Below are 72089 nucleotides of genomic sequence, written 5' to 3' on the forward strand. Positions count from 1 at the left end.
TTGCAACAACATGGATGGAACTGGAGGACATTTAGTGAAATATGCCAGGTAAAGAAAGACAAACTTCACATGTTCTCACTGATTTGTGGGAGCTAAAAATTAAAACAATTAAACTTATGGAAGTAGAGAAAAGAATGATGGTTTCCAGAGGCTGGGAAGAGTAGTGGGCAGTGCGGGAGTGGGGATGGTAGGTGGATACAAAAATATTAGGTAGAATAAATAAGATCTAGTATTTGATAGCACAACAGGGTGACTATAGTCAACAACAATTTATCAAACATTTAAAAATACCTAAAAGTGTATAATTGGAATGTTTGTAACACAAAGAAATGATACTGCATAACCTCAAATGTTTGAGGTGATGATTACACATTGTACGCCTATATCAAAATATCTCATGTACCCCATAAAAATATATACCTACTATGTACCCATACATATTAAAAACAAAAAATTTTAAAAAATGTTTGCTGAGCCAGGAACTGTGACTTACACGTGTAATTACAACACTTTGGGAGGCTGAGGTAGGCGGATCGCTTTGAGGTCAGGAGTTCAAGACCAGCCTGGGCAACATGGCAAAACCCTGCCTCTACAAAAAATACAAAAATTAGCTGGGCATTGGTGGCTCACGCCTGTGGTCCCAGCTGCTTGGGGGGCTGAGGCTGGAGAATCGCTTGAGCCTGGAAGTGGAGGTTGCAGTGAACTGAAATAATGCCACTGCAATCCAGCCCAGGTAACAGAATGAGACCTTATCTCAACAACAACAACAAAATGTTGGCTGCTACTAAGTGCTTGATAGTTCTTCTCTTCCTCGAATTAGCTCCAGGTCTCAATTATAACACAATGCCACCCTACCCCACTGATACAAGCAATATCTCATAAGTCACCTTGTCCAACGCTTGTCCTTAGGTAGCTTCATAATTTCAAATCCACCTCTCCTTATCTTAAGCCCTAGTTCCGAGTAGTATGAAGAGCCTGTATCAGCTTTGATAAGACTTTTATCATAGTAGTCAGAAAAATCGTCTAGCTGAAATTTACAGTTTATACTCAACTCTTCTCTTTTTAACTCCTCCTTTCAGTTAAAAAAATTATACTTGCGGCCGGGCGCGGTGGCTCAAGCCTGTAATCCCAGCACTTTGGGAGGCCGAGACGGGCGGATCACGAGGTCAGGAGATCGAGACCATCCTGGTTAACACGGTGAAACCCCGTCTCTACTAAAAAATACAAAAAATTAGCCGGGCGCGGTGGTGGGCGCCTGTAGTCCCAGCTACTCGGGAGGCTGAGGCAGGAGAATGGCGTGAACCCGGGAGGCGGAGCTTACAGTGAGCTGAGATCCGGCCACTGCACTCCAGCCCGGGCGACAAAGCGAGACTCTGTCTCAAAAAAAAAAAAAAAAAAAAAAAATTATACTTGCAATATATACATATACATATATTTAATGCTTTCAAACATTTTGCAACTATGGAATAGAACCACCTGAAACAGTCCAGGGCCTTTTACACTCTTGCATCATCACATCACTCAAGTCTGCCATTTGTGTTTGCAGTCCCTGGGGTGAAACTTCTCTATGACCAGACTCAAAGAATGTCCAGCACTTTCAATGGATGGACATGGGCATCAGGGTCCTTCTCTAATTGGGTTCCTGTGCTTTTCTGGTTCACCTGCTGATCTGTCTCATTTAGATATTGTCTCACACCCAGTAGTCACTCAGGGACAGTTTGTTGACATATGAATTTAGATAACTAGCTCCAGGAACATGATTCTGTTTGCCGTTTTCTTTCTCCCAGGACTCAGGCTTCTTGCTGTTTATTTGTGGGACCCTGCTGTTTTGCTGGGAAACCAAGCCATCAGACTCTTCACTAAACCAACACCAACAAATGAAGTTAGAAGGCTTGAAACTCTTCCTAAGCCCCAGGCCTTTCTTCTTCTTTTTTTTTTTTCTAGCATTTGTGGAATGTAAATTTGACCAGATGAACCAAAATAATTTGTTCACCTGGCTTCTTATGCTCAAGTGAACACCTTGTTCATGCCTGTGAAACATTATAATCAAACTAGAGAGGCAACAAACTCCACAGCTCTGCACTCAGAAGGTTAGCTTTGTCCTGAGCTCTTAAGGTAACAAGATGTCTGAATGCTGCCACAGTGCATAAACCCATGCTGCTTCCTTTTGCACTGTGTCCTTTGCAAAGACCAGAGAGCTCCTCAAACTCACCAGGAAGTATTGAGGAATTTAGTGTTGCGTGCACTAACAGATTCTTAGCAGGAAATTAGAAGGGGTGAGTAAATTGCTTTTTGGTGAGTCATCAGTTTCAAAAACACACCTTATTTCTGAAACAACCTGAATATTGTACATACTTGACTTCCTTCTATTAAACACAGATTAAAAAACTATTAAATGCATTCATCTGTTTGGATTCAGATTTTCTCCAATATCAATGCACTCATGGAATCGTTGATGTCTACTTGTTGCCTCACCTACTAGTGTGTGCTAAAGTGTTTTTGGTTTAATGAGACAATGCAGTGTTTCCTTTGGTTCTGAGGGCCATACGTTGGCCCCTAGGAAGTTATTGGGCTGCAATGGCACAATGAGCCAAAGGTGGGTAACAGAGCTTCCATCTCAGCTTCAACCCCTCACCACCTTAAACTCCACACTAGTTGGTCATTTTAACTGTTTGCACCCAATTCCATGGCCACTTTCTTGCCCTAGTGATTAGTAGATTATCAATTCCTTTTTGTAAACACATTCCTACTAAGATGTCAGTGAATTACTGTAAACACTTACAATTTAATATAGACAATAGGAACGGTGTGGCCCTGAACTGAGAAGATGGCATCTCTCATCTTAAAACTTCAGACATTGAACCTACTAAGTAAGAGTATGTATTTCTGGAAGTCTTTAACCTTTTGGAATGGAAATTTGGTCTCCAGTTATAACTGATGGACTGTGAAACAGGCAAAGCCCTGCAGAAAACAAGCAGGAGGAGAATGGAATTAACTCGACTAAATTATGAGATTAGCTTTTTTCCACCCAGGCTGACGGGGGACAAAGGAACAATGGTTGAAGCTTGAGTCTACCTGACAATTGGGGTTTGTCAGGTAAGCCCCATTCTCTTGATAATTTTTTCAGTGGGCTAGACCCAGACCCAATCATGATGAGTATGATATGGATTGGTGGCCCAGCTGGTCTGGAAGACAAGTAGGTCATACTGGGTTTAGGCCAACATGGCACTAAAGGTCTTCAGCATACAATTAGAAGCTCAGATATTGATGGGAATATTGTTCACTCTAAAAAAGATGTTTTTATTAGAATTTACTTACTCTTTCATGAAAACATAGATGCTTCCTCTTTTCCGATTGTGAGAACAATATACCTGACTAGCTTTCCCTTTTCTTTAACTGTTAGGAAGTTCTGTCCCTAGAGATAAGTTTCAAATTTATGAAACAATAATTTCAGGGATTATTATTTGCATTACTTTTCTTAATTGACTCTTTAGTTTTATAGTTTCCTTTTTTATAGTTTATATAGAGCTTTTATAATGATTTTAAAATTGTTATTCTCACACTATTTTATTTTGTGTATTAACATTGTAAGCCAGCTCAAGTCATTTGTAAAATGTGGAATGCTTAAAGGAAACAAAAGAAAATTAATACATTAATTGAATTCAGAGATATCTTTTGCTTTCTTTTCAGTGGCATTTTTGAGAATTAACATATTATTATCCCCTTCATTATTCCATTAACAGAATGAAAAATTGCTAATTTAGATGTGGTTGTTAGTTGCTCATTACCTTGACCAAAAGTAATTTACGAGCCAATGTGGCACATAACAATCTTGACCTTTCATAGTTTTCAAACTGGATGACTCCTTGGAAAGAAAACAAATCTTTACTAAAGAAGTTAATAGGGTTTCACACTAGGTTTTCTAAGGACAAAGAACACACCGAAAGCATTCACCTCAGCATCCACCCTGTTGCTGTGTTTTGCCACAGCTCCTTTGGTGGTACCCCACGCAGGAGTCTGAGGTGGTTTTACCCGGGAAAGTAGCTAGTTGATTCTTTAGCCTTAAATGGAAAAGTTGGAAAAGGAAAAACAATATCTACTCTTATTTCTGCTCCACAGGAATTACCCACCTGTCCTCATTGGAATTATGCATGAAGGCCTGCATTCCTTCAGCTTTATAGGGTATGACCCAGTGTGTTCAGAGGCTGGACGGGAAGATTTGATGGAGTAGCATTTTGTAGCAAACCGATCTAGGGCAAAAGTGTTCCACATTCCCCTAGAGCTTTTCTCTCCCATTTCCCTTCTGTGATTTCAGACACCCATCTATGTTTGCTGGGAGAATCATTAAGTCTTGAGCTCTGCGCTCCTTCCTCTTACCAGACCTAATAGTGACTTTAAGGTGGAGGGGAAGTTAGCAGAAAAGTATATTGTTTCCGTCTTGAAGGGGGCGTGTCCCAGGCTTGTCTACCTGCACAGACAGTAATGTGTGCCAGGAACTGCTGATGGATCAGTGAGCCTGTGTTCACGCCAGTGAGCTGCTGTTGCTCAGATACTAATACTTTCTTTCCAAACAGCATAAGAAGTAATTGAGTCACAAGTACACTGAAGGAAGGGCACCCTCGAGCTGTGGCGTGAAGAGAGAAATCACCAGGTAAGCCCAATAACTGTACTTTGATTACTAAGAACGTGTATTACTATGACCAATACTCCCTGTTAGTCTGAGATTATTTTTTCTGTCCTTGAAAAAAAAATTCTGATTTCAATATCTCATTTCCCAAAGATAGTTAATTAAGGGAACAGAGCTGAAAAAGCAATGAGCAGAAACAACAGATTTCGATCCACTTACTAACTATAATGAGGTGATTAGCTGAGGCTCAAGCTCCAGATTATCTGACTCAAAGCACACTCTTCCCTCTGTGATAACGCAGGACCCCCATTCTTCTGATGTGCCAGGGAGGTAGATTGACTAGAATAAAACGGGCTCCACCAAAGATACTTGCTAAAGTATCAGTCATATGGTTTTCACTAATTCATAATACATTAACCATAGCAATCTCTTAAAATAAAATCGCACTTGAGAGAATTAAGCTTATTTTTCCTTTAGGGTGAATTAGTTTAAGCTTTGCCTGAATCCATATGTACCCAGAAAGTACTTCTCAATTTAACTCCTTTCCAGGACTCCAAAAAACCCTAGAATTGACTAATTATTTCTCCTGCTACTTCCCCAAGTAAATATAAAATGACACACTGTATTTTCTTAGCAGCTGCCTTGAAAATATAGAATTTTTCTTTTCTCTTTTCTTTGTTTTCATGAAAAATCCATTTATGTAAACCTGATAGCCTATGTAATATGCCATGCCAGAGACTACATGAAGGAAAGATACTGAAGGAGGAATAGAAAGAAGGTCAAGGTGGGAGAGCCGTGGAGAAGTGATGACCTTGACTTTTTCGTGCTGAGATCCATTAAGCTCAACTTGATAATAGCATTCATGGGCTGGAGATTACAAACAGAGGCGAGAATAACAAAAAATAAACAAAAGTACATTCTTTAATATGTTAGAATATTAACACAAGCCTTTTATTATGTTCTGTTTTCATTAAGAAAACACCACTCATTATCTAACCATAACCCAAATTGACAAGTGTTCTAATAATGGTCCCATAATACTTTATTCAACCATTGACAAGTAGTAAAACACTGAGCAAATTACTTAGTTGTCTTGTCCTGGTTATTTCATTTGTAAAGTGGTGCCAATAAGCATTAAGATTGGAAATAGGAGTGTATGCCTGTGGAGTCTGACAAGCTCAACTTGCAAACTCACCTTTTGTGCATAACCCTAAGCTGACATGAATTATTGATGGATGCCTCGTATGTCTTGCTTCTCCAAAAGGAGAGTAAATTTCTTAAAAAGCAGGGACAGTGTCCCCATAACAGGGTCTGTCTGTTGCTGGGCTGAGGGCAAGGAAAGCACCATACTTTCACAACAATGTACTTTCTGATGTCTTTCATTACACAACTAAAGGAATGCAAACATCTTCTTTAAAAAAGTAAATGAACACATTCATTCAAATTAGGATATAAGTAAATGATTTTAGTGCTTTGGCTGAAAGTAAAGTAAAAACTGGAAGAAGCAAGAGGGTACTGGATATCTGAGGGCATTAGCAGTGGTAGGGGTGTACGTCACAAGGGTGCACAACTCAGAAAGTGGGGGAGTGGCATCCCCAGAACAAGTGTCACTGAATTCACAATTTTGCTTAAGGCCACCCTTATGAAACTGTGTTGTGTAACCTACCTAATCTAAATGTTTACATTTTGTAAGTTTCAAAATATTTTGCCTAGTTTTATTTTATTTTATTTTATTTTTTGTGACGGAGTCTCGCTCTGTTGCCCAGGCAGTGGCGCGATCTCGGCTCACTGCAAGCTCCGCCTCCCGGGTTCACGCCATTCTCCTGCCTCAGCCTCCTGAGTAGCTGGGACTACAGGTGCTCGCCACCACGCCCGGCTAATTTTTTGTATTTTTAGTAGAGACGGGGTTTCACCGTGTTAGCCAGGATGGTCTCGATCTCCTGATCTCCTGACCTCGTGATCCTCCCACCTCGGTCTCTCAGAGTGCAGGGATTACAGGCGTGACCCACTGCGCCCAGCCGCCTGGCTTTCTTTAGTTTTTTGGCAGGGAACACCTATAGCTTGTAGAGAAGGGGAAACGCTGTTGCCAAATACCTATGTCTTGGGATTTTCCTAAATTGTGTTTGTCTTAGCAGAGTAGTGCTCACAAGATTTCAAGGTCTTCAGAGTTCTTGACTGGATAGATACACGGTTTTATTTTATTTAATTATCTATTTATTTATTTATTTTTGAGACAGAGTCTCACTCTGTTGCCCAGGCTGGAGTGCAGTGGCCCAATCCCAGCTCACCGCAACCTCTGCATCCCAGGTTCTAGCAATTCTCCTGTCTCAGTCTCCTGAGTAGCTGGGATTACAGACACCTGCCACTACACCTGGCTAATTTTTGTGTTTTTAGTAGAGAAAGAGTTTCACCATGTTGGCCAGGCTCTTCTCAAACTCTTGACTTCAAGTGATCCACCAGCCTTGGCCTCCCAAAGTGCTGGGATTATAGGCGTGAGCCACCACGCCCAGAGACACATGGTTTTAATAGATGTGAAAACAGTTTAGAATCTTGGAGGGATAGTACTAAAGGTCTATAGCATCGTGATCTGAAACATACCCTCTTCCATGCACAGCTGGGTTCAAACCTTGATAAACTCACCCCGTAGTACACAAAACCACTAAGGCAGGGAAGCCTTCTTATCACATCCCCTCCCCAATAAGCCACAGATAATCTCATAGAGGCTTCTGGTCAGTGGCTGATGGAAACTGGGATCTGACATGTTGAGAATGAAAATTCATAGGAATTAATAATAGAAGTGGAAAATGCCCTAGCATTTCAGAGAGTTAAAATACATTTCCTATGTGCACTCAGTTGAAAAAATAAAATGCAGAGATGAATAGCAATGAGGTATGCAGTCCTAAAACTGCAAACTCTAGTTAACGTTTTATTGATGAGCGTTATCAGATCCTCATGGTGTCTTCTTGGTCTCAGTGCAAATGTCAGTTTTTGATCTCCAGAGGTCCACAAATCTAAAGACTTTAAAGTCCTTAAGATAATTTTCTTATTCTTTTTTTCTTTCTCAGAAGACAAAACTTTAAAACCTGATAAGAGTTTTTTTACTTTTTTGAGATAAGCAGATATTTATTATACGTTTGTGAAGTTGGGACAGCCTGTCATAATATAACAGATTCACACCTGCAAAGTTCTGGGTAAAGAGAATTTGTGTTAAGCAGGTTATATTTTCTGTAAGCACCTTTCACACTTGTGTTTGTACTGCATGCAGCCTGACTCTACTTGGAGACTTCCCTATGCTTAATCTCTTAAAGAATCAAGCTAATTATTTCTGATAAGACACTTAATGATATATTTCTTAGGCATATCATACTCTTTTATGTTGTTGACCAAGGTATCAATTAAACAGGTAATTGGTAAAAGATGTAGATATGGTATAATTAAAAAAATATATTTAGGTCAGAATTTTATAGAAAAAGGTGGGCCTCATTAAACAAGCTTACAGCTCGATAGGGGGAATAAATTATAGTGTTCTATACCACTGCAGAATGATTATAGTTAACAATAATATATAGTTTCAAATAACTAGAAGGAGAATATTCAATGTTCCCAACACAAAGAAAGATAAATGTTTGAGATGATGGATATGCTAATTACCCTGATCTGATCACTATATATTATATATATCAAAACATCACTAGGTACGCTATAAATGTGTACAATTATTATTTGTCAATTAAAAATAAAATTTAAAATAAATAAGTAGATAAAATTGATAAAGAATTATCAAGGTGGTCTAGATAAAAAATGGTTTCACTGGGAAATACAGTTGATAAAATTGGCTATTCACTTGGAGGAAATGAAAGGAAATCTGAAAACCTAAATAAATTCCAGAAGGATTGAAGATTTACTTATTTCATCCCAAAACCTAAATTAACTTAAGAAAGATTGAAGATTTAAGTGTATTAGAAATAATTTAAAGAACGAACGAAGTGTTAGACTAAAATGTAGAAAAATGTTTTCCAACCTTTTTATAGAAAACACATTCTTTGGCCGGACACGGTGGTTCACGCCTGTAATCCCAGCACTTCTGGAGGCTGAGGCGGGCCGATCGTCTGAGGTCAGGAGTTCGAGACCAACCTGGCCAACATGGTGAAACCCTGTCTCTACTAAAAATACAAAAATCAGCTGGGCATGGTGACATGCACCTGTAGTCCCAGCTACTCCGGAGACTGAGGCAGGAGAATCGCTTGAACCCGGGAGGCAGAGGTTGCTGTGAGCCGAGATTGCACCACTGCACTCCAGCCTAGGTGACAGGGCGTGACTCTGTCTCAAAACACAAACAAGCAAACAAAACCACACATTCTTCACACAACCCCAAGGTTAAAATCCATAATGGGGCTGGGTGTGGTGGCTCATACCTGAAATCTCAACACTTTGAGAGGTTGAGGAAGAAGGATCACTTGAGTCCAGGAATTCAAGACCAGTGTGAACAATATGTCGAGACCTCGTCTCTGCAAAAAAATAAATGAAAAAATAATTAGCTGGGTGTGGTGGTGTGTGCCTATAGTCCCAGCCACTCAGGAGGCTGAGACAAGAGGATCATTTGAGCCCAGGATGGGGCTGCAGTGAGCTATGATCATGGCACTGCACTCCAGCCTGGGCAGCAAAGCGAGACCCTGTCTCTAAATATAGCTAAAAGTAAAATTGAATAAGTAAAATCCATAATGGAAAAGATTGACAGATGTGATTTCATGAATATTTTAATCTTTTGTGCAGAAGAAAATAATGCAAAAGGTTTAAAGATGGACTACAAACCATGAGCAAATACCTATAATAAGTGACAAAGACAAAAGAGTTCCTAAAACACAATTTTTAAGAAAAAGATGAACATTCCAATAGATAAACTTAGGAAAATGATTTAAGAAGTCAAGCTGGAAAAAAAAACAAATGGCCAGTAAATCTCTGAAAAAATGCTTAAACTTACTGATAATCAAACACAGGAAAATTAAAATAATAAGGCAAAAATTTTGCCTATCTGTTTGGCAACATTAAAAAGATATTGTGGACAGAGTGATGAAACAGGCATTTCTGCAGCTTACCAGTGAGTTGTAAATGGGTACAAGTTAGGAGGGCAATTTGACCATGTCTATACAATCTCAAAATATATAAACCTTTGTAAGCAGCACTTTCCTTTTAACTTAGAAAAGTTAAAAGTTCAATCCTGGTTTACCTGGAATTCAGATGCGTGGAAGGAAGCTTAATAGAAGGGAAGTTCGAGGGCAGACTGTGGGAGTTCAAAACTGCAACGATCTTGAGTTTGCTTTTCATTCTGTATGGTGTAGAATCTGGATGGTTTCTGAGGATGAATTGATGTGATATTTTCAGGATAGGTGGAATGCCAGTCAACTGGTTCTATTTCTAGAAGAATCATCTGGGGAATATGATTTTAAAAGTTATTTTTACTTTTTAAGAAAATCACGATGAAAATACTATTCATATGTAAAGGGAAATGTAAAGAATTAGGGGGTTTTGGTAGGTTTGAAACAATGAAGATTTATCAGTGTAAGCATGGAATGAGAAGTAGGAGAAGTGTGTTTTACTCTTATTTAAAATAGATCACCCAAGAAGGGTTTGTAACATCTTTAATTTGACCATTCGTATATGAAGATCCCACAGAGCCTGTTCTGCAGGGGTTTTCCAGCAGGCCTGATCATTTGTGTTTCCATCCTTGGACACCTGACTCTCCTTAGACACTGAGGACAATCATGTTTATCAGGAAGATAGCTTGTTTTTTCTTGTGTAATGTCAACGTTTATTTTAGCGTGGGGGGTACCTTTTTGTTATATGGGTAGTAGATTGTGTAATGTTGAGGTTTGGGGTACAAATGATCCTGTCACCAGGTAGTGAGCATAGTACCCAATACATAGCTGTTTTTTGTTTGTTTTGTTTTGTTTTTGAGACAGGTTCTCCCTCTGTCTCCCGCGCTGGAGTGCAGTGGTACGATCTTGGCTCCCTGCAACCTCCGCCTCCAGGGCTCAGGTGACTTTCCCACCTCAGCCTCCCAAGTAGCTGAGACCACAGGTGCGCACCAACATGCCCGGCTAATTTTTGTATTTTTAGTAGAGACAGGGTTTCACCATGTTGCCCAGGCTGGTCTCGAACTCCTGAGCTCAAGCAATGTACCAGCCTCTGCTTTCCAAATTGCTGGGATTACAGGCCTGAGCCATCGTGCCCAGCCCAATAGGTAGCTTTTCAGCCCTTTCCCCCTCTCCCTCTCTCTCTGCTCTAGGAGTCCCCAGTGTTGATTGTTTCCATCTTTATGTTCATGTGTGCTTAGCTGCCACTTGTAAGTGAGAACATGCAAATTAGCTCAGGAACAGGAAGACAGCTTTGAAATGTATGTTCTTTTTTTCTGAAAAAAAAAAAAGAATTGTTTGTAAGGAACTCAGGTGGAGATCAAATTAACAATCATGATTTTATTAAAATCATGCCCCAAGCAACAAAAACTAACTGGCTCATGGTCGGAGGGAAATACTTGATTCTTTGGGCTGAGAAATTTAGGGAAATAGTTAACAAATTCTTTTTATTTAGAATTTAAACGTCACATTTTCATTTTCTGCAATTGTGAAATGAAAATAAATTCCACTTAACTTACACAAGTGCCCAAATAATCAAATCAAAACATATTGAAAAGCACTTTGTAAATTAGAAGGAATTATTTTATTTCTTTTTTATGAGGTAGCTATCACCTCTCTGGAGTTCTGTTCAGGTACTTCTTAATTTTTAAAAGCAAACAATGCAAGAAGCTCAAATTATCTGGTCTTTCCTTTCTTTAAATGAAGTTGAGTAGAGGAGATGAGAAATAAGCCCTACCTAGGAATTCCAAGGAAGCCTGGGTCCTGTTACTAAGCTGAAATCTTGGCTAGAAGAAAGAGCTTGGCACCTTTTGCAGAATGCCGTTAATCATCTTTTAAGGGCTTGGCGGTCACTCCTGCTATACTGAACCACAAACGGCTGGTGAGCATCTTCAGTTACAAGGGATTGGAATAGAGCCAACCCATGAGGCTCGCAGCTAAGCCTTTTACAGTGAAAATGAGCTGGACTGGTCTTCTGTGGGAAACGAACCCTACTAGAATGCCAGAAGGCATATTGAGCAATGAGCTAAAAACAACAAATCATCCTGAGTGAAGCTCTTCTCAGATGCAAAGTGCAGACTAAATAGAAAAACAGAATCCTTGTTAGGAAGGAGCAGACAGCTGTGCTAGGCTGCAGGCACCAGCAGCAGGAGAAATACTCTTGAGCTGAATGACGTTCTAATTAGTGGCAAAGGAAACACAAACTTATAAGCACATATCTCAATTCTGGGATGGGAAAGGATCAGATTTGGAGGTAGGGTCACAAACTGGACTCCGAAGGCACAACCAATCAATGAAACATAGGACAGTTAAAATAGGGACCCTGGAACAGAGATTCTCGGTAACCCAGAAGTTCGCAGAAGTGGGTCTGGATTGTGGCTTTCAGAGTTTCTCTTGAGGCATGGAGCTACCATGCATGATAGGCGGGCATGACTATATTGTTAACAGCCAGTACATGGCACAATGCCTGGGAAATGGGAGGCTGTCAGTATACAGTATACGGTAGTTGAACAAATGCAAGTTTAGCAGATTGGTGAAGTGTCCTGGGGAAGGAGTGACTGAGCCAAGAAATTCTTTTTGTCCCCACCAGACTTATAATTCCAGAATTCTTAAAAATTATACCTCTGTTCTGAACCCAATAATTAAATTCTTAGTAGGTTCTTAGCTCATCTCAAAAGATGTTCAAGAATTTAATAACCAGTTTGAGGAGAAAACAAGAATAAAGATGAGTAGGAATCGGTGATCTTTCCAGGCTTTGGTTTGGTGACTGCCGATGTTGATAAAAGAATAATTACATAAGTAATCTACAAATGGAAGGCGGGGAATGGGTATGTAATAATGAAACCTGAATGTGAATAGATCTGAGCTCACTTTATTTTCCCCCTTACTGTAAAGAAGAAACCGAATCCACAGAGTTTTAACTTTCCCAAATCCTCACGGAAGAGGTACAAACACGAGGTTAGGGTGTAATTCATTCAGACCTCTTCCTGCTGTGTTGATAAACAGGAATGTGCTAAAACATGCTAAAATATAAAACATGTTTACAATTTTACTGTGCACACATGTATAGAGACCTCCCCTGAGATTTTAAATGACTTTAAATTACTGTCCTTCCAGAGGAAGTTCGTCTTGTTCATATAACTTACCAAACCTTCAAACATTTTTCCAAAGATGGAAGTGGCTATCTTTTCTGTCCCTTCTCAGCTGTCTTCTCCTCTATCTCTGTCCAGTTACAGAAACACAAAGAAGCTTTTCTCAAAGGCAAGTGGCCTAACAGTTCCTAGAAAAGATAGATGCTAATGAATATGTTATCAAAAACTGGTAAAATGAGAGGTGAAACAAAACCAAGGTTTTACAGGTCATCTGCCTAACTCTTTTTGAGTCATGATTTCTTTTAGATCTTATGTGGAGACCTGCTCTTTCCATCAATGTGTGTGTGCACATAGGCGCACGTGAGGCCAAGATGGACAGGAAGGAGACAGCTCTACTGGGAATTCTATTTATAAAGAAAAAAACATAATCCCATAAATATTGATGCCAGAGAAACAGCGCAGAGTTCAACTGTGCCTAAGATTAGATTGTTGCCAAGAATGCTGGAAAGTGTAGGTGTGAGCAGTTTCAACTAAGCCCGCTGTTGATAAGGAGACAGCTGTTGGCATAAATAAATGATATTTGGAGTCCATAAGTATATAACTGAAAGAATAGGGAGACAACAGCCAGCCCTCTCCAAAGGCATAATAGCAAGTTCTAATGATTGTTCCCTGAAGGACAGGGAATGAACTCACTGAATGAATTCAAGGAAGTGCAGGGTCAGGGGGCGTCCCACCATGGTCAAGCCTTCCCATCGCTGGCCCCAGCAGCCACAGCACAAGGTGCAATGGAAACATGTCATACTCTAATGACAACAACAGCTCCTCATCGGTGGCAAGAACATAAGGATTCTGAGAATTTCTAAATAATCAGGACCATTCCAGCTTGGAAGGGAAGTGATGAAAATACCATGGGGTTAATGTTTAACAAAGGCGAAGTTCAGTGGGATTTATGAGGACCTCGTACACACACAAAGCAATCTCTGACATCCTTGCTGCTGTGGACCCTCCTTTGAGTCAGATAATTCAATTACTGTAAAAATGTACTTTTATTGCTTCAAAGCTGGGATCTCTCCATTTCCAGAGTGGCGGGAATCAGTTAAACCAAGTGCACTTTTTTAAAAAAATAAGTTAATTTGACTCAGAATTGAAGTCAAATTCTGGCACAATCCAGCAAGTAACTATACAAGCTGATGGTAAGGTTGAAATACTAGGCACCACTCTGGGTACTTGCAAATTACTCATTCAATTCTCCTAAGAGCCCGTGAATTAAATACTATTTTCCCCATATTCTTGATGAGTAACCAAAGTATAGAAAACTTAAGACAATTCCAAAGGGCATCCAGTTGATAAATGTCAAAGCTGGGAACGGGACCCTGGCTAGCGCAGCTACAGAGCCCATTTTGACCCATGTGCCTGGAGATTTCATTTTTTTCCCACCTTTGACTAGTTGTCAAATACAGGATGTCCAGTTAAATTTGAATTTCAGATAAGAAACAAATAATTTTAGACAACAAATAATGTTGCAAATATTGCACAGGGCCATACTTCACTAAAACACTTCATTGTTTATTTGAAATTCAAAATTTTGAGGGTATCTTGTGTTTTTACTTCCTAAACCTTACAACTGTATCCCAGAGGGAGCTATATGCACCAAGGAAGCAAAGAAAACAATTTTGATTCACTTGAGCTTTGGTTTCAAATCCCAGAGTAGAACTCCTATCACAGGACTAGACTAGGTAGAGAAATCTTTATTTTTTATTTTATTTTTATTGTTTTAAGGATGGAGGGTAGCAGAGTGGAGGCCTCAGGCGCCACAACCTCTCCCTCTGCCACTTCTCCCTGGATAAATCGTTTTTCCTATTACTTAAAACAGTCTAGAATAACAGCTCTCAAACCTGCCTGGATGTGAGCATTGCTTGTCTAGCTTTAATAATACACACGGGCTAGTCTGGCATGGTGGCTCATGCCTGTAGTCCCTCTTTGGAGGCTGAGGTGGGAGAATTGCTTAAGCCCAGGAGTTTAAGATCAGCTTGGACAATATAGTGAAACCTTGTCACTACAAAAAAATTAAAAGAATTAGCCTGTAGTCTCAGCTATTAGGGAGGCTGAGGTGGGAGGATCACTTGTGCCCAGGAGGTCAAGGCTGCAGTGAACCATGACTACATCATTGCACTTCCAGCCTGGGTGACAGAGCAAGAACATGTCTCCATAATCATAATTATAATTATAATATACAGAGCTGGGCCTGACCTGTCCAAGATTTAGTAGGTTTAGGGTGAGATGGGGACACCCACATTTTCTAATGAGCTCCTAAATGTTTTCTCCTTACCTTCTCTTCCCTCCCCTCCTCACTGGTCTGAAACTCTGACTCTAAGTTAGAGTTTACCATCTGTAGCAAGTCCAAGGATGCCAGAGTATATCTCTAGGGTGGGAGAAGAGGGAATAAAGAGGTGGGGTCTATGAGAGAGGGCTTTTCCACAATGCCCAGAGCTGTCTTCAGGCCTTCTCAAGCTGGCTCTACAGCCTCAGGCCTGGACTACATGTATGAGAAAGATTTTTCAGAGTGGGATGAGGAGGTGAGAGAGAGAGAGAGAAACAGAGAGAGAGTGAGCCTGAGAGCCGTATGCAGGCCAGATCTCCCATTTGGAAGCAGGCTCTGGCACAAAGAGGCAAAACGGATTACACCGCAGGCACCAAGACTGTTATCCCATTTGAAAGCTCCAGCCCTATAAACTGTGACCGAAATAGTTCCCGGGAATTCAAATTAAAAAATCCTTCCCTAGAAGTGAAGAAAAAGTGGCCGGGCATAATGGCTCACGCCTGTAATCCCAGCATTTTGGGAGGCGGAGGCAGGCAGATCACTTGAGGTCAGGAGTTTGAGACCAGCCTGACCAACATAGTGAAACCCCATCTCGACTAAAAATACAAAAATTGGCCAGGCATTGTGATGGGCACCTGTAATCCCAGCTACTCGTGAGGCTGAGGCAGGAGAATCGCTTGAACCTGGAAGGTGAAGGTTGCAGTGAGCCACTGCACTCCAGCCTGGGCGACAGAGTGAGACTCCATCTCAAAAAAAAAAGTGAAGAAAAAGTGGAAAAGGGGCTGGAAGGGGCACAACCCCCCTCTGCTATGTGACTGTGCTTCATGAGGGTATTGCAAAATCAGTTTAGTAGAATATAACAATTTACTAATAAAAATGAAATAAATAAAATAAAAACAAGTAGAAAACATCCAAGGTACACACACACACAAATATTCATGTTATAACATATCTTTCTTTCTATGGGATCCTGTCAAGAAACTTTGTAAAACACTGCTCTGGAGACAAATATTCATCACTTTTAGAAAGCAGAAAGCACAGGCAGGAAGGAATAGAACTCAGCAGACAAGCTGTGGGGAAACAAGACCCTAAAGAATACTCTAGAGCTCAGGCTGCTGCCAAAGAATTTTAAAGCAAAAAGATTTACAAGGAGTCTTTGGTAAACAGGAAGGTGGCGCATAAGAGGACCATTCATCCAAAAGGAGAAGGTAAATTCAAAAGCTGTACGTGTCACATTGCCTGTTTTTCATGCTGCCCCAGAAAGCCCTAGAAAAGGTCTCTGCTGAAACATTGGCCACCTCTTTGGTAGTTCTTCCCTGTCTCTAATGCCTTTTCTCTGCTTTTGAGATCAGAGGGCAGTGTGGGGTGGCACTGGAGAGATGGCAGCATTTGTATGAAGTTTAAGCATACCCAGGAAGCAAGGTAAGGGCTGGATGGAGAGCCCAACTTTGTGTACTCCGGACTGCTAAGCAAGGACACTTATTCCAGGGGAGGACTTTTGAGTTCGGGAGTCAAACTTTTTCATCTTCTCCTGTGAGATGTAAAAGAAACATTGAGAGGCCAGAAGAAGGTATTCCTTTAAGTTCTATCAATGCCGTGCAGTAAAACTTAGCGGTGATGTAAGCGTCCTGTGTTGAGCTACCCAATACGGTAGCTCCTAGCCACATGTGGCCCCTGAGCACTGGAAATGTGGTCAACGTGATTGAGCAACTGAATTTTAAATTTAATTTAATTTTAACTGTCATTCGTATTTAGATAGCCGCACATGGCTAGTGGCTACTGTATTAGACAGAACAATTCTAACATTTTGTGATTTTTTTTGATGCAAAATAACCTGGGTGTAAGTGACTAATCTTGTGACCAGGTCCATGAGTTTTATCTAAATTATTTGAGATAATCATAAACTCAAGGACATCTTTTAGCTGATTATATCTACTATGAAAAAGGAAATTTGCTGGATTGATTCATTATTATTTATATGCTTAAACACTCAAATTGTATCCTGGTATTAATGGTTTAAAGAGTCTTTGGTTATTTTAATGTTTTTCTTTCCTGAAAGGAAAAGGAAACTTCAGTGAAATATAAAAGACTGGTGTTAAATACACCTAGTTGCAATGTTAAGCAAGTCATGATTTAAAAAACAGCCTGTGTTTAGTCAGATACCATCACCTGGAAGAGAGTTCTAGAGCAGTTTTCTAGTAAGTCTGTAAAGGTGGAAATTTACTACGTCTGCTATGGGAGCAGAAGTCATGATGTCACAGGTTCCGTGAAGTGGAAACACAATCAAATACCCAGGGGCTCGGATCAGCTCAGCGAGGCCCTACCACTGTGTGCATTTTTACATTTTGGCTTGAATTTCTTGTTTTTATGCCTCTACCTTACCTGATACCCTGCTTGTTTAGTCACAGACTATGCACCCGACTGCTGCTGCTCAGTCCAGGGAAAATGAAAGTTGGAGTGCTGTGGCTCATTTCTTTCTTCACCTTCACTGATGGCCACGGTGGCTTCCTGGGGGTAAGTTGGTGCTATATCTCATATCTCTTCTCAACTATCTCTCCTCTCTCCTTCTGGCACTTTTAGAACCCCTCACTCTTTAGGGGACTGCAACTGCATAATTTAATGTACTTGAGATCCGAAGTCCTGAGTTCTCGTTTCAACATGACCAACATTCATTGTGTGGCCTTGGATAAGTAAGTCATTTCATCTCTTCGGAGTTTAGATGATCAAACTGCAAAAGAAGGATCTTTGATTAAACTATCTTAGAGATCTTTTCCAGTTCAACATATTCTCTACTATGGCTTCTTGGATGCAGAAAAGTCACATAGATGGACGTTAGCAATCCTTTGACACTCTCTTCCCTATCTACACTCGCTTTCGTGATGCTTTCATCTAGGATCATGGTTTTAATATTCTCTACGTACTGATGACTCCCAGCTGTATAGCTCTATCTCAGACCTCTCCCCTGTCCACACTCACATGTCCATTACCTGTGTGTTATTTCCAGCTGGGCACCCAGTGGACCTCCAAACTTCATTTGTCCAAAATCGAACCCACTCCTTCTTGCCTGTCTCAGCAGGTGGTATCACTATCTTTCCAGCCACGTAGGCAAAAAAACTTAAGAATCATGCTTGACTCTTCTCACATTCCATATCTAAACCACTGACATTACTTTTTAAGCTTTACCTTTAAAATATATCCAGAACTCAAAAACTTCTCACTACTTCCGTGGCTGCTACCTTGATCCACACCTTCATTGTCTTTCACCTGCATAATTTCAACCACCCCTGAAATACACTCATTGCTTCTGTGCTCAGCTGTTCTTAGCAGGGCTTCAGGACTGAGCCTGCTACAAAGTAAGTTACAGCATGTCTTTCCCCTGTTCAGAGCTCCCCAGTGGTTTCTCATCTCACTCGAGGAAAAGATAAAACCCTTTCCGTGGCCTATAAAGGCCTGTACAACCTGCCTCCCCAGACACCCTCTGACCCCACCTCCTGTGCCTCTCCTCTCTCTCTCCTCTCTCCGCGGCTCTCATATCCTCATTCTGCCTTTACCTGCCAGGCATACTCTTACCCTTCAGGTGTTTGCTCAAAAGTTGCTCCAGTGAGGCCTTCCCTGACCGCCTCTCCACCATCCCTGGCTTGGGTTTTAGATTCATGATTTTAATTCATCTGGGAAACTCAGCGAGGCCTTATGAAGCACAACTCTTCAAAGTCTCACCATAACTATCTGTTTTCTTTTTAACAGAGAAATGATGGCATCAAAACAAAAAGAGAACTCACTGTGAATAAGAGAAAACATCTAGGTGAGGCTCTGTCAGACAGCATGGTGCAGTGGATTTTGGTGTCAAGGGACCAGGGTTCTAATCCCAGCAGTGCCTTTGACTCGTTGTATGATCCTAGGCATATTATTAAACATCCAAATATGTACAAGGAGAATGACAGTAATTCCTATGAGCAGGACATTTGTGAAGATTAAATAATATCATCAGAGCATAGCGTCTTACATCAGACCTGGCAAGTAGCTGTTCACACACGCCCTTTTCTTCTGTGCCTTGATTCTAACAATGTAATTAATGGCCATAGTTCCAGTCTAGAAATGAGTTGTGTTCTGAAATTTAGTTTGTGGATCTGATGTTTCTAGTGTTGAACACATTTCCTCATAGAAACAGTGATGCACATGTGGTTGTTAGGTTCCTGGATCAGTCCACAATAGCTTTCCTATCATGCAATGAATCTGCCATACAGCAATCTGCTAATAGTACCGTAGCACCTATCACCATGCAAGGCTACACTTCTTTGGGAAAATGAAATCAAAATTTCAACTTGTAATGACATGAATACAATTTTCCTGACAGTAAAAATAACAATAAAAATATAGCAACTATTATTGGGATGTTACTATGTGGCAGGACTATTTGAAGTGCATTAGATGAATTAAACCCTCACACTGACCCTCTGAGTTAGGTACAGTGGTCATCTTTATTTTACAGATAGTGAAACTAAGGCACAGAACTAGGGGCAGGGACCAGGATTCAAATCCAGTCAATCTGGCTCCAGAACCAGTGCCATTAACCCCTGACGATGTGAGCAAGGCCACCCATTTCCCTGTTCCCCACTCCTCACCTGCTTGGACAGTAGGAATGGGACTCACGTCAGCTCCCACCACTCAGAGAGGACTTTCAATGCCTGGGGAAGAGGCTCCAGTCTGTAAGGAGATGGGAGAGTAAGAGATGGGACTGGGGTGCAATGGTGTGGGATGTCCGGTCTTTCACAGGTGAGCTTTGGGGGACCTTGAAGCCCCTGGGAATTCCATGCCAAGTTTTATGTGAATGGACTTAAGTGAATTTTGGATGGGAGAAGACTCATAGGATTCCCCTCCTTTCCCTTTCAAAATCAGTTAATGGCTTCTCCATGGGGAAAGAAAAGGTGCTGTCCAGAAATGATGAGCTGGAGGTGAGGGTGCATCAAGCCTCAAGGGAAAGTTTAGTTTTGTTTTGCTTTTGGATTTCATATAAATACCCAAACTCAGCTAACAAATGGAATATTTTCACAGGAGAAGAAAGGGCTCTTCGTAAGTATGAGAGTGAGGGGTCTTATATTGGAGATACTTCAGGGAGATCAGAGCTGGGGGCAGGGGAGGGAAGGTTGACTTGGATTTCCTCACCTCTTCCCCCTTCAGTCTCAACACCTGAAGCTTGACTGTGGGTGCGCTGTGAGGAACTGTGTAACATTGAGAGAGTGATTCTGGGGAGGGACAGGCAGCACCGGGGCAGCTGGCCTGGCAGAAGTAAGAGGACAGACGTATATTCGGCATGTGTGGGAGCCATCGGCTTGTGTTTATCCTGGGTATTCATTTTTAGTCCATGTTTGGATGAGAGGAACTCAAGAACAAGCAGCGTGATAGAGTCCCTGATCTTCAGGCTGAATTTGATGATTGTTTCTCAGTCACTTCCTCAGTAATATTTTCCCCATGGACAGAAAAAAAGGTTTCTGACTCTCTTTCTCTCTTTAGGCCCAGTCCAAGAATATGAGCTGCTGCTTCAGGTGACCTATAGAGATTCCAAGGAGAAAAGAGATTTGAGGAATTTTCTGAAGCTCTTGAAGCCTCCATTATTATGGTCACACGGGCTCACGATTATCAGAGCAAAGGCTACCACGTGTAAGTGGCTCTCAGTGACTGGATATGTAAATGGAGAAGGCGGGTGTATCACTCAGGGTTATGCTATCAGGATGGGTTATGCTGTGGAAACAATCATCCCTACAATCTATGTGATTTAAAAGAATAAATGCTTTATTTCTTCTTCATGCTACGTGTCCATTGCAGATTGGCAGAGGGCTGTTTCTGTTGCCACCAGTACGCAGAGTGATGTATCAGACCCTATCTCATATGTACCCAACCATGCTAAGTCAAAAATAAATGAAACACTGGAGAGTTTTCCATAGGCAATTAAATTCTCTGACTCAGAAGTGACCACAGTAATTCTACCCACAACTTATTGGTTAGAACTGGCTCCGTGGCTCCACTTAACTTCAGGGGACTAGGATATGCAATCCTGTGTACCTGGAAGATGGCAAGAAATATTTGGCAAACAGCACTAATAAGCACAAAGGTGGGGTTCAGAGAAGTTAAATTATTGATCTAAAGCAGTGATTCTTAAAGCGTGGTGGTCCCCAGGCTAGCAGTAGCAGCAGCAGCAGCATTAGGGAACTTAACAGAAATGCAAATTCTTCATTCATCTTGACTTAGAGGATCAGAAACTCCAGGGTGAGATCTTCCAGGTGATTCTGTTGTGCAATAAAGCTTGAGAACCATTCACTGCACACTGTGCATATTTTCACAAAGGTATCCGGTGACTTTGCCCTGCTTTTTGATCTACTGAAAAAAAAATGACTTCGGTGGGAATTTCAGGTGTGATAGAAGGGGGTAGGCATAGAAGATTGCTACTAGAGAAACTTTTCATCATGACTTTCCCCGAAAATGTTTCTCTGCCTTTGTCATCTTGCTTATAAGGCCTACCTGGGAGTGGTGGCAGGTGGATGGAAAGGAGTCTCCAATGAGATGGTGGTCAAATACCCTCTAGAATCCTTTAAATATCTCTCCTATTACAAATGTCCTCTTCTGCTTCTCTCTTCCATTGCAGTGGCTATGTATGGAGCATACATCCTTCTTTTGCATGCTAATCCCAGCCATTGTAGCTTTATGTTTGTTAGCTTTCCGATACTAACCTCAGAATTTATTGAGTTGGACATTTCCTTACCTTAAATATATTGCCATCCTGGCTTCATCCTTCTGGCTTTTGGTGAGAAATATTACCATTATGTTACTTTTAATGGCAAAAAATTGCTATTACTTTTGCACCAATCAAATCCTTGGTCCAGATTCCATGTCAGCGCTAAGGATCAGAAATCACTACTCAGGGCTGGGTGCAGCAGCTCACGCCTGTAATCCCAGCATTTTCGGAGGCCAAGGCAGGCAGATCACTTGAGCTCAGGAGTTCAAGACCAGCTGGCCAACATGACGAAATACTGTCTCTACTAAAAATACAAAAATTAGCCAGGGGTGGTGGTGCATGTCTGTAATCCCAGCTACTCAGGAGACTGAGGCACAAGAATCACTTGAACCCAGGAGGCAGAGTTTGCAGTGAGCTGAGATCATGCCACTGTATTCTAACCTGGGCAACAAACCAAAACAAAACTCATAGAAGATGTGGGAAGTTAATCTGAAAAATAAACATATAAAAAATAAAATCACTACTCAGCTGTAGTCAGTTTATAAACCACAATCCAGGAGACTGAGTTCTATTTTTTTGTGCAGCCTGCAACAACCTGAATGGGGTCCTGCAGTGTACCTGTGAAGACGGCTACACCTGGTTTCCTCCCTCATGCCTCGATCCCCAGAACTGCTACCTTCACACGGCTGGAGCACTCCCAAGCTGTGAATGTCATCTCAACAATCTCAGCCAGAGTGTCAATTTCTGTGAGAGAACAAGTAAGCAACAAAGAATGCTCGGGCTGGGTCTTCTCCCACCCCAACATGCAACAGAGAAGGGACTCTGGCTCATCGTCTTGCTAGTCACTGTTTGTTTACAGGGAGATTGAGGGACAGTGATTATATATTATGTTGGGCCTGGCTGGACACAGTTAGAGTTTTCATAGTACAGAAGATCCAGAAACACATGTGACGGTCACTTCAACCTTGAGGTCCATCCAGCTCAGCTCTGCAATCATATGATTCTATTGAGATTGAGGGAGAGTTGCTAAAATTCCAAAATGAGGAACTGCTTGAGTAAGCAACATTTGTCTTCCTACTCTCTTTTCACCTCTTTTGCCAACATCAATTTCAAGAAAAGGGAAGTCTAGAGATGTGAATGCAGGGAGGAACACACAGTGAATCATTCCATTAAAAGAAATGCTGTCAATTGTCAACAAATATGTGTACTGAATGCCTTGTTAAAACAAAACAAAAGCTGAAAGTCTAGCTTAGGAAACCAGTGGTAGCTGAGGGAGCTATGGCTAACTTAGGTTTCTGTTCAATGAAAGATGAGATTAGCCAAATGACACAGACTCCAGGGCATGAAAGACTTTAAAAAGCTCCTGCAATGATTACTTCAGTTAACTGGAAGCCCCAGATATTGGTGGAATTGAGCAAAGAGTGAGCCTGAAATAGCTCAGCTTAATTGGGAATACTGGCTCTCCTAGTATGAAGAAGAATTTCTCTTGCTGTCTATGAATTAAGAGACTCATTGGAGAGGCCAGGCTGTAATACAAGAAAGAAAATAATGTCATTTCTTCAACAAATGTTGATGAAAGCCTATGTTTTGAAAGATGGGCACAGCAGCTTACACCTGTAATCCTAGCACCTTGGAAGGTTAAGGCAGGCTGATTGCTTGAACTCAGGAAGAGTTCGAGACCAGCTTGGGCAACATGGCGAAAATGTATCTCTGCAAAAAATACAAAAATTAGCTGGGTGTGGTGGTGTGTGCCTGTAGTACCAGCTACTTGGGGGGCTGAGGGAAGAGGATTGCTTGAACCCAGGAGGTTGAGGCTGCAGTGAGCCAAGATCGTGCCACTGCACTCTAGCCTGGGTGACAAAAGTGAGGCCCTGTCTCAAAAAGAAAGAAAGAAAGAGAGAGAGAGAGAGAGAGAGAAAGACAGAAAGAAAGAAAGAAAGAAAGAAAGAAAGAGAGAGAGAGAGAGAAAGACAGAAAGAAAGAAAGAAAGAAAGAGAGAGAGAGAGACAGAAAGAAAGAAAGAAAGAAAGAAAGAAAGAAAGAAAGAAAGAAAGAAAGAAAGAAAGAAAGAAAGAAAGAAAGAAAGAAAGAAAGAAAGAAAGAAACAAGGAAGGAAGGAAGGAAAGAAGAGAAGGGAAGGGAAGGGGAGGGGAAGGAAGGGGAGGGGAGGGGAGGGGAGAGAAGGGAAGGGAAGGGAAGGGAAGGGAAGGGAAGGGAAGGGAAGGGAAGGGAAGGGAAGGGAAGGGAAGGGAAGGGAAGGGAAGGGAAGGGAAGGGAAGGGAAGAAAAGATGGTCCATGTCTAATCCGTCTTTGAAAGATACCAAGCTGGATCAGACAGGGATGACACTTATGAGGAGCTTCCCACAGTACTGTGGAGATGTGCATAGATGAGACGTACACAAATCAATGTTTAGGAATATGTAAGAGGCTGGGAGGGAGATAGGGATAAAGTACTGTAAGAATTTATAGGAGAGAAAGACTCTGCATCTGAGGATTAGAGAAGACCTTTGTGGAAGAGATGACATTTGATTAGGTCCTGAATGAAGGATAAATGGGATTTGTCCACATAGAGAATTGTCCCAGTGCAGAGAAGTACTGGCAATGGGTAGGTAAGGAAGGTGTTGGAGTTAGCAAGTAGTGCTGCTGTTAGTGTCGTCTTTTAATTTTTAATAGGGACAATGCTTAAGCTTATTGCCTAGATGAAGACACATTTCAGTGTTCAGTGAATGCTTTCGTTAGTGACACATGAGAGGCCACGCATTTACCTAGTTTTAAGGTTGCCTTGACTACCAGTACTTCCCTATTAACTGTTCCAAATCTGCAATTGAAAACTCTGGTTTTATGTATGCATCCTGTGTTATTTTAGGTGAATATTTCTTATGAAAAAAATTTGAAACATCACTGTTGAATAGATGACTCCAAATTGTACTTCTATAATTGTATGCTACTAATAAAATCAAGTTAGAAATATATTATATCTATAAACTTATTTTTATTTCCTACAGAGATTTGGGGCACTTTCAAAATTAATGAAAGATTTACAAATGACCTTTTGAATTCATCTTCTGCTATATACTCCAAATATGCAACTGGAATTGAAATTCAAGTAAGCTCTTTCTACTCATTATATAAGGAATTGTTTGCTACGCTCAAGTTCAAATGTTTTCAATTCAGCATGTATATTTAATATATATTCTTAATTATTCATTTTCAGTGAGCTATTACAGAGCAGTTATTTGCTCTGCCCACAGTTGAAATTCTCTGAGCATCTTCTTTCTAGGAAAGTTTAGCAGCTGACTTCTTTGCACTTTTGCTGTGTTCAGTTTTGCTCACTTATTTGAGTAATATACTAAGACTTCTTGATTATTTTCTCTCTTTATTTTTTATAAAAAATTTTTATGGGCTGGGTGCAGTGGCTCACACCTGTAATCCCAGTATTTTGGGAGGCTGAGGTAGGCAGATCACTTGAGGTCAGGAGTTCGAGACCAGCTGGCCAGCATGGTGAAACCCAATCTCTACCAAAAAATACAAAAATTAGCAGGGCATGTGACATACACCTGTAATCCCAGATACTCAGGTGATGAGGCACAAGAATCGCTTGAATCCGGGAGGTGAAGTTTGTAGTTAGCTGAGATTGTGCCATTGCACTCCAGCCTGGGTAACAGAGTGAGACTCCACCTCAAAAAAAAAAAAAAAAAAAAAAAAAAAAAAATTCGTGATGTAAGCTCAACTGTCAGCATTTGGGATTTATTCTATAAAGAAAACTCTGTTGTTAGAGAGTGAAGAGAGTTAATAAGCAAAACTCTCAATTTTATAATAAAGTCACATAAAAACTAGATCAGTGTCCCTCCACCTAGGATGCTGGCTCAGGTGTAGCTCTAACTGAAGACCCGAGCAAATACTTAATAGATGGATTCAGTCTAAGTACCTGTAAAAATTAATAGCCAAGGAAAAATGGATTTTGGGTAAATTTATTCTATGATCTGGCATCAAATTCATCTCCTATTCTAAGCAGTTGGTTATTCACAATATATTAGCAATCTCAAACGTACATTTTATACATGTATATGTATGGATATGTGTGTGTGTGTATACATTCACAACTGTTATTTTAACTGTATTTGTATGACATGCAATTATTTCCCACTGTATCTCTTTTCGTTACTCCTTTGCTACTGTTGATTTATTTATTGTCTGTTTCAACTTTTTGCTCAAATGTCTTTCTGAAGTATGGGAAGAAGAATTAACACATTGCTCTTTGTTCTCTTTCTAAGCTTAAAAAAGCATACAAAAGAATTCAAGGTTTTGAGTCTGTTCAGGTCACCCAATTTCGGTAAGTAACACAATGGTCTTAGAAGGGCATCTAAGAATTGGGGGCCAGTTCTGCAGAAGGCAGAGAGCTGTTTTTAGATGACCCTGACAGAAAACAGGACAGCATTCATCTTTATAGTAGGATTTTTACTAAGTGAAGAAGGATCTGTAATGCTTTAAAAAGTCTGAAGAGGAAAGCCTGGATTCTTACTTACATGAGTTTAGGACCTTAAATTTTTTTTTGACAGTTTCACTCTGTAAAAATTAAAATTAATTTTTAATTTAAAAATTTAAAATTTAATTAAAATTTTTAAATTAAATTAATTTAATCACCCAGGCTGGAGTGCAATGGTGCAATCTAGGCTCACTGTAACCCTGCAACCTCTGCCTACGGGGTTCAAGAGATTATCCTGCCTCAACCTCCCAAGTAGCTGGGATTACAGGCACCCACCACGACATCCAGCTAACTTTTTTGTATTTTTAGTAGAGACAGGGTTTCACCATGTTGGCCATGCTGGTCTCAAACCCCTGACCTCAGGTGATCTGCCTGCCTCGGCCCCCAAAGTGCTGGGATTTCAGGCATGAGCCTCCACATCTGGCCTAGGACCTTAAATATTGAAAAGCATTCTCAAAACTGTGGATCAGTGAGTAGAAGTACAAAACAATAGTAGTAGGGCAGAAACTTGGAAGAAGGCAGGAGATCATGGTGCTCGTCCATGGGAAAAAGTGAGGGTTGGGGATAAGGGTTGTGGGTTGTCGAAGGGTGGATTTTCTCCTTCAGCAACCACAGGAGATATGATGCCTCATAATTTGGAGCCAGAAGTGGGGCTTTGGGCGAAATATCTTTGCACAGACATCATGTATACATCATAGTTCAAAACCCAGTAGTCATTGTTTACAGCAAATAAAGAAATATTTAGTAAATTATCTTTTTGTTTATGCCTTAATTCCAAAAGTTGTTTAGTTAGTTATCTACGTGTACATTAATTACCAACTATTAATAGTCTGTCTGCTTGTTAGAGAAAGTGGCTTAGAGGTCAGAGAACTTGACTTGTTATATTTTTTTCACAGTTAACTTAAAAACACCCATAGGAAATTTTCTTTTTCTTTTCTTTTCTTTTTTCTTTTTTTTTTTTTTTTTTTTTTTGAGATGGAGTCTCGCTCTGTCACCCAGGCTTGAGTGCAGTGGCACGTTCTCGGCTCACTGCAACCTCCACCTCCCAGGTTCACGCCATCCTCCTGCCTCAGCCTCCCGAGTAGCTGGGACTACAGGTGCCCACCACCACGCCTGGCTAATTTTTTTGTATTTTTAGTAGAGACAGGTTTCACCATGTTAGCCAGGATGGTCTTGATCTCCTGACCTCATGATCTGCCTGCCTTGGCTTCCCAAAGTGCTGGGATTACAGGTGTGAGCCACTGCGTCCGGCCAACCCATAGAAAATTTTCAACAGCATTTGCTATAAACACATTGTCCTGGGCATTGTCCTTTTAAGTCATACATGTATAGTTTTCTTTAAAATTCAATACTAGCAAAAACACTGCTTCTTTTTTTATATTGAAATTTATATAGTTAATCATACTTTCAATATTCATATTTTTCTTTTCTGTTATCCTTGTTTTCTATCTATACTTCTACTTTATATTCTATCATGTATATCTTATAAGCTGTCTGCAATAATTTGTAGACAAAATCACAGTAAAAGTAGGCACAAGTCTATAAACTACAACTTTTGAGGTTTTACTTTTGTTTTGTTTCATTTTGTTTTAATATGGGGTCTCACTCTGTTGTCCATGCTGGAGTGGAGTGGTACGATCTCAGTTCACTGCAGCCTTGACCACCTGGGTTCAAGCAATTCCACCTATGCCTCCCTGGTAGCTAGGACCACAGGCATGTGCCACCATGCTTGGCTAATTAGTTGAGGTCTTGCTACGTTGCTCAGGCTGGTCTTAAACTCCTGGGCTCTAGCGATCTTCCTACCTCAGCTTCCCATAATACTGGGATTACATGCATGAGACACCAAGCCCAGTCTAAAGTTTTACGTTTTGCATATATGATTTAAAATAAATGTCTTTTTAAAAAATTCTTTTGAAAAATAAAGAAGGTTTTCACCATGTTGACCTGGCTGGTCTCAAACTTCTGGCCTCAAATGATCCACCCACCTTGGCCTCCCAAAATGCTGGAATTACAGGCATGAGTCACCATGCCCAGATTAAAATAAATCTTAATCTCTCATTGTATTTACTTATCTGTCAAACAGGACAGTTATACACCTGTGGAACCTGGTTTAACTTCATTAAATCAAATCAGTAATAAGCAGGAAAATACTTCGTAATCAATAGAAGGGACATATCGATGCAAAGGTATTGCGACCATCATTACACAAAAGGGTGTCTGCACTTATTTATACATTGTGAGCAGAAGTTCAATGTAGTACGAATTTGAGCTGCAGAGCTTCTGATCAATTAGTAATGAATAATTTTCTGACCCAACTTCTCATAGGGCCTCAGTTCTCTTATCTATAAAATGGGAATGGTACACTGCTTATCTTGTGATTTATTATTGCAGGATTGACTTAATATATGTGATCTCGTGCTTTCATGGTTTCAAACACATCTGTATGCTGATAGATTCTAAATTTATTACTTGAGCTTGGGCACTCCCCTGAACTCTAGACCCAAATATCCAACTGCCTACTTGAAAATCTCCACTTGGTTTTCCAGCTGGCATGTCAAATGTCACATGTTCAAACTGGGAATCCTCTGACTCTCCCCTTCCTAACCTACAACTTATTTTTCCCACTGTCTTCCCTACTTCCATTACAGCAATGCTATTCTTCCACTTGCAGAGACCCAATCCTTGGAGCCATCCTGTGCTATAATTTCTTTTATTGAGGTATAACTTGCACACAGTTATGTGCTCAAGCTTTGGGTACAACTCGAGCAGCTTTGACAAAAGCTTGTGCAAGTCCCTTCCTATCAAGATGGAGCATTCTCACAACCCCAAAAGTTTAGTCTATTCCAGAACTTCACGTAAATAGAATAATCCAGTTTTTTTTTTTTTTTTTTCGTGTTTGGTTTCTTTCACTCAGCATAATGTCATTGAGATTCATCCTCATTTTTCTATCAGTGGTTCCTTCCTTCTTGTAGCCCAGTAGTACTCCATTGTAAGAATATACAAAAACTTGTTTTTCCATTCCTTGGAATTATTGACTAATTTCTTTCTTTCATACCCCAAATCTTCTCCATTAGTAAGTTCTATGGCTCTAGCTCCAAATAAAACCTGAATTTGACCACATGCACAGCTACCCAACTAGTTCAAGCCACCCCCAGCTCTTTCCTAACTGGGTTCCCTGTTCCTTGCTGGCTTCCCTTCCATCTGTTTTCTACACAGCAGCCCTTATGGTCTTAAAAGATAAATCTTATGATGCCACTACCTTTTAATAAAGAAGAAAACTTTTTAATAAAGAATGAAATCCCAACTCTAATGTCCTATGAGATCTGGCTCCTGGTACCACTCCAATATCATCTCCTGCTGTTGTTCCCTTGCTGTTGAATTTCAATCATCCTAGTATTTAAGCTTGTCAAACTCACAGGCATTTTCCTGCCTCAGGACCTTTACGTGTGCTGACATTCCACACCAATGTTCTTTGCATAGCTGGCTTTTTTTCTTTGCATAGCTGGCCGCAGGCCTCAGCTTCAAAGACCCTCAGCACAAAAAAGCCTTCACTAACCAGCTTTATTTAATGTGGGGTCCCATAATTATATCTGTATATATATAGATATTCCCAGTGAGCATGGCTAGGTGGAGGGTAAGTATATATACAGATAAATTTATATATATATGTATGTATTTTGGGTGGATACTTGTTTTTTATTTGCCTTGCCTTGTCCACTAGAATGTAAGCTCTGTTTCTTTATTCCTGTGGACCCAATGCCATGTACACATATCATAGGCCCTGAGTGAATGAACGAATAAGTAGTGAATCTCATTTCTCTTTCCCCATAATCACTGCAGAAATGGAAGCATTGTTGCTGGGTATGAAGTTGTTGGTTCCAGCAGTGCATCTGAACTGCTGTCAGCCATTGAACAGGTTGCCAAGAAGGCTAAGACAGCCCTTCACATGCTGTTTCCATTAGAAGACTGCTCTTTCAGAGTGTTCAGAAAAGGTAATGCTGGATTCTCATTCTCTGCTTAGGTTAAGAGACCCCTTTAATTAGTAGTTCATTTGTGTCCTCAGGAAGTAGATTTGAGACATTTCAATAAAGAATTGTTCTCTAACTGCCTTTCAGTACAAACAGGCAGCTGTTTCCCCGCACCCCGCCATGATGAAACTTAACTTCAACTGACTATTTCAAATTCTTGCTAGTTGGAATTCTGATCTGTACCTCTTAGTGTAAACAGTGTGGAGAACTGACTTCCCTGCAGGCTGTGAGGGAAAGGGCTCAGCAATAGTTGACTGGTATACGTGTTGAAAGCGTCCTAAGGCTGACAATATTCCTAAGTCGCAATCCAAGAAATCATGTCTTTAACACATATAAAGACAGACAGACAGACAGACACAGACAGACAGACAGACACAGACAGACAGACAGACACACACACACACACACACACAGTTTTTCTTCATATATTTATCTTTTCCTTTTACATTAAATCTTACGCCTTTCCTACCAAAATTTGTACCACTCTCTTTCAACAACATTTATTCGATAAATATTTACTGAGAGTCCAAAGTGTCTACATAGTTAAAATGCAGCAATGGTGAAAACAAACAAAAATCTTAACCCTGACTGGGTGCGGTGGCTCACATCCGTAATCCTAGCACTTTGGGAGGCCAGGGTGGGCAGATCATTTGAGGTCAGGAGATCACGATCAGCTTGGCCAACATGGTGAAACCCCGTCTCTACTAAAAACACAAAAGTTAGCCAGGCCCGGCGCAGTGACTTACGCCTGTAATCCCAGAACTTTGGGAGGCCAAGGCGGGCAGATTGCATGAGATCAGAAGTTTGAGACCAGCCTGGCCAACATAGTGAAATCCCGCCTCTACTAAAAAAAAAAAAAAAAAAAAAAAAATTAGCCAGGCGTGGTGGTACGCACCTGTAATCCCAGGTACTTGGGAGGCCAAGGCAGGGGAATCGCTTGAATCTGGGAGGTGGAGGTTGCAGTGAGTCGAGATGGCTCCACTTAACTCCAGCCTGGGCGACAGAGCAAGACTTGGTCACAATAAATAAATACATACATACATACATACATACATACATACATACATAGCCAGGCATGGTGATGTGCACCTGTAATCCCAGATATAGGGAGGCTGAGGCAGGAGAATCACTTGAGCCTGGGAGGTAGAGGTTGCAGTGAGCAGAGATCACACCACTGTCCTCCAGCCTGGACAACAAGAGTGAAACTCCATCGCAAAAAAAAAAAAAAAAATCATAGCCCTTGTGTATCTTTTAGTTAATGTCTCTATCTCCTAGTTCCAATCATGGTAAGAATGCATTACTAAGAGCCATCAGCAAGAGTACCAATTGGTTGCAATGTGAGAAATGCTTAAAGGAGTACAGGTAGGAAGTGCTACTCACAAATAACAATTGCCCATCTTTTAACCATATCATTACTGCTTTATTCTATAGTGTCTGGAAAATTGTCTGGCTTTCTAATGTTCCTTTAAAGAGTAAAAATATTTCCTGAGAGTGATCACATCATTCCTTATTATCACCTAATACTTACTAGTTGATAGCCCATTAAAGGTGATATTGTTGGCACAGATCAGACACCTGGAAGGAGGGGTCAGGAAGCTGGGCATCAAAGACAAACTTCTCCTACTTCTGAATTTTGCCTGGATTTCATCTCCAAAAATATGACTTCCAAAACAGTTAAACATGACTACATGGTGTATATAGAGTGCCAGGATATTCTAGGATCATTTTTCTTCGTTGTCTTCTTTTGTTTCCAGCCCAGTGTAATGACATTGTCTTTGGATTTGGGTCCGAGGATGATGAATATACCCTGCCCTGCAGCAGTGGCTACAGGGGAAGCATCACAGCCAGGTGCCAATCATCTGGGTGGCAGGCCATAAGGGAGACTTGCGTGCTCCCTCAGCTTGAAGAACTGAAGAAGGTGAGGCATTTTCACTTTGTAGACTTGCCCTGGTTTCGAGTTTCAGAGCGGCAATCTCCCAGTTAGCATGGCTAGGTGGAGGGTAAGTATACCTACGTGCATAACTGGCCAGTATGCAAAGAGCAAGGAGACATCAGACCTTGGTGAACCCGTGGAGTCGTGCATGGGTGGTAGCGTCTGGGCAGCAGAGTCTAGGTTGCAACACAAAAGACAGAGCTGATAGTTTTCTCAGGCAGAGGTGTTGTGGAGGAGTGTATCAATGCTGAGGAGGTCTGTGATGGATGGTAGAGCAGCAACTAAACTGGTCTTAGAAGTTCAGAAGACCTGGAAATTAAAGAGGAGTGAAGGTGTGAGTCATAAGCTAGCAGGCTTCGTACAAGTAAGGATATATCTATATCAGAAATTAGGGCAAGGAGTGGGTCAGACAAAGGTGAACCTTATAAAATGATTGAACTGCAATGGACCTTAAGGGGCATCTGGTTTACCAACCTCATTTTACAGATCAGAAAACAAAAGACCAAGGGGTCAATAGTTTCTTTGGTAGCAATAGTTTTGAATTAGAAGCATGGTCACCTGACTCCCAGTCCAGTGCTGTATTAGTCTGTTCTCACATTGTTATAAAGAACTACCTGAGACTGGGTAGTTTATAAAGAAAAAGAGGTTTGACTCACTGTTGTGCAGGATGTACAGAAGGCGTATCTGGGGAGGCCTCAGGAAACTTACAATCATGGCAAGAGGCGAAAGGGAAGTAAGCACATCCTCATATGGTGACAGGACAGAGAAAGAGAGAGAGAGAAAGAGAGAGAGAGAGAATGGGGGAGGTACTACACACTTTTAAACAACCAGTTCCTTTGAGAACTGTATCATGAAACAGCATGTGGGGGATGGTGCTAAACCATTAGAAACCACCTCCATGATCCAATCATCTCCCACTAGGCCCCACCTCCAACACTGGGAATTATAACTCGACATAGGATTTGGGTGGGGACACAGAGCAAAACCATATCACGTGCTATGCCCTCCACATGATGCTCTCTTAGGAAGCTTCAAGTATTAAGACAAGGAAAATAGAAAGAAGGAAATAAATATCTAGGAATCAGAAGAACTCAAGTCACAGAAAAGAAGGACCCCAAGACCAGTTCACAGATACTGTTCAGCAAGTAGATTTCCATATTGAGCAGAACTTCTATTCCAACCAGAGACCTTGCTGCTGCTGATGCAATAGAAAACCTCAGAATGGTATTCATCGGAGGACTGTGGAATGTTTACTTCTCCCTTTCTGGATCTCAGTTTCCTCATCTGTAAACTGGGGAAGGGGATTAGATTAGCTAGCTTCTGGGGTCTCTTCTTGCTTTTGCCTTCGTTGCCTCAATTCTGGACATGAGCAATAGTTGAGACTAGTTCGCTCCAGGCAGATCCCAGGTACCTTGAACAGAAAACGGCATTGTCCGTTGAGAAGAACAAGAAGGAAAATGGGGGGCACTTGGACTCCCGAGTGGACTTATGTTGAATGGAAGGGGACAACCCTTCTTTGTTGCTTTCCAAATTAGCCTAGTGTAGTAGAAGCAGATGGGAGCTTCAAGAAAGAAGTAAAACTCCAAATCTAGGGCTGGGCGTGGTGGCTCACGCCTGTAATCCTAGCACTTTGGGAGGCCGAGGTGGGCAGATCACAAGGTCAAGAGTTCAAGACCAGGCTGGCCAACATGGCGAAATCCCATCTCTACTAAGAATACAAAAACAATTATCTGGGCGTGCATGCCTGTAATCCCAGCTACTCAGGAAGCTGAGGCAGGAGAATCTCTTGAACCCAGGAGGCAGAGGTTGCAGTGAGCTGAGATCGCACCACTGTACTCCAGCCTGGGTGACAGAGCAAGACTCCGTCACAAAAAAAGAAAAAGAAAAAACTCCAAATCTTGTGACAAAACGGGGGCTGGCACAAGCCCAGTAGTCAAATCTCCATGTATGTTTCTCCCTTTTCCCATCTTACAAAGCATTCTCAGCGTAGTGTGGTGAACATAACACAGGATTAGTACCTACTCTAACATTTCCAGCTGAGTGCTCTTTGGAAGGTCATTAAATCTCATTGACCATGAGTTTCTGTATAATTAGGATAATAATTTATATTAAAATGATTTTTAGTAAATCTTTTCAAGTTTCAGTTTCCTTAGCTATAAAATGAAAATAATAATGGTGCCTCCCTCAAAGAATGTTGAAAGAATTCAATCAATGAATCCCTGGTAAAGCATCTAGTGCAATGTCTAAAATATAGAAATCACTGAATAACAGCCTTTGTTACTATTGTTATGTAATTATCCCACATTAGAACACACCATACAAATGTTAGTTCTATATGGCCAAGACATTTGATTTAAATTTGATAAAACACAGCATGTCATTGTTTTCTAGAATGTAACCATTTTTGCTTCTAGAGTTTCAGTATGATTGCAGGCAATGCCACTGAGGCAGCTGTGTCATCCTTGGTGCAAAATCTTTCCGTCATCATTCGGCAAAGCCCATCAACCACAGCGGGGAATCTGGCTTCGGTGGTGTCGATTCTGAGCAATGTTTCATCTCTGTCACTGGCCAGCCATTTCAGGGTGTCCAATTCAACAATGGAGGTATGGTCTGCCTGTGCTTAGGGGTCACTTTAAATGCTTGATCCCGTAGGAGGAATGACAAAGCCTTAAAGATGAGGAACTATTGGAAAAGAGAGAAAGCCATGTAAGAGTCCTTATGTGAACTTTACTGTGTCCTCTGAGGTATACAAGGAACTCGGGATCAATTGTGTGGGTTCAAAGGAAGACGGAGCTGCTCTTATGCAGATTACCTGGGCAGCACCTGGCTTAGAGGAGAGGGTGAACTTTTGCATTATGTGCCACAGGTACTGACTTTTCAACATGTTTGCAGTCTATAATTTTTCTTTCCTGTGGCCACAAGCTCAGACTTGAACAGTGTATATTTTAAGAACTCCCTTCATAACAACTTCTCTTAACTGAAGAATTTATGGTTTAGTTGGATATTTAAAGATTAACTTGCAAATTACATAAATGATACTTGGTCACTATAAGAAGTGCAAATGAGCAAAAAGAAAAATAAAGTATCTGTAGCCTGCACTTTAAAATAGACATTTTAAAAGCTTACATTTTAGGTATCACCTCGGTACCTAGAAGAATGACAAGTGATGTATAGCATGTGATCAATAAATATTTGTTCAATAAATATCCTTCCAAACATTTTGGATGTATACATTTTATATGTTAAAGGACACAATGTTTTACAAAATTGGATTATATAATATATGTTAAATCACACAATAATACTTAACTATATATGATTAAAATTGTTTCAGAAGTGACAGTAAATATCAGTAAGTTAAACTCCCTGAGTTAAAGAAAAGATACTCTAATTTGTTTTTTTAAAACCTGACCACATGTTGTTTACAAGAGATCAACTGAAACAAAATGACACAAAAATGCTAAAAATACAATGAAGAGTGAAAACAAAGCAGACAAACACAAAGCAAAAGAAAATAGTTTTCTAGGGGCAGTAGAAGTAGAACAATCATGGGATTCTGGGCTAGACGGCAGAGAGGGCTGGGTCAGGGTAAGACTCACTTGGAGTGACAGATGCTTGCCACAGAATGTCTGGGAGCCAGCCCCATAAGCAAGAGAAGAGATTCTTTGGGAAAAAGTAACAACTTCCAAGGATTTGCTTGGAAAATGAATCTCTCAAGCTAAGACTGACCCTTAAAACCCATGACAGTTCAATGCTTGGGTCCAGACTTTAAAAATTGTTTTGCTTTATGCGGTAGGAAACAAGAAACATAACAACTGTAGAAAACAAGAAACCTAAAAATGTGAGCATCTCTTATGTGAGTTTTGAACTTCTGGTGTTAGCAGAACAAACATAATATGGGAAAGCAGTACAAGGTAGTGTCTGCATCTTTGAGCCTCAGCCTGAATAGCAGTGCAGTCATTTTTGCCATCTCAGGGAGGAGGAAATGCACATCACGTGTGCAGCTGAAATTACAGGATGCTTTCTCATTCGTCCTGAAGCCCTAGTGCATTTACAAATGCTCTGGGGTGATCACCCTGGAACTTACATGATTCTGCTGACCCAAGATTTTGCCCAAAGCTTCTACTGTACAGAGGAACTGAGCTAAATTTGATTGATGAGTTTTAATGTGGTTCGTGACTGAGCCAATTCTCTGGGCATTTTTCCTGTAATTAATGCTAATTACTATCCACTGCTAGTCTTCTTATCTGTTTATTCAAAAACACAAACCGACTTTCATCCTTGTGTTTCAGGATGTCATCAATATAGCTGACAATATCCTTAATTCAGCCTTAGTAACCAACTGGACAGTCTTACTGAAGGAAGAAAAGCATGCCAGCTCACGGTTACTACAGACATTGGAAAACATCAGCACTCTGGTGCCTCCGACAGCTCTTCCTCTGAATTTTTCTCGGAAATTCATTAACTGGAAAGGGATTCCAGTGACCAAAAGTCAACCCAAAATGGATTACAGCTATCAGATTGAAATATTACCCCAAAATTCAAGTATTCCCATCAGAGGCCGTGTGTTAATTTGGAAAGACCAATTCCAGAGATCCCTTCCAGAAACTATTATCAGCATGGCCTCGTTGACTTTGGGGAACATTCTACCCATTTCCAAAAATGGAAATGCTCAGGTCAATGGACCTGTGATATCCACAGTAATTCAAAACTATTCCATAGATGAAGTTTTCCTATTTTTTTCCAAGATAGAGTCAAACCTGAGCCAGCCTCGTTGTGTGTTTTGGGATTTCAGTCATTTGCAGTGGAACAATGCAGGCTGCCACCTAGTGAATGAAACTCCAGACACCGTGGTGTGCCGATGTACTCACTTGACCTCCTTCTCCATGTTGATGTCACCTTTTGTCCCCGCTACGATCCTCCCCGTGGTAAAATGGATCACCTATGTGGGACTGGGTATCTCCATTGGAAGTCTCATCTTATGCCTGATCATCGAGGCTCTGTTTTGGAAGCAGATTAAGAAAAGCCCAACCTCTCACACACGTCATATTTGCATGGTGAACATAGCCCTGTCCCTCTTGATTGCTGATATCTGGTTTATTGTTGGTGCCACAGTGGATGCCATGGTGAACTCTTCTGGAGTCTGTACAGCTGCTGTGTTCTTTACACATGTCTTCTACCTCTCTTTGTTCTTCTGGATGCTCATGCTTGGCATCCTGCTGGCTTACCGGATCATCCTCGTGTTCCATCACATGGCCCGGCATTTGATGGTGGCTGTCGGATTTTGCCTGGGTTATGGGTGCCCTCTCATTATATCTGTCATTACCATTGCTGTCACACAACCTAGCAATACCTACACAAGGAAAGATGTGTGTTGGCTTAACTGGTCCAATGGAAGCAAACCACTCCTGGCTTTTGTTGTCCCTGCACTGGCTATTGTGGCTGTGAACTTCATTGTGGTGCTGCTAGTTCTCACAAAGCTCTGGAGGCCGGCTGTTGGGGAAAGACTGAGTCGGGATGACAAGGCCACCATCGTCCGCATGGGGAAGAGCCTCCTCATTCTGACCCCTCTGCTAGGGCTCACCTGGGGCTTTGGAATAGGAACACTAGTGGACAACCAGAATCCGGCTTGGCATGTTATTTTTGCTTTACTCAATGCATTACAGGTGAGAACAATAACAATAACCTATTGTATTGTCAAGTAACTGGAATAAGTAGAGAACTCAGATAGATAAAACCACTCTAGAGATTATCTCATCTCCCTGCCTCCAGCAAGACCATCAGAAAAACTGCATGGAAACAATAAATAGAAAAACATTCTTTTTCTTACTTAGTTACTATCATACTGAAGCAGAATATTGGAATTCTTCAGTAACCCATTACAGGGTTTTAAATCTATTAGAGTTCTTATGACAAACAGTCTTGCTGCTGACTCAGTTCTCTTTCTCTTATGCAGAACTCTGGGAAAAAAATAAACAGAGAAAGGGAAATATATTATAAGTACTTGTTGACTCTGAATGGTGCAAAGGAATTTCCTAGGGTGCAATAGAGAAGGGGCTAGCAAAATGCAACCAGTAGCCTGTTTTTGTAAATAAAGTTTTATTGGAATACAGCCATGCTTATTTATGTACATATGGTCTATGGCTGCTTTCACTGCAAGGGCAGAGTTAAGTAGTTGCAAAAGAAACTGTATAGCCCACAAAGCCTAAAGTACTTACCACCTGGCTCATCACAGAAAAAGTTTGCTAATCTCTGCTACAAAGAATGGGTTTTTACTTGGCACAGTCAGAGAGTGTTCAGAGAGGAGGTAGACAAAGCAGTCATTAGGTTTTGATGAATCTGGATGACAGCCTTCGATCCCAGTTCAGTGAAGGTTTTGTTGGACCACCTCAGACAATGACTCAGGGAAGTGGTGGTTAAACGTTTGAGCTCTAGAGTTAAATAGGTCTGGGCTCAAATACATCACTTTACAAACTGTTTGACCTCTAGCACATTGCTTAATCTTTCTGTCTCTCAATTCTCTAGTCTTTTAAATAGAGATAATAATACTTACATCATCAAATAAATATGAGGGTTAAATGAGATAATTTAGTACTTGTCGCATTGTCTGGTAAATAACAAATGCTCAATAGATGTTTCCTAAAACTAGTTGGTTCTCCATCTATTCAGCAGCCGGTGAACAGTCAGGTGCAAGTATGGAGGGCAATCATAGAGCATGCCCCTAGCAGTGACAAGTTTAGGGAGCTCCTGTTGGGGAGCAGGAGTACAGTCTCATGGTGATACACTGTCTGAACAAGCACCAACTGAAGGAGCTATGCCTGAGAGAAGGAATTCAAGGTCCATCAAAACATTTACCAAGGGTTCCCCAAGACCTGTACTGGAAGGAAAGGGTGCTGTTATAGGTCAAATCCCTCCACTTGGCCATAGGATTGGATCTCTGTGCCTACTGCCATCATAGATGCTTAGACATTAAATACCTGGTCTAAAGAAAGACTAAGATACAGACAGAAAAGGATGCTATTTGTTTTGGGTTGGGACGGTACAATAGGGGAGAATGAAGCTCCACATGCAAAACTTCATTCACCGGGTCATTCGCTTATTTAGACATCAACAAAAAAATTTTTGAGTACTTTGCATAGTGCCACGCACTTGTGGAGGCCGCACGGTGTTCTTGCTTTCAAGTAGACTACAGTCTCTTAGGGAGACAGACAAGAAAGCAGTTTCAATGTGGGGTGAATAGTGTTACATATAAATGCTTTCTTTTTTGGAAAAGAAAAATACAATACATGTGATTTATTCCTTTTTTTTTTAAGGGATTTTTTATCTTATGCTTTGGAATACTCTTGGACAGTAAGGTATGTGCATTTATTTTTCTCATTAACCCCTAGCCCAGACATCTTAGGCCCCCTCCCCTTTGTTCTGAGGCCTTTATTCATGTAATAAGAGGTTGGACTATGGGTACTTTTGTAATAAAATTCTGTGCTTTTAGAGAGGTCAGGCTCAGTCAGAAAACAAAGGAACTAAACAGTCACTGTTGATAAAGCTGTACAGAACTAATCAAACATGTAATGTAAACGTTGTCGGAAAAAAGGGGAATTCTTTTTGTCTTTGACTTTTCTACTTTAAATTATGGTATGGCAGTAATTCCATAGCAAAATTGCTTTGCTAAGAGGTGAATTCTCTTTTGTTCTTTCAATTAGTCTACCCATTTATTTAGAATATGCTGAAAGATATATCTACTGCTATAATTGTAGAGTTTTAAGCAGTAAATGTTAGTAGCCTCTCACAGACTATTATTTTAAGTGAAGTAACTCAGGAATGGAAAACCAAGCATCGTATATTTTCACTCATATGTGGGAGATAAGCTTTGAGGATGCAAAGACATAAAAATGACACAATGGACTTTGCAGACTCAAGGGAAAAGAGTGGGAAGGGGGTGAGGGATAAAAGACTACAAATTGGGTGCAGTATATACTGCTCAGGTGATGGGTGCATCAGAATCTCACTGAAGAACTTACTTATGTAACCAAACACCACTTGTTCCCCAATAACCTATGGAAATAAAAATATTTTAAAAAGTAAAGTATACTGTTGAAGAAAAATAAACAAATAAATAGCCTCTCACATTAAATAAAATTCCCAGTGAAGAACAGTGAGTTTAAGTGAAAGATAATAGAAAAAAATTTTTAAATATACTTGTTTCATAAACCCAAGCATAAAACAATTCTGTTGGGAGAGGTGAAGGCAGTAAGCTAATAGATGTACAGTCTTTGGTTTAATAAGAAAATAAAAATATTTTATAATTAGCAAAATTGTTGCTAACTATAGGAACAATTTTGCACATGAACAAACCCCTATCTACAAAGAAGCAATTTGCTGTTCTTAATTGTACTAAATAATTGCCTTGTCCTACCATTCATGTGGTTAGGAAACCATTCACTTCACTTCAAAGATACACTTCAATTTAGTAATTATTGCCAACTACTAATGTCTAAAATCTGAATGAGTATGGCATTTGGTACTGCTGTTCTTTGTTGAATTCTGGTTTTGTTTATAGGTAAAGAGATGAAGAAAATAATCTTTCTGCCAGATATCCATTCATGGCCTACTAAGTGCTTCTAGGAAATAATACTATTAAGTAATCATTTCAAGCTGCAGTTATTCTTGATTTGTCTGCGTATGATTGTATGTGTATCTCCTCAATATTTCTTTGTTTCCCTTATAGCTGCGACAACTTCTGTTCAACAAGTTGTCTGCCTTAAGTTCTTGGAAGCAAACAGAAAAGGTAATTATCTCCTATTGCCATGAATCTAATACATGAAGTTCCAGTTTTGCATTCTTCTCTTTATACCGTCTTGCTGCAAGTCAACTTCTGTGTAAACCCCTTGAATTTCTTTCACCATGATATTCCTGGTATCTGACATGGAGCCTGGCACATGAGCGACAGTAGAGTTGTTGAGTGAATGAGTGTTCAAATGAATGACTGTGAAGTCATGGAAACTTACAAGGATGCTTAAGTATGGAGGTCTGTGGGTGTTTGTGAGTGAACGCTTTTGAACAATGGCATTTACTTTAGTCTGACTTGCTTGTCAATATTTAGAACTAGTAAGGCCCTTTTCTTCATCTGATTTTCCAAACCTTCTGTAAACCATTTTTCCTTCTCTAGAAAGATAAAAGGGGAGATCTTGGTTACATTCTTGTCTTTAAATTTGGTCAACTTCTAATATATAAAATTATTATGTATTAATAATTTTCTTTTTTTAGGCTGATATCACTGATTCTGTTATTTGCAATCTTAGCTCTTAAGTCTACAAACTGACAAGTTTTTAAGGAAATGGAGGATTTCTGTTTCATTCTTTGCCATAAAAGTATAATCCATATGAGGATAGTATATTTAGAAACAAAAGTACTTGAACACATATTTTGTGTTTTCAATGTTATTTAGACTTTTGTTTTTCAGCAAGGCACTGAGGGCCTTTCAGAAAGAGTTCTAAAGCAGAGAATTTCTGTATTTTATAAAAGTCAACTGACTTAACTGCATCTAAACCTATACGGGTATTTAGAGATTTTTACAAGTGACAATATAACTTTTTGAAATAAAAATCAATAAGGAAATTTTCCTCTGGCATTAAAAAATCTTTCTTGGTCTGCATTTTTCAGTAGACAGCACTGCTATGAATTAGGGATCACTAGCCCATGAGCAGGAGGACCAGTCCTGCCCTTGTATTTCTGACTTCGTAACCAATTGACTGTGTGATCTTAGGAAAGTCACTTTGTCTCTTGAGTTTCAATTTTCTCAAATGTAGAAAACAAATGTTGGACTAGTTATTCAAAGCAGAAGTTCTCACATTCTGGGATTTAGATTTTATGTCTGGAAGAACTAAAAATCACTCGAACCAGAAGTTGTGAAACTAATGAGTCATTATCTACACTTACGAAAAGGAGAAAATTACAGCACATGTGACTACATCAAAGAAAAAGCCTTTAGTGAATATAATGAGACAGGACACTCCCCACTCTGCAAAGCAGAAAGTCAAAATTTTTCTCTTTTGAAAACCAAAGGAAAAATACTCCCAAGTAAAATAAAACAAAAGCAAAAGCAAGAATGCCTGATGGTTTCTCGCTGTTTCGTTTCTCTCTGGTTCTAACATCAAGCACTGACACTTCTCAGAAGGCAGCAGTGGTCAGTGAGGGCTTTTGCTGTGTCTGTATTTGTACCTTCTCCTCAATTTTATTTCCAAATTAGGTGACAAAAATGAGATTTTTGTTTCTGGTTAGGTGGCTCATTTGTTTTAAAACCAATATACATTTTTTTCAAGAAGAAAACATGTGCATTGATAATTTTCTTAGAGAGTTTGAATGAAAAAGCAGGACCCCAAGGACCCCAGATGATAGATGACGAGAAGGTGAGAAAGAGATAACACTTAATGAATATTCCTGCCAAGAAACTCGCTGGTGAGCAAAATCAGTGAGAGTGCTAACCAGACGTAGACCCAGGACAGTAGTGACAGGCTACAGTTGAAGTTGCCAGGATGTGACAAGTTCGTATGTTGGGAGGGGTGAGCCAGTGAAGAGAGACTCTGAAAAATGAGAGAGAGAGAGCGAGGATAATGGGCAGAAGAGGATAATGGGCAGAAGAGGACTTCTGGGAAGACAGAGGGAATGGCTGGATTGAAGATGGAGGCATTAGCTGCTTGGCTTGGCATAGGAAATACCATACTGATGCAGGAGGAGCAACATGAATAGATTGGGATTCTAACTGAAAAAGTATCTGAGACAGGTCTCAATCAATTTAGAAGTTTATTTGCCAAGGTTCAGGATCATGAGCCATGATACAGCCTCAGGAGGTTCTGAGAATGTATGCCCAAGATGGGAGGATTACAGCTTGATTTTATACATTTTAGGGAGACATAAACATCAGTCAGTACATGTGAGGTATATATTGGTTCAGTCTGGAAAGATGGGACAACTTGAAGTAGGGGCAGGAGGGCTTCCACGTCATAGGTGGATTCAAAGATTTTCTCATTGGCAATTGGTTGAAAGAGTTAAGTGAGACTATGATAGTTGACTGAGGGAATGAAAGAGGAGCTAGCAATAGTCTCAGCAAAGACCATCCTTCAAGCCACAGCACATTGTATGGACCCCAAATCCTCTCCATGCTCAGGCCCCTGTCTTGGCCCTCCATTGTCCCTAGGCATGTTCTCTGTAACTATTCTTCAAGACACAGACTCTGGTGGCCTTGACAGATCCCCCTCCACAAAGAATAGATTTACAGACCTATATCTGACTTCCAGTAACTCAGAGCCTGTTATTTGGCCAACTGCTTTGACCCATATAACTTCACAAACCTGAAGAGGCTGCTTCTTCCCAGACCACAGGGAAGCATGTTGAGTATGTTGCAACCTAAGATTCCTATCTCCAAATGGTACAGGATGCAATTTTAAGTGCCATGATCCCTGACCTTAGGATTTTTTTTTAAGGGTTATAGCATTAAATGTTTGCTGAGTCCTGAATTCCAGAAAATTAATTATTTTGCTTTGAAAGTTTCAAATCTTTTTAATTCTTATTTTTGTGGCTTTTTTTTTCAGAGCTCAGTGTGCCTTAATACCAGTGAAAATTGAAAAACTATCACTGGTCTATCTACTGAATATTATAAGAATATGCTTTTCCCACCTTGGTTTGGTTTCCTCGTGGCATAGACTGTAGCAGGGAATGAAATTTTTTCCTTCCAATATTCCCAGTGCCTAGAACAGCATCTGGCACACAAAGGCATTCAATATGAGATGGTAAATTAATGGACAAATGAATGATGAACTAATGAGTGGAAAAATGTATAACGTATGTAAACACTTTTATCTTTCCCAATAAGTACATGCTTTTTGTTTCAAATATTTTACTTAATTTGATAATTCAGTTTTTAAATTATTGAACTCTATATAGCCTCTGTAATAATGACCAAAGTGTCATTCACAAGTAGGTTTGAGAGCTAAGATGAGCAAGAGTAAAACAAAGCTTTATTGGGAGCCATTTTTAGTAGGAGCACTGTTTTTCCTCCATGGGTTTCTCTTCTATTAACAAATGTGATCCAAAGAAATGTAAGCATAGACATGGAAAGGGATAACGCCACCTTTAAAATTGTTTTTTAGTTTGTTGGTAGAAGTTGCAAAAATATACAGGAGCACAGTATTCACTTGGAAATAAATTTTTAGGCATTTTAAATAGATTAAAGCAGAAGAAAGTGAGAAAGTAACCATTCTAAATTCTTGAAAAGAGAATAACACCTATGAAAATGGAATAAAGAATCATTAATGACATCAGGAAGTCAGGAAATACAGACCAACAGTAAAAGAATGCTGTTAACGTCCAAATAACTCATTTTTCTTTTGTACAGCAAAACTCATCAGATTTATCTGCCAAATCCAAATTCTCAAATCTTTTCAACCCACTGAAAAACAAAGGTGAGTTACAGTTAAACCAAAGGTTATAAAAGGTGTGAAAAGAGAATATGAGTGTACCATATGAAGAAACTTCAATGGCAACATCTAAGAAACTCATGTGAGAAGTGTGGGATTATCAGCCAGCCATGTTTTCAGAGTTCATCTGGGCTGTGCTCAGGGCTGACGGAACAATGTAGGCGACTTGATGCTCATGGAGAACCAGAGAGTATCTTTATGTAAGGTCATCACAAATTATCTCTATTTCCCCAGTTTGACATTATATAAATCTGTGGCATTGATCATGGAGGCCTTGAGGGGAAGGAGTGTGGTTAGACTAACACCATTTATGTCCTTACTGGAGAATCACCCCTTTGTGCCAGCTGCCAAGCAGTGGGCATGTGGCCAGGTGCTTGTGCCCTGATGTTGCACATGTCCTCCTCCCTAAAATGCCCCTGGGCAGGAAGGGGCCACATCTGGAGAGTGAAAGAGCACTGTCTCCTCCACCTGTGACATGCATTGGCCCTAAGTTCATTGACTGGCGGTTACTAAAGTCTGCGCTATTCAGCAACTGCAAGACCAGTGTTTAAACATTGCAAGTAGTCACAGCATTCTTGGAGGAGAGAGAAGGTTGGAACATAGAAGTGGAGGAGGAGACACTGCCTTACAAGTTAAGTTGAAATCATACTTAAGAGTTCAAGTCCCATTTCACATTCAGTTATATTAATGTCATCATTAACGCAGGAAAATGAGAAACTCATTTTATATTCCCATTTAAATTATTCAAATTCCAGATAAAGTTCAAGTGTCTGGAGAATGTACTTGTCCCAGACCCTTGGGTTATGTTGTTACCACCAGTTAGCTTGAGTGCTTTTTATAAGTCTCTACCTTTTGGGGGCATTTGCTCCTCACCTGTAAAATAAAAAGCTAAGAGATTACTAAGATTCTTCCAGCAATAACATATTGTGATCTCAATCTACTTTATATCATTTCCCAGCAATATTTGAAAAACATGATATTTCTCAAATAAGAGATACTTGACAAATGCAAGCTTCTGGGGTGTCGGTGAAATGCTATTTCTCTCCACCAAACACATTTTTTTGTCTTTCCCTAGAATATTTTTGAAACTGTTCCTGGTTGTAAAATAATCTACAGGCTAATTTTCGTTTTGGTCTCATGCTTGATTTCAACAGAGTAGCAATAATTATTATCCTCTTTTTCCCCTTCAGGCCATTATGCATTTTCTCATACTGGAGATTCCTCCAACGACATCATGCTAACTTAGTTTTTCTCAACTGAATAAGGCAAGGAACCATAAAATCAAGAAAAAATTTTCAAAACAACTTGACATTTAGAGATAAATGTCAATGAAGAAATTATGCTCGGTATTCGATCGGGTTTTCTGATTTAGGGGTCTGGGAATAAAACAAGAATGTCTCAGTGGTTTCATTACTACTCCCTTTTGTCTTCAATTAAATGAAAAGAAGATTTATTTCCATGTGATTTGATTCAAAGAAAGTGCTCCATAAATGCAGAAAAGCAGGTTTTGCTGGAAATTGTATCAGTTGTACCTTGACCATAAATATGGTTTCTATTTTCATAAAACAGCACTGTTCACATGCCATTTCCAATAATCTGGATTGAAGTAAGAAAATTTGATGAAATAGCTTTAGATAAATTAATAGGCCATGTTCATTTTCTTGTTAAAAAATTACTGGTTGGGGGGCGTGGGGAAAAGTTATTAGTGCAAATTTCCTAGAGGAAAAAAAATTGTCTTTCAAATCTTCTAGTTGAATTTTATGTTTGCTTTTGCTTTTTAGGTTCTATCACTTAACGTTGAAAGTTATTCAGAAATAAAATGAAAACTTCCATTTCAGATAGCTTTGTAACCATTTATCAGAAAGTATAATAATGTGATTTGATATGTAATGTGGCATTTTTCAGTTTACAAGGCACTCTCATCTGGTCCCACACCCTGCAAACCGAAGTGTCAAGGCAGACCTAGTGCAGAGATGAGGGCATGGGGGCTCAGAGAGGTAAAGTGACTTGCCAAAGATTGTGAAGTCAGTTAAGGGGAATTGGGGATTTTTAGGACTTTTGTCTCCCAGACCATTTCTACAGCCAATAAAAGCCTTGAAAATTACCTACGGCTCTAGTAAATCTTTATGAGGTCAGTTACACAGTTCACCACTCCCAGAATTCTATGTAAGAGAGAAATTAAGGGAGAATTTGGTCGTCAGCTTCCAGGGAGGTACCTTAAAACGTCCTTATTTTCTTTCATAATACACCATAGGCACTTTGTGGAAGTTATTTTCTTGTATGGCCAGTGCCACTTTTGGATGACATATAGAGCAGCAGGAGTTGATACTACATGAAGCAACATTTCTCTTCCATACTTCCATCATATTTGGCTCACCTACCTGAGTTTCAGCCCTGACCATAGTGCCCAGAGGAACCCAAACCTTTGATTCATCCTTGCTGTTTTGAGAGGCTTAAGGAGTGTCTCTTAGCCTCCTGACATGGAAAGCCTTCATGCGATGCAAATAAAGACAGCTGGGGGAACTTCTAGTTAGTGGTGGTCAATTAAATAAGCATACCTAAAAGAAATTCAACGTTAGATTTCCACAAGGCACCAAGGTGCAGCACGTATGAAATATGAAAGTTAGATGTTCAAAGGAAATGACTGAGGACCAGTCAGATGGTTCTACACCCCACAAATAAATACAAGAGGCAACAGAGAATTTTAAGAGAAAGATTTCCTCGCAGAAAACTGCTCTATGAGCCTTCTGACTCTACCTACCCCCAAAACTGAGAGAAGGAGGAATGTCTGCTCCTTGACCTCAAATTCAGTGAGAGAAGATTTCTCAGATAGCTTTCTATGGAACCACAACAATTAGGGTGCATGATTGACGGAACTCTGATCCTTGCCTAGAATTGTGGCCACAGCTCTGGTAGTAGAGCCCTGAATGGGTTCTGTGTTGAGACTAGCCTGAATGTCTAGTGTTTGTCAGGGCAATGGATGTGTGTTTCCCATGAACCATGGTGAGACATGCAAGAGTGAAGGTCAGCATGGGGCTCTTTTAGGTCTTCTCTGATGGGGTTGCCCAAAGAGATGGAGGGAACCCAGCATCAAGAAGTGAAGGTGAAGCCAGATTGTGGGATGAGGAAGGAGTCACAAATGACCGTCTGGAATACAAAAGAATCTGCACAGGCTAAAGATGAGAAGTCAAGGCTATGAGGATTTCTATGGGAGTTCTTGAATGCTCTCTCTCTTATTATACACAATTACTATCCAGAGAACCCTGAAACCACGTGAGGGTGGCCCTATCTCATAAGACAAATTTCTTTTTTTCTGGGACCTTGGGGAAGGGGAGGCCAGAAACCTCAGTGCCCAAGGTGGGGTGGAAGGAAAGGAAGAAAAGCTTAGCAAAAATGTCAACCAGCAAGGGAAGATGCGCTAGTGCAAGTAGGCAACTCAACACAAGACTCAGTTGGGGAGGGAAGGAAAATTTAGTACTAAATTATTGTTGTTTCTTCTTAGTATAGGAGACTGGGAGTCATAATTATCAAACTATTTAAAATGACCAAAATGTTGCTCTTACCTGAGTATGTTGGTGTATAACTGGAGTGTATCTGATGGAAGAAAAAACTTTTCCCAATGAATAAATTTTATGAGGATGATGAGAGACAAAAAAGTTTGATCGGATATCATGTATGTGCATGCTTGTCTAATTCACTGATTATGCATGCATTCACCTCAAAATGCTACTAAAACAACAATAAAATAGTAAAAAAGTGAATGGCATTGTATTAACTTTCTATTACTGTGTTTTCTATTATAATAGTTTATTCCATTTCTATTATGATAGTTTTCTACTGCTGCATACAAAATTGCGGCAAACTCAGCAGCTTAAAGCAACACACATTTATTATCTCAAAGTGGTCGTGGATGGATTCCATGCACAGCTAAGCTTGTGCTTTGCTCAGGGTTACACAAGGCTGTCATCAAGGTACTGGATGGACTGTTATGTCATCTGGAGGCTCAGGTGGGGAAGAATTCACTTCCACCTGATTAAGGTTGTTGGCAGAACTTGTTCCCTTGTGGTTGTGGGAATGAGAATGGTGGCTTTTTGCTGACGATTGGCTAGAGTCCATCCTCAGACCCTAGAGGCCACCCATATTTTTTTTGCCACATGGGCTTTTCCAACTTGGCCACTTACAACATTAAGCCTGCAAGGAGAGTCTCTAACTCCCATCTGCTTTAAAGACAGCGTCTTGTATAATGTAAGATAATTAGGAGAGTGACAACCCATAACTTTTGCCATATTTCAGAGGTTAGAACCAAGTCACAGGTCCTGGCCACAATCAAGGGGAGGCATTTCAAAAGGTGTGAACACCAGGAGGGAGGGATCACTGGAGGTCACAGACATGAAATTCCACAGATAGGGAAGGAGAGAAGAGATAACAGCAACACAACTTTGGAAAGCAGGTGGGGTGGGATGAACTGACTTAGAAGACCTGAGAAAGTTAAATATTAAGCAAGCAGTGGGGGAAAAAAAAACAAGAAGCAACCTACTTTACACTGCAGAATCCCCCAAGAGACTCAACACTTCACAGCACTAGGTACCATAAGAAGTTGAGTGAATATGGGACTGAATAGTAGAGTTGATTCAAGTCCAATTTAGGAAGCAGCTGGTCCCCCAGGTACCTCTCTAATTCCAAGTAGCCGAACAAATGTCCTTTCCTTCATCCTACTAGTAGATTATATGGAGATATGGGAAAAGATGGGATATTGGGACTGAGAGACACCAGAATCAGTTGGTAGAGGGTTTCCCATCCTGAAAACAAAAGGTTTAGTGAAAGTTAACATATAACAATGGCAGGAAGTCTTACATTTTTAACACAAGAGTCCATTTTCATGCTGCTGATAAACACATACCTAAGACTGGGTAATTTATTTTTTTAAAATAGGTTTAATGGAACCACAGTTCCACATAGCTATGGAGGCCTCACAATCATGGTGGAAGACAAAGGAGGAGCAAAAGGACTTCTTACATGGCAGCGGGCAAGAGAGGGAGTGAAAACGATATGAAAGGGGTTTCCCCTTGTAAAACCACCAAATCTGGTGAGACTTATTTACTACCATGAGAACAGTATGGGGGAAACTGCCTCCATCATTCAAGTATCTCCCACTGGGTTCCTCCCACAACACATGAGAATTATGGGAGCTACAATGTAAGATGAGATTTGGGTACGGACACAACCAACCCATGTCAAGTTTGAATAGGCATCTCTGGAGGATCTGATTATAACAAGAGGAAACATTGAAGATACTGACTTTGAACTTTGCTAAGGAATTATTTTTCCAGGTAATCATTCTACAGGAAGGCCAAGAGTCCTCATACCTCACCTAATACACAGACAATCCAACCATCAAATCAGCTTTTTAGTGTCTCAGTCTGAAATTAAAGCAAACAGTCTAGAATCGTTAAAGTACTTTACAAAAGCTTCCAGTATTAAACGCAGAGGCCAAAAAGAAAAAAGTAAAATGCAGAGAGAGGCAGTGTGGTCTCACCTTGAGTCCTGTGGTATAAGCTCACCTAGAACAATGAAGAAACAAACAGAGAAATACAAATTAGGAGAGAAAATCATACTAGAAGGCAGGAGACTTAAGAGACAATCAGTTTTATCCTCAAGCAGGATATTGCCTCTATAAAGTGAGTGTTGTAACAAGGAACACACAGACAACCAAAAGATACCTTTGAAATTTAAAACATCATTAATAAAATGCTTCAATAGAAGGATTGGAAGATAAAGTTGAGGAAATGATCTAGAAAGTAGAATTAAAGAAAAATGGATGTAAATTAGAAAAGAGAGGATTAGAGGACAAGACCAAGAGTTTCAAAACTTGAGTACATTTTGCAGAAAAAAAAGAGGAAAGAAGCAGAAGGAAGGGCATTAAATAAATAAATGGAAAAAAAATGTTGATCACTAAGAAACATCATATTTTCTATTGAAATTGCCCATCAAATTCTCAGTAGGATGGATGAAAGTAAAACCATAGTTAGACACATCATTGCAAAATTTCAGATCACAGGAGACAAAAAAAAAAGACCTGTACACTTTAAGAGAGGGAAAAAAAACAGGTTTTATACAAAAGCTCAAAAACCAGAATATTATCAGAACTCTACACAGTAATATTATAAGCTGGAAAACAATGAAGAATACCCATTAAAATGTTGAGGAGAAATGATTGCAACCTAGAAGCAACAAATGTGAAGAAGAATAAAGATATTTTTATGTGTGGAAGTTTTCAATAAATTTCCTTCCAATGCCTCCTTTCCTCAGAACTGTTGAGGAATGTGCCACGCCACATGTGGAAGTAAACCCAGAAGGATGAAGACATGGCCCCACCAAAACAAAGGATGTAATAGAAGAGGAAGCAGAGGGAACAGAATCTTTCTAATGGCGATAAAGGGAACTTCCCAGACAGCAGCTACAGGGGAGATCCAGGCTGGATCTTCAGAGGATATTGCTCAGAAAAAGAAAAACAATGCGTCTGAGTGTTATTTAGAAGAGGTTTACTTACTAGGGAAGGAGAGTTTGGAGATGAATTTTGATTAGAACACATATATTCCAGCAAGTATAAAGAAAATAATATGACATCTAACAGAAAGAAAAAGCTGTACAGAAAAGAAAAAAAACCAAGCTTACTACCTAGCTCAGCTATTAATAGAATATAAACAATCTCAATAATGTGAAATGATTTTGATATAACCAAACTAATAACAATGTAACTATATTGAGAAGGTGGAGACTAGGGAGTGTTTTGGTGGGGGAGAGGATGGCAAAAGATACCTAAATCAAGCTTGTTCAACCCTCTGCCCGCAGGCCGCATGTGGCTGAGGACAGGTTTGAATGTAGCCCAAAATAAATTCATAAACTTTCTTAAAACATTGTGACTTTTTTGCAATTTTTTTTTTTAAAGCTCATCAGCTATCGTTAGTGTTAGCGTATTTTATGTATGGCCCAAGACAGTTCTTCTTATTCCAGTGTGGCCCAGAGAAGGCAAAAGATTGGACACCCCGATAAATCTTTGTTGTTTATTTATTTGTTTGTTTATTTGTTTTACTTTAAGTTCTAGGGTACATGTGCACAATGTGCAGGTTTGATACATAGGTATACATGTCCCATGTTGGTTTGCTGCACCCATCAACTCGTTATTTACATTAGGTATTTCTCCTAATGCTATCCCTGCCCCACCCCCTCAGCCCCCGACAGGCCCCGATGTGTGATGTTCCCTGTCCTGTGTCCAAATGTTCTCATTGTTCAGTTCCCACCTGTGAGTGAGAATGTGGGATGTTTGGTGTTCTGTCCTTGGGATAGTTTACTGAGAATGATGGTTTCCAGCTTCATCCACATCCCTGCAAAGGACATGAACTCATCCTTTTATGGCTGCATAGTGTTCCATGATGTATATGTGCCATATTTTCTTTCTTTTCTTTTTTATTTTTTTTGAGATGGAGTTTTGCCTTTGTTGCCCAGGCTGGAGTGCAATGGCATGATCTTGGCTCACCGCAACCTCCACCTCTTGGGTTCAAGCAATTTTCCTGCCTCAACCTCCTGAGTAGCTGACATACAGGCATGAGCAACCACGGCTGGCTAATTTGGTATTTTTAGTAGAGACGGGATTTCTCCATGTTGGTCAGACTGGTCTCAAACTTTCGACCTCAAATGATCCGCCTGCCTTGGCCTCCCAAAGTGCTGGTATTACAAGCGTGAGCCACCACGCCTGGCCAATGTGCCACATTTTCTTAATCCAGTCTATCATTGATGGACATTTGGATTGGTTCCAAGTCTTTGCTATTGTGAATAGTGCTGCAATAAACATACATGTGCATATGTCTGTATAGTAGTATGATTTATAATCCTCTGGGTTTATACCCAGTAATGGGATTGCTGGGTCAAAAGGTATTTCTAGTTCTAGATTCTTGAGGAATCGCCACGCTGTCTTCCACAATGGTTGAACTAATTTACACTCCCACTAACAGTCTAAAGGCGTTCCTATTTCTCCATGTCCTCTCCAGCATCTATTGTTTCCTGACCTTTTAATGATCACCAAATCATTAAGTAGATTCCATTTGTCTATTTTGGCTTTTGTTTCCATTGCTTTTGGTGTTTTAGTCGTGAAGTCCTTGCCCATGCCTATGTCCTGAATGGTATTGCCTAGGTTTTCCTCTAGGATTTTTATGGTTTTAGGTCTAAAATTTAAGTCTTTAATCCATCTTGAATTAATTTTTGTATAAGGTGTAAGGAAGGGATCCAGTTTCAGCTTTCTACATATGGCTAGCCAGTTTTCCCAGCACCATTTATTAAATAGGGATTCCTTTTCCCATTTCTTGTTTTTGTCAGGTTTGTCAAAGATCAGATGGTTGTAGATGTGTGGTGTTACTTCTGAGGCCTCTGTTCTGTTCCATTGGTCTATATATCTGTTTTGGTACCACTACCATGCTGTTTTGGTTACTGTAGTCTTGTAGCATAGTTTGAAGTCAGGTAACGTGATGCCTCCAGTTTTGTTCTTTTTGCTTAGGATTGTCTTGGCAATGCAAGCTTTTTTATGATTCCATATGAACTTTGAAGTAGTTTTTTTTTTTTTTCCAATTCTGTGAAGAAAGTTATTGATAGCTTGATGGGGATGGCATTGAATCTATAAAATACCTTGGGCAGTATGGCCATTTTCACTATATTGATTCTTCCTACCCATGAGCATGGAATGTTCTTCCATTTGTTGGTGTCTTCTTTTATTTTGTTGAGCAGTGGCATGTATTTCTCCTTGAAGAGGTCCTTCACATCTCTTTAAGTTGGATTCCTAGGTATTTTGTTCTCTTTGTAGCAATTGTGAATGGGAGTTCACTCATGATTTGGCTCTCTGTTTTTCTGTTATTGGTGTATAGGAATGCTTGTGATTTTTGCACATTGATTTTGTATCCTGAGTTTTTGCTGAAGTTGCTTATCAGCTTAAGGAGGGTTTGGGCTGAGATGATGGAGTTTTCTAAATATACAGTCATGTCAACTGCAAACAAGGACAATTTGACTTCCTTTCCCCCTACCTGAATACCCTTTCTTTCTTTCTCTTGCCTTAATGCCCTGGCCAGAACTTCCAACACTATGTTGAATAGGAGTGTTGAGAGAGGGCACCTTGTCTTCTGCCGGTTTTCAAAGGGAATGCTTCCAATTTTTGCCCATTCAGTATGATATTGGCTGTGGGTTTGTCATAAATAGCTGTTATTATTTTGATATACATTCCATCAATACCTAGCCATTTTGCGACAACCTCAAGTGGTTCTTCTGTGGAAAGACAATTTGCATTTTGTAAGAAGGCAGTAGGCCTATATTGTAATTACCCTTATCAAACTTCAGGGGGCAGGCTTCGACCGAGAAATAAATCGTGGACAGCTTCCTTAAAGCTTAAATACACCTGAAATTCACTCTCAAATTTGAGGGTGCAAAAGACGTTTTAATCTCACCACTCTAATTAGGGGCAATCGGCATTGTTGCTGCTTTGGTTTGTATAATAAAAGAGATTAGGAATCTGTGACTATAATAGCTCTGTTTCCTGATGGCAAACAATGCCTCTGTTTCCTGGGTTTATGCCCAAGTGTGCTGGTAAACACTGAAGACTGCTTTAAGCAAAGCAGGAATTAGCCATGGGTGGCACGGGATTTTCATCTGCTAGAAAAACAGTGTTTTTGGTGGATTTTTTTTTTTTTTTTAATATTTGAGTCGTATCAAAAGGTTATACCTTGGATACCTTGGGCAAAACAGAGTTAATTCAAATATGTGGCTTGAAAAATAGATTAGAAATATTCTGTGCTTTTTGGATTCACTTCTTACTTTGGGAAGAAAGAGTCTGGAAAATTTTGCATAGTTTTGTCAGCCTAGAGCTCCACTTCCATGGATGAATTACATAAAACTGTTTACAGATTCCACTTTGTACCCCAGGTCTTAAGGTAGAGGGAACAAAATAAAGCAAACAAACATAAAACAGTGACTTGAATGCAGAACAGAGATTTGCAAGGTCCCCAGGGGTTGGCCTGGAAAGCTCAGGGCTGCTTTGCAGTTAACTCCTCAGCCTTCACCACCGTGGCCCAGGCTTACCTTAGCAAGCTCCCCTCCCTTGTTTGGAAAGTCTCCCCACTGACCTCACCTTGTGAAGCAGCAACAGACCATATTTTATCCATAGACATGTATCCCTTCTGGAGAGAAATTGTACACTGGGGCTGTCTTTTAACAGCATAACATTCTTAACACCATGCCATGAGGTAATTTTTCCATACCCTTTATCTAAGAGTCTCCTGCTAACCTGGGCAAAGTGGAGGAGGGGTGAAACTGGAGCAAAGAACTAAAAGAAGTGATAGGGGAAGAGTTCCCTAGTTCACTGATTACCATGAATTCTCCCATAGGGGGTCCACATTTCACCTGGCTTGATCTTAACCAAACGTGCCTAGTTGTATTTCCTTGATTGGCTCCTGTGGGGAAATGGGGAGATTTTTCTGTGGGACAGGGAGTCCTTGGGAGGCTTGGGGTCTAGCTTCTTCCTGTTGTCTCTCTGCATTTCAGTTTCCCATCTGTAAAACCACAGATCCACATTCATTAGATAAGCTTAAAGGTCTCTTCTATCTCTGACTTTCTATAATTCTGGGTCTCCTCATGAGTATCACGCTGGGAGAAGAGAAATTTATCACTGAAGAATACCAGCCCAAATGGGTTTGGCAAGACCTTATCTTGCTGGATAGAAATTGTAGATAAAGCATTGCCAACAGCTACATTATGCCAACCAAATGGGAGGCAACATCCCTTTGGAATTCTGACCCGATGCTCGAAACCAGAGCAAAGGAGTTCCTCAGTGTGATGTTCTGCCAAGGGACACACTGGATTTGTGGATAAGGTTTCCTGGTTCTTAGATCTCAGCCATATCCCTGAACAGGGCATGGGCAAGGCAGCTGTGAATTCCATGACAACATGCTGCTGGGCACTGCCAAGGATAATTCTTCGCAGCATGAAAGCTTTGCCTGGTGCTGGTGATAATGTGACTCTCTCTTCCTGAGGTAGGCTGGGCAGGAGAGCCAGCCCCATCTGTCTTCTATTTCACCACATTGTGGGAAATGTTATGTAGCCACCCTTTCCCCAATAACTAATTTTAAAAGGGTGAAATTAAAAAGTCACATTCGTGAAATCACTTCTATCATTTCTGCTCACAATTGTTTACATATGAAAGTCTGCGTTATATGAATTGCTCATAGCCTGCTTTCTCTTAGATCAGAGAATCGTTCTCAGGGAGTATTCCCCAGCCAGCAGTATCAGCGTCACCTAGAACTTATTAGAAATGCCAGTTCTTGGACTTCTCCCCAGACCTTCTGAATTAGAAACTCCAGAGCAGGGCCCAGAGACCTGTTATTTTAGCAAACTCTTTGGTGACTCTGGTGCACGCTTAAATTTGGGAACCACTGAGATAGGGAATGTTAGAGACCAAGGGCTGGAGATTAGGATCAGCAAGGCTGGGAAGCCTCCCTTATGCTGGAGAGTAGGGGGGGGGGTGAGGACTTGTTTCCATCTTATTTTCTATGGACAACACTTCCGTGAGCATCAGTAAGCAACAAAGTCTTGGTAATGATGTGAGCAGAGAAGTGATTAATGCTGGGTGGTAGCATTCTAGAAAATGTAATAGAACTGTTAAGAAAGTTATGGGTTTGAGGCCTGCTTCCAACACTTACCATATTAACTTGGTTACATTACAAAAGTTTGGTTACTTCATCTGTAAAGTTATTGTTGAAAGTACACGAGAGAAGCCTGAAAATTCTTAGGATACTGCTGTTTACTAAACATTCAACAAATGGTGGCTGTTATTTACATTAATGACACTAATGTTAATAATAAAGCATGAATTCTATAGAACATCATTACTACTGAAAAGCAATGTGCATAGAGGAAAACACAGTCTTTGGGGACAATAGACAGAGTTCAAACCTCAATTCTGTTATTGACCACCTCGGACAGGCCATCTTATTCCTTTTTATTTGTAAAATGAGAAAGATGACATTTACCGTGCAGGGTTCTTTGGAAACCTAAATGGAGGTAAAGGTAAAGCAGCTTGTTTGGTGCCTGTAATATGATAGGCAATCGGTAATTTTCTTTTTACTTTCTCTTTTTCAGAAGAAAAAATAAGCCCAAATTTGTAAAAGTATGGTCAGTGGGCCATGGATTTTCCAGGCAAAACATTCCTATAAGGGTATTTTATCCAGACGGCTTAGGAAATGCCTGTTCAGTTTTATAGAAAAAGGCATACAAATGGCCAACAGGCATATGAAAAACTGCTAATTATCAGCAATCATTAGGAAAATGCAAATCAATACCACAATGAGATATCATCGGACCGTAGTTAAAAATGGCTATTATTAAAAAGACAACAAGTAACAAATACTGGTGAGGATGCTGAAAAAGGGGAATGTTAGTGCACTGCTGATAGAAATGCAAATTAGTAGAGCCACTCTGGAAAACACTGTGGAAGTTCCTCAAAAAATTTCAAATAAATCTACTATGTGATCCAGAAGAATGAAATTCTGCCATTTGCAGGGATATGGATGGGACTATAGAACATTATATCAAGCAAAATATGCCAGGCACAGAAAGAAAAAGATTGCATGTTCTCACTCATACTTAAAAAAGTTGATCTCATCGAGGTGGAGAGGGATGATGGCTACCAGAGACTGGGAAGGGGGAACAGGGATGAAGAAAGGTTAGTTAATGTGTACAAAAATATAGTTGGATAGAAGGAATGGAAGTTCTAGTGTTTGGTAGCACAATAAGGTGATTGTTAACAATAATTTACTGTGTATTTCAAAACAGCTAGAAAAGAAGATTTGAAATGTTCCCAATAAATAGAAATTATAAATGCCCGAGGTGATGAATATCCCAATTACCGTGATGGAACCATTACACATTATATGAATGTATCAAAATATCAGATGCACACCATAAATATGTATAACTATTATGTATCAATAAAAAAAAGAAAATGTCATTTAAAGGTAAGGAGAAGGACTACAGGGGCTTATGAAGAAGAAAGTGACCTTGACAAGTAGAAAGAAAAATAGCTCAGGGAAAATAAGGCTTTTAACAGAATGATACTGAAGAACTATAAACCCAAATACACTTCTAATTATTTTTTCCTTGTTAATATAAAATAGGCTTTTAAAATATATCAAAAAACCATTAGTATTACTTTTACTTAGGACATTTCCAAGTCTACAGAACTTTTGGGTTCCTAAACTGCAATCTCATACTAGCCCATCTGTCCCTCTGCCTTTTATATTTTTACTTTAGGGAAGACCAGTCACCAGCCTCAGATATCTTTTTGTGGCCTCTTCTTTTCTCCACTCTGCCTCCCCCAAATGTATATTCACTTTCCTTATCCTGGTGTTGCAGGTGCTGAGAGGGGTTGTGTGTTACAAAAATGTACATTGGGTTGTTTAAATGAACCAAAGTTTACATTTGAGTGTAAGCATAAGATGTATAGGAGGTGTGAGTATGAGGTGGTGAGATTGACTCCTTGCTTTCCAAAGAGGAATTTTTACTTCTATTTGTTTATTTATTTATTTATTTACTTACTTACTAGAGGAGATTCAGTGGTGTGGCCGGAATTACAGAATTGGGGTGCCACATTTACATTATAGCTCTCACACTCAGCTGTGCATCCTCTGGTGAGTAATTTAGTCTCTCCGAAACCTCACTTCCCCAGCTGTAAAATTAAAACAGTAATGGTACCTGCCTACAGGGTTTTTATGGGAATTAAATGAAATAGTGTATTTAGCAAAATTCCTGGAACATAGTATGTGCCTACTATATGTTAGCTTGTATTATTAGCTTTTATTTTACTGGAAATGTAAAAATTTTTATAAGACAGAAAGTATCCATTTCTTTCCTCATTATACTTGACTTTCCAGTTCCCTATGCACCCATTTGCCCCACACCAAGAAATAATCACTGTTAAAAGTTTGGAATATGTTGTTCAAGACTTCCTCCTTCCACGTAAGTAGGATCCCACTTTCCACATGTATGTATTCTGCCTTCTAGACATATTTAATGCTTTTTTCAAAAGCTCACAAAAGAAATTTGGCAATTTCCTGTGAGAACTGAGCCAGGTTTGAAATGCAGAAGAAAATAGATCTCATAACTTAATTTTTATTTTTTATAATTATCTAGTCCAAAATGTCATTTTGTTTTTGTTTTGAGACAAGTTCTCCCTCTGTCACCAGGCTGTAGTGCATTGGCACAATCATGGTTCACTGAAGCCTCTACCTCCCAGGCTCGAGCAGTCCTCCCTCCTCAGCCTTCTGAGTAGCTGGGATTACAAGCGTGAGTCACCATGCCTGACTAAATTAAATTTTTTTTTTTTTTTTTTTTTTTTTGTAGAGACAGAGTCTCACTATATTTCCTAGGCTGGTCTCAAACTCCTGGGCTCCAGTGATCCTCCTGCGTTGGCCCCCAAAAGTGTTGGGATTACAGGCGTGAGCCACCACAGTCAGCTGACCTCATGACTTTAGGTCTATCTCTAGAGCTCTGTATTCAGAGCTTTCAAGTTACACCAAATTTTTCAAAATAAAAACTACCTTGATGTACGTGGTTATTTATACCCATGGGTCTGGATAAATTTTATTTTCTCAAAAAATTTACACTCCTCTCAAAGATTCAGATGTTGTTACCATAATAGATATCTAGAAGATTGTGATGCAAGTCCTGAGGGTACCTCCAGGAGGAGTATCAACTATGCCCCCACTGCACCCTCCCAGTTCTGGCCACTCCATCCACCTCCATGCTCCCTGCCAGCCTAGGAGTGCACTGTCAAGCCCCAAATCAAAGTGTAACTCTGGGCCTCTCCCTCCAGGGCAGCTAATAAACCCCAGCTTCATGTGCAACAATGTACAGTAGGCACAGATATGGGCAAGGAGGAACTTTGTTCAATATCAGACATGGCCAGCAACTTCTACGACCAAGAGTTGAGACTTTGTGACCAAATTCTAGCTTTTCCCTTCTGAATGCTTCTTCTCGTTACATAAAGGTACATTACAGCATGTGGGTGCTACATATGCTCCATAACCTTACAACATTCCCAGGAGGAGTCCAGGAGTTGGGGTCCATGTGTGTCATTTTTAGACACAACTCTGGCTCCTGGTTCAATATTTGCCTGGGTACAGCTACACTTTGCGCCTGCCACCACTGGTGCAGGGACTTGTCCTTTGTACTTCTCCACGGGTGGGAGAAGGAATGGCCTGGAAGCCTGGCTTCCTGAGGATGGGTCCTTGGTCTCTCAGGAAGTTATTCATCCTTCTTGGCATGTTTGTCTATCCACAGATTGTGGAAATGAGGCTGGGGAAGCAAGGGTTGGAGCTTCTGATCCCTCAAAAGAATACACAACCCGAGAAAATATTGGCCATGCAGTTCATGGCTGAGGGTTCAATTGCTGGGCCTCCTACATTTTTCACAGGCTGTGCAGCCTTTTGAGGGGTCAGAAGCTCCAACCTTAACTCCCATAAGCCTGCCACAGGCAAGCCTGCCAAGATGGTTGACTAACTTCCCCAGAGCACAAGGTCACACCCTCAGGAAGCCAGGCTTCCAGGTTGTATTTTTCGATGGGAAGAAAATGTGTTCCTTCTCTCTGCAGTAGAAATATACAAAGGGCGGGTCACTTGAGAAGCCCCCAGGAAATTCTCCACTTTCACTCTCAGCTCATCTCTGGGAGAGATGTGGGGCATGGAGGCCTTTTCAACAGACAAAAAGAAACAAAAAACCCTTTGTTGGGGCTGGTGTAGTGGCTTATGCCAGCACTTTGGGAGGCCAAGGTGGGCTGATCACCTGCGGTAGGGAGTTTGAGAGCAGCCTGGCCAACATGGTGAAACTCCGTCTCTTCCGGACATGGTGGTGTGCACCTGTAATCTCAGCTACTCGGGAGACTGAGACAGGAGAATCACTTGAACCTGGGAGGCGGAGTGTGCAGTGAGCCGAGATCACACCACTGCATTCCAGCCTGGGCAACAGAGCAAGACTCTGTAACAACAACAAAAACAGTAACGACAAAAACTCTTTGTTGAATGTTGGAAAGCATGAGGGCAACTGGAGGAGACACAACATGAAGAGAAACAGATATCATTTCTATTCCTGCTGCCACTGTGAGTAGGCTGTAGGGAAGTTACAACGGTTTGATATCCCTAGAAGGAAAACAAAGTACAGACACTAAGGATTGCCGTCTGTAAGACACTGGCACTCATCTTTCCCTGAAGGCTTATGAGATCACATAGGAAAAAGAGGTGCGTATTGGGAAGAATCTCTTTAATTTCTTCTATTTGTCAAAAGCAAAGCCTCAAGGTGGAATAGGTGAAAAGCATGAGAGAAAAATGTCATTTTCAGAAAAATAGGGAAATATCACAGTTTACATATAACCACGAATTTCATGGCCAGCGTTTTAGTGGCTGAGCACTGACATTTCTTGGTAGCGTGAAACTAACAGCATGATAGAAAACATTAACCAAGGTAGAATGTGATCAATACCAGAAGGCACCTCTTAGTTCTAGGATAAGAAACAAAACATGATCTTTTTATTTTTATCTTATAAAATTCCATCTCAAGTCCTTATTTTCCTAGTTGGGTATCTCCTCCTTTTAAATATAATCTATTAATCTTGGGACAGATCCATTTTCTGCATTTAGTTGAAACTAAATCAGGGGATTTGACTAGATTTGAAGCCATTTTTCACAACAAGCTCTACCACACATACTCAATTATCAGAGTGCACAGATGAGACAGGCAAAATAAATGATGGATTTGTTTGTAAAGGGCTAAGCACTTTTATGAGCTTTATTAACATTGGTAGTCATGCATACTTTGGAATGAGTAATCAAATTTCATGCTTTTAGGCGTGGGCAGGAAGCAGACTAGCTTACAAAAAGACATTTACCTTCACACACTTCTGAAGGGAAGAGAGCATTCCTTGAGTTCTTTCACCTTTACTCTAATGGGGAAATGGGCTTGTATTTTCAGCAAACACCATTGGAGGCCAACCCATCCGGGAAAACAAACACAGCGCTCACTCTCTTGGTCTCTGAAATGGTTCTGCTTCGGTTTGTATAAACTGGGCCTCAAACTCAGTCTCAAAAACAATATTTCAAGATTCATTCTTGCGTTTCACAAAAATCATTTAAGTGCCTACCTAGGGCCAGGCACCATTCTAAGCATTGGAGATACAGTCGTGAACAAAATGAACAAGGCCTACCAGGTTCCTGCTTTAGGGAACCTGGGTGTCTATCACCCATTATGTATTCTCACGTGGCCGCAAACCCATCACAGGCCTTACGCTTGTCTGGCCAGTCTCCTAGTTTTCTCCTAATCTCAGCTATCTTGCAAGGTGTTATTTTTTATTGATTTGGGGTACACAGGCTCCAAGAACAAATGAGTTGATACTCATCTGCTTTTTATGTTCTAGTCCCAAAAGGAAAAGTTGTCACTCGCCATGTTATTTCACTCACCTAGCAAAACTACCCAGTCTCTCTTTCACATTTGCAAACGTCACTGCCCTTCCAGTTTCAGATGGCACCCAGTATCCTGCATGAAGACAGCCCTGTCTGCTCCTGCCTCCATCAACTCCCCTCTCCTCTGAACTTTGTAGTACTCAGATAGTCATCAAGATGTTACAGTGGGGTGTTTACTGCACGCTTTCTGTATCTTTTGCTGTTTTTCACCTCTATTAATCTTGTTTCACTAGATAGATTATGCACTCCTTGCAACTGAAGACTACTTTATTCTTGATGGTAATTAACTAATTGACATGAGACTGTAATATGAATTGCCTGCATTTGACTTTTTTTTAGTTAATATTTTATTTTAGGTTCAGGGTTACATGGGAAGGTTTGTTACACAGGTAAACTCATGTCACGAGGGTCTGTTGTAAAGATTATTTCATCACCCAGGAATGAAACCCAGTAACCAATAGTTATCTTTTCAGAAATTTTCTAATTAAAAACTTTCAATCATTGAGTTGTGTTCCGAGTCATTAATATACATAGTCATTTAACATTTTCTGAGCTCCTATGATGTCCAAAATGGTGTGGTGCCATGGGGGATAGAAAGGAAGTTGGAAACACAATATATGCTCCTGAGGGACTCATGTTTTTCTGAATGAGCAGAGACAGGCCAAGAAACAATTCAAGAAATTTCAAATAAAAAATAGCTCTGTGTTGTAATTCTTGATTTCTGTTACCAGAAATTGCTTGTGTGTGTGTATATATGTGTGTGTTTGCATTCACGACTGTGTGTGTGATGTGTATTATATTTGTTTGTAAGAGAAAAGGTCAACCTTAACCTATTTTAGAGAACTTTTATATTATGCTAAAATTGTCTACAGGAAAGTTAGGTGATTGGATAAAAGCTAAGAGTCAGTTAAGTCATCCAGATGTTCAAAATGCAAAGAAGAACCCACTGGATGATGGACCCTGTGTTTTTCTCAGCACTAACCAACTAACCCATGAACTAGACCCAGTGAATAAGTTGTTCACAGGTTTTCCCTCTTCATGCAACCTGAAAAACAGGAATCACTTTGGTCAAAACAATTTTGCCTTTGATATTATTCATTTTTAAATCTGGTGTAAGAAAAAAGTAGCTCTAGATGTAATAGGGAAAATATAGCCAGAGGGAATGAGGAAAGTAAGGCTCATTCATTTAACATGACTCTATATCCACCTCAACACACCATAATTGAGAGCCACTCACATCTCCCTGTTATTTTTTAAGCATATAAACAAGGGCTTTCAGGTGGTTTTTTTGGTATTTTTTCCACCTCACCCTTCATTGTTTACCAAGCCCTCTGGACAGGCCAAAATGAGATGCATTTCCTTTTCGGTGGTTGTTTGGTTTGTGAACATGTGCATGTGTGTGTGTTCTTGTGTGTTCCCTGCCTGGCTTGCAGTCAAGCAGATTTCTCCCACACCCCTGGGTTTTGAATGGAGCAGAAAAGATGGAGCTTAATTTTTAAGTTGGTAATAACAATACTGACTTAAGAAGATATTTAACATTGGGTCAAAAGCAGCTGATTTAGATACATGGCATGAGGCTATCATTAGAAATGGAACCAAAGACAATCTTAGGGGTCCTAGGACCAACTAACATTGGGGATTGAGGCAGATTCTGTGCATGAGAAGACGGGGGAGTGACATCTTATTTCTCTAGGTAGAATATGGTGATTTTGTTTCTACACTTCTATAGTCTTTGTTCTGAGTTATCACGGTACTTTTCACTTTGTATGCATGTGTGTATACTTGTTATTAAACTATATGAATAACATACTTTTATTCAATTAATCACTTATTTTTATGAAAAATAAACTGGAGATTCATATTTTGCTATTGTTTTCTTTGTTTGTTTTGTTCTACAACAATTGGTAAAATCAAAAATGGTGCCAGGTAGATTACCGTGAAATCATTAAAGTGTCGAAAACTTGGAGTCATTTAGGGCACTTCATTCTGACACCTGGTCTGCCATTTTAATGTCTTGAATAGCAAGGTGGTGTGTCCTTTTAGTTTGAGGATTAAAAGGAAAGCAAACAGTCAAATTCCAAAATAAAGAGAAGAAAATAAAAATGATCAGAATGCTGGATCCGTAAGGTAGCAGATGTCTAAGCCTCCATCCTAACACCACATTCTAAGATCTGTCTGTAGCATGGACGGTATAGAACCTATAGAGGAAGGAAGGTGTACTACAAATGCCTCCACCCTCTATGGCTTCAGCTAGGGTGACCTCACTGAATTTCTCAGTTTCCAAATTGGAATATGCTGGGCCACTTTGGGTTTCTATGGAGGAAGAGGACACTTTTGTCATATATGGTAGTTTATCATTTACGTGTTCCTTTCTGTTACCAGGTTCCAAGTCCATTAAGTGGAAGACTCTATGGCTCTACTCATCTGTATAGCCAGCCCCAGTCTTAGCATAAATACTGTAAGATTTGTTCAATAAACGAAGGAATGAATGAATAAATTTAATAGGCAGAGAAACAGAGAATTCTTGCTGAGAAACTGTCTTGTCTCTACAACTGACTTTCCAAGGAGGACTTTCTAAGGAAGACTTCGTCGTTCTCTACTTTAAATGTTTCCAAAGCCTGGCAATATTTAGTGGGACTAAAGGTAATAGGAAGAAAGGAAAAGTCTCTGTTATTCTGTAAAAAAAAGATACAGAACCTGAATGGGGAGGAGATAAAAACACACACACACATTACATGGAGACTAAATGTGGGCAATTGAAAAAATCACTAAAGGAGAAGAATGCAAATATATTATTGGTTATCTTAAAGACAACACACATACACACACACACACAATTCAAATTAAATATACACAAGACTATGCTCTACAAATTTCCCCACGTCATGAGTACATTTCAAAACATAATTTTAATAAGCTGCATGTTATCCCATAATATTATGGTACTATATTTAATTTAACCAATTCCTCATTTGGAGGTGATATAGTAAATAATTAATCTTACCCAAAGAGAGATCTGGTCATTGCCCTTGGCTACTGGGAGATGATTTCTAGACCCTTGGAAAGTCCTTCCTGACAAAATTATCTTTGCTTTCCTGGGGTTTTGGGCCATGTTGAACAGCCTAACAATGTGATTTATGGAGGGGGCTGTGGACCATGTGGTATCCATTCTACCCCCAGAGGGGCTGGAGACAAAAGTTATCAGTTCAGTCTCTGGAAGGGCTGAAGACTAAAGGTCAGTCTCATACACAATCAATGATGTCTACATGATCAAAACCCAATAAAAAACCTGGACTCCCAAAAATCAAGTAACCTTCTCCGGTTGACAATAATCTGTGCATATTGGCATGCATCATTGCCAGAGGAGTCACATTCCTTACTCTTATGGGTGAGCACCAATGGAAATTCTATGCTGGGACCGTTCTTGTATTCTGCCCTGTGTGCATCTTACCTTAGCTGATTTTATCCTCTATTCTTTCCATTAGTATAACAGCTTTCAATGAGTTCTGTGATTCCTTCCAGAGAATTATTGAAACTGAGAGTGGTCTTGAGAATCCTGCCACCCTGTAATTGTCATAAAAAATGCGGGTGGTTTTGTGGACCACACTTGCTTACTTTGTAGGGGCATTAGTGGTATTTCCCTTTATTCTAAGTCATCAATGATTTTTAAGTGAAACATGGGTTTAAAAATAGCATTTTTTAGAATGAAGAAAAAGATTACTTTAAGTATACATCACTTGTAATATGCATTAGAAAGATGAGTTAAAGTGTGACTCTTAAGATTAAGAAATCATGACAAATTGCTTTGATTTTGTAATGTAAATCATACAGTAACATATAATGTGTGTGTGTGTGTGTGTGTGTGTGTGTGTGTTTTCTTGATCATTTTCTTTCATTAGATTCACAAAAGTGGGATTAATGGGTTAAAAGTCCTGGTCATCAAGCTTGAAGAATGTGAAGCATTCAGATATGTAGCCTTATGGGGAGTGAGGAAAGAGCCTTTCAGGTGGGCGGACCAGAATAGGCAAATGCACAGAGGTAGGAGAGCACAAGATTCTTGTGGAGGTCAGTGAGAAAATGATCTGGGCTGAATAAAATAAAAGTTTGGGCAATCAAGTACTCAAGAGGACTAAGAAAGTAAATCCCATTTGACAATTAAATCATCCAGGATGCTTGGCAGTCTGCAAGACAGGAGGTATTGAGGCTCTCAGGCCTTCTAAGAGGCTTAGTTGTCACTCATTCCCATTCCACAAAGGATCTGAGGGAGCTAGAGCTCCTATAACAGGTTGTTTTTAAAAGTTAATAATGCCAGAGCATCTAGAGGAAATAGGTAGCAAACAGATGATGTGTCATATGGACTGAGTCTAGACTCAGAGGTTTCTTTTTTTGTTGTTGTTGTTGAGACAGAGTTCACTCGTCGTCCAGGCTCTGGAGTGCAGTGGTGGGATCTCGGCTCACTGCAAGCTCCGCCTCCCGGGTTCACGTCATTCTCCTGCCTCAGCCTCCCGAGTAGTTGGGACTACAGGCACCCACTACCGTGCCCGGCTAATTTTTTAGTATTTTTTTTAGTAGAGACGGGGTTTCACCTTGTTAGCCAGGATGGTCTCGATCTCCTGACCTCGTGATCCACCCACCTCGGTCTCCCAAAGTGCTAGGATTACAGGCATGAGTCACCGTTCCTGGTCTTAGAGCCTTTTTAATATAAGAATACTTACTATGGTCTCAAATATTTTAAAGTTCTTATGCAAAATTTTTTCTTCTGAAAAATAATGGTAAGAAATCAGTTCTAAAACCTTGTCATGAAAGTATCTTAACACTTTTAGTGGAGACTTCCAGCTAGCTCCCCACCTACAATGCTAAGCTCTTGCACATAGTAGGTACTTGATAAATATTATGCCGAAGAATAAATGGATGAATGCATAGATGGAAGCAATTACCCAAATTCTAGGCCTAGGATTACAGGAACTATACACCTTCTGAAAGTGTAAAGTGTTCAAATATTGTGAGCTTTCCAAGGTTTCTTTTCTAGATTTTTGGGAAAATGGATGGAAATTACTGTATTTTGAGAGAAGGTGCTCAGTGGGCCTAGAAAGAGATGAGAAACAGATGTGTGGCTTTCCGATAGGGCCTTGGTCACTGCCATTGTAGCCCAGGACATAATTCTTTCTGAGTGCCCTTATCAAGGCCAGCTTCATGGTTGTGTGACCTGTGAGTCACACAGGCTCTCACATTCAGAATGACCATGCTTAATGCTCAACTCTCACTGTCCTGAAATTCTTAATAATTTTTCAACAAAGGGTCCACATTTTCATTTTGCATTGTGTCCTATAAATTATGCATCAGGTGCTGCCTCCTACTGAGTGATGGATCCTCCAGAGGCTCCTGAAAGAGCAACTGACAAGGGCAACTGAGAAGCTGTCAACATTGGTTAAATTGATAAGCATTTCAAAGTTTATGTAGCACTGAAGAATATAATCAATGGGAATACATAGCATCTTACCAAAACAGTTTTCGTTATGTCCATTAACACTTACTTCAAAATCTACTAAGGACTTGTTTTTAGCCTCTTCTCTGTACTGTCTCTTAATATCTGAGTAATTTTCACTCTGTGGTTATCTAGGTCTGCCTTCTCTTCCCGTTCTTTCTCTCTCTCTCTCTCTCTCTCTCTCTCTGTTGCCCAGGCTGGAGTGCAGTGGTGTGGTCTTGGCTCACTGCAACCTTGACCTCCCTGGGTCCACCTCAGCCCCTCAAGTAGCTGGGACCACAAGTGCATGTCACCACACTCGGCCAATTTTTATATATTTTTTGTAGAGATGGGGTTTCACCATGTTGCCTAGGCTGGTTTTAAATTCCTGAACTCAAGAGAACCACCTGCCTTGGCCTCCCAAAGTCCTGGGATTACAGGTGTGAACCACCACACCCAGGCTTGTTTGGGGCCTCTTAGTTCTCCAGTGCCATACTGCAAATGATAGGATTTCACTTAACATAACGTCTTCCAGTGCCATACGTGTTGCTGAAAATGATAGGATTTCATTCTTTTTTTTAATGGTCAAATACAAATAGCATTCCATTCTGTATATATACCACATTTTCTTTTTCCATTCATCAATTGATGGGCACTTACGTTGCTTCCATATCTTGGCCATTGTGAATACTGCTGCAATTAACATGGGGGTGCAGGTATCGCTTTGATATACTGAAGGTTGCTTTTGATTATAATTCAAAGGATTAAGAAGTGATAGGTATATGAGAGCTGGATGCAGAATAAAACTGTATTGTACAAGAAAGCAGCGTAACCTGTGGTTCTGAGTCTGCATGAACGTGACAGTACCATTCAAATACCAGCTTCATCACTTACTAACTGTGTGGCTTTGGGCAAGTATTTAATTTCTCCAAGCCTCAGTTAAAATGTACATATTCACACTCATATTGAAAAATATTTATGAGCATTAAATAAAATAAGGCAGTCTACATGAAATGCGTATCACAGTGTCTGGTACACAATATAGTATAACCATCATAACTGTAATAATTATTGTTAAAAGTATACATGGAGCATGAGTTTTCCACTTATGCCCAAAATTATCCTATTCTAGGCTGCAGGAAACCTGGTGTGCTCCACAAAATCTAAATATGTCTCTCAGTCTACTAAGAAAGTAATTAATAAATGTAATATTAACAATAGTCAAGTTAGGACTGCCCTGGACAATCTTTATGTTTTCGACAGCAGGCAACCAGCTCTAAAGTGAAGATTTAGTTCTCTTTGAGTGTGTACTGCCCATCTTTTCAAACCTTCCTTGGATGAACTCAATTATCAGCAGTGTTTTCTTTCTTGAAGCAATTTTGCCTTTCCCGGGCCTTGAAAATTAGCCCTTGCAGATTCAGTAACCACTGTCTTTCTCTCCATCAGTTTGTTTCCAGGACACTTGCTTGTCACCACACTGAATGCTTCGAGGCATCAAAATAAACCAGTTTTAGCAAAAAGTGGCCTGGCTTTCAGTTGATGCCTTCAATTCAAGGCATGGGAGCTGTTATTACTGGGCTTAAGGTGGGTGCCAAGGCTTACTTGGACTTTTTATCAAACAGCAGAGATTTCAATCCTTATAGTGGGATTTTAGAAGTCAACCTTTTATTGTTTTTCTCCTTTCTTTATAAATAGAATTATTCACCCTATCCTTGAAGTATTCCCCTCTCTGCTCTAATCAATCTATTTAGAATTAGATAAATGAGAGGGTTGATATTGGATGCCTTCCTCATTCTCAAGAGAGTCTGTTGCCATCCCATTGTCTTAGAGCCAGCAGATGAGCAAAATGTCTAAATTATTCCTCATCTTTTATTTTTCTCCCATTTGAAATCATGCCCAAATTATCCCACTTCTGTTTTTCCCCTTTCCACTTCAAAGATGAGCACCTTTGCCATAATGCCTGATAATCATTTGGATCAGCATGTAAGTGTAAATAGAGCAAAAATAAAATACAGTTAAGATTACCCCTGGCTAATCCCATAATAATACTTAGATAGCAGTGTAAATGCCCCTATTTCCAGGCCAGATTGGAGACTGACATGACACACTGTCACTCAATAAGCCCGTGAGAGCCAGCGTTTTCTCAAGGTTGGAAATGATGGCTGTCCTAGTTGGTATCAGATGAAGTAGCTGACTTGCATTTAAGGCCTATGTGACATGAGTGATGTGTATCTTTTGATCCTAAGAGCACGCTCAGTGTGTCAAGTCCCCCTTAGTGCAAGAGGAACATGGGAACTGAACCCATCAGAGGAAATAGCTGAGTCAAGTCTCTCTTCTCCAGAACTTACTCCTAATATTTGTGGAAATTGGGACAAGAACACAAATGGGGTCACATAACACATCTATAAACTCTGAAGCTATAAATCAAGTGAACAAACTGTTAAAAAGTATTTAAGAATTCTTTTTTGACTAATAGACTCTTATAATAGCCTGAATGGCCAAATTTAAATGGAAAATTTTCAGATTCCTTGGAGTTCTGTGTCAGAATGTGGCAGTGCAGAGAGGTCACCATCCAACCACACCCCTCCTCCTAGGGCCAATTTCTCACACTCTCTATACCTTACCCCAGCAATCCAGGACTTTGAAACTCCCTGGCAAAGATCCCAATCTAGTTTTTCGGGCCTGTGTAGGCTTTTTTTTCTGGAATGGACTATACCATTGTTGTGTATACCCTTAGCCCTAAGGGATGACCATGGTGTGGTTGTTTCCAGGTGTTTGGGTAGATTTTAGATGTGCTGACCTAGGTGTCCATACCCCTACACATGAGGCCTCTTATGGTGCAGGAAGGGGCCAGGAGTGGGCAGGCTGCCCTGCTCAGATCTAGAGATGGTCTTGCCCATCTCTGACTTAGTAGGAGGCCTACGTTGATTATATGGGGTGGCAGCAGAATCCCCTGAGCTTTTGAAAATATTTCTTTCTCTTTATTTCTGTGCTGATGGTATATAAATGAATCAGTTTACCTTTAATAGTTAAATGTGTTGTGGTTACCCATCTGGCAAGCTGAGAGCACAACAAGTCTGTACGCACGAAGTGTGAGGTGCAGGGAGCCTTCCAAAGCCTGATGGGGACAGCTGAGGATCTCTGCTTACCTCCAGGCTCTGTGCTAATGTCTTCCGTTCACACCCTCTGGTGGAGGCCTTTGTTAGTGAGTGCAGGCATCTGTGATTCTCTCCTGGTATTAAACAACAAGCAGGATCTTCCTCTTATTTTCCTTGTTTCAGGAGATGTCTCCATCATTGATCTCCTCAGTCCGTCCAGCCATCCTGGGCATTGTCTTCAATCACTTCCTTTCACCACACTGTCTCCTGACCATCTACTAACACATTCCTTTTACCTCCTAAATATTTCTCACATGGGCCCCCTCCTGTTTATTCTCACTTCAACCACCAGTTCAGAGAAGGACCTTGGAGATGAAAATAGGAAGTCCGGTATAGTTTAAGCCAAAGGCTCTCAAAGCAAGGTGAAGACTGGAAGTTCCCAAGTTGGTCAAGGACTAAAGAACAGTTCAAGGTCATAACACTCTTTGTTCTATTGCCCTTTACAGGTGTGTTAGTTATACTGTTGTTTCTGCAAATATTTTGTATTATGTCAGAACTTTATGTGGTGGAGTCAGGCATAAATCACACAAGGTAATAACTGGCTGTAGACATTTTATCTTTTTATTTAATATTTAAAATTATATAACATGCTCTTTGAAAGCTCCGTTCTCTCAAACTAAGAGAAAATAGCTTCCTTCATATAAGAAAATAGCTTTCCATTCCAAATGTTTACCAAGTTCCCAATGTACCTATGAATCTACTCTTTTATAACTTACCTTTCTGAGACTAATATGTAGGCAAAAAATCAATTTTGTGTTGGTCACAGTCATATTTCCTGATGAGCTGGGTAAATATTTGCCTTACTGTTTCAGAGGAATAGGAACAAAGTGTTGAAATACACGTATCATTTGCCTTCAGTAGGAATTGGCCTGGTAAATTTCAAAATGTTTGCTTTCTTGATGTAGGGACTTCTCAGTTCCCTTATCTGATCCACAACTTATCTGGAGTGATCTGTACTTTGGGGTGCCAATAAGAACTTTATAGAAAACATCGACCATGTTAAAATACAAGCGATATTTCTGAAGAGTGAATTAATTATCCTCCATTAACAACATGTCATATTTACAGCTCTGCAAGGAGATTAGCTTTAGGGAAAAAGATT

General features: G+C 40.2%; 1 protein-coding gene across 3 annotated transcripts; it reads left to right on the forward strand.

Moving 5' to 3' along the window:
* The first annotated feature begins 4491 nt into the window (after positions 1 to 4491).
* Positions 4492 to 46926, forward strand: ADGRF1 (adhesion G protein-coupled receptor F1). Of its 3 annotated transcripts, XM_065543934.2 has the most exons (16): positions 4585 to 4651; positions 8659 to 8741; positions 17574 to 17685; positions 18916 to 18973; positions 20683 to 20829; positions 22486 to 22659; positions 24908 to 25008; positions 26177 to 26235; positions 30229 to 30380; positions 32171 to 32334; positions 34764 to 34952; positions 36642 to 38015; positions 39663 to 39704; positions 41075 to 41134; positions 44741 to 44807; positions 46013 to 46926. In XM_065543934.2, exons 3-16 carry the CDS (start codon positions 17617 to 17619, stop codon positions 46066 to 46068), a joined length of 2712 nt encoding a protein of 903 aa, XP_065400006.1. In that variant the 5' UTR covers positions 4585 to 4651; positions 8659 to 8741; positions 17574 to 17616; the 3' UTR covers positions 46069 to 46926. The 3 variants fall into 3 exon arrangements, with proteins under 3 accessions (XP_015304822.3, XP_065400006.1, XP_073895147.1); XM_015449336.3 differs by lacking the exon at positions 8659 to 8741 and having other exon boundaries at positions 4492 to 4651; XM_074039046.1 differs by lacking the exons at positions 8659 to 8741; positions 26177 to 26235.
* The last annotated feature ends 25163 nt before the right edge of the window (positions 46927 to 72089 follow it).

The sequence above is a fragment of the Macaca fascicularis genome, chromosome 4 (genome assembly GCF_037993035.2).
Source record: "Macaca fascicularis isolate 582-1 chromosome 4, T2T-MFA8v1.1".
Lineage (NCBI taxonomy): Eukaryota > Metazoa > Chordata > Mammalia > Primates > Cercopithecidae > Macaca > Macaca fascicularis.

Coding starts and splice junctions, on each gene's coding strand:
- ADGRF1 (XM_015449336.3), top strand. CDS start 17,617: ATGAAAGTTGGAGTGCTGTGGCTCATTTCTTTCTTCACCTTCACTGAT. Junction 18,974..20,682: donor GAATAAGAGAAAACATCTAG/GTGAGGCTCTGT, acceptor TTCTCTCTTTAG/GCCCAGTCCAAGAATATGAG. Junction 44,808..46,012: donor CAACCCACTGAAAAACAAAG/GTGAGTTACAGT, acceptor TTTCCCCTTCAG/GCCATTATGCATTTTCTCAT.